Source organism: Ursus arctos, unplaced genomic scaffold (genome assembly GCF_023065955.2).
Source record: "Ursus arctos isolate Adak ecotype North America unplaced genomic scaffold, UrsArc2.0 scaffold_11, whole genome shotgun sequence".
Classification (NCBI taxonomy): Eukaryota; Metazoa; Chordata; class Mammalia; order Carnivora; family Ursidae; genus Ursus; species Ursus arctos.
Window position 1 is genome coordinate 12,322,861 of NW_026622775.1, and position 72,089 is coordinate 12,394,949.

General features: G+C 34.5%; 1 long non-coding RNA gene across 1 annotated transcript; it reads right to left on the reverse strand.

Annotated features, from left to right (window-relative positions):
* Positions 1-4,814: 4,814 nt before the first annotated feature.
* Positions 4,815-58,223, reverse strand: LOC125281015 (uncharacterized). Its single transcript, XR_007187989.2, has 3 exons — positions 58,106-58,223; positions 30,433-30,499; positions 4,815-5,182 (listed from the first exon to the last, which is right to left on the reverse strand). It is a non-coding gene; the product is annotated as an uncharacterized LOC125281015 (long non-coding RNA).
* Positions 58,224-72,089: the final 13,866 nt, after the last annotated feature.

The window sequence follows — 72,089 nt, forward strand, 5'->3', positions numbered from 1 at the left end:
ACGCTTTAACGACTGCACTACCCAGGTGCCCTTGATGTATGTATTGTTACTCTGACTCTCTTTTTGACATCCATTTGTGCAATAAATGTTTCTCCACCTGCTTGCTTTCAATCTGCAGGTATATTTAGGTCTAAAATGAGTCTCTGGTAGGCAGCAGATAGATGGGTCTTAGTTTTTTGTCCATTCTGATACCCTATGTCATTGAATGGAAACTTTAGTCCATTTACATTCAAAGTTATTATTGATAGACATGTATTTATTGCCATTTTATTACTTTTTTGTCATTTCTGGTGAGCTTCTCTGATACTTCCATTGTCACTTTTGGTCTCTCCTTAGTACTCAAAGAGTACACTTTAATATTTCTTGAGTTTTTGTTTGTCTGGGAAATTCTTTACCTCTCCTTCTATTCTGAATGACAGCCTTGATGGACAGAATATTCTTGGTTGCAGATTTTTCCCATTCAGCACTTTGAATATACCATGCCACTCTCTTTCGGCTTGCCAAGTTTCTATTGAGAAATCTCTAGCTAGCCTTCTGGTTTTTCCCTTGTAAGTTAATGACTTCTTTTGTCTTCCTGTTTTTGAGATTTTTTTCTTTATCAGAATATTTTGCAAATTTAATTATGTCTTAGTGTCAGCCTGCTTTTGTTAATTTTGATGGGAGTTCTCTGTGCTCCTGGATCTGGATGTCTGTTTCCTTCCCCAGATTAGGGTAGATTTCAGATATTATTTCTTGAAATAAATTTTCTGCCCCCTTATCTCTCTCTTCTTTTTCTGGGACTCCTATAATGTGAATGTTATTATGTTTGATGGAGTCACTGAGTTCCCTATGTCTATTCTCAGGTTGCATAATTCTTTCTCTCTTTTGTTCAGCTTATTTTCCATTATTTTGTCTTCTAGTCACTAATTCATTCCTCTGCTTTTTCCAGCCTGCTATTCACTGCATCAAGCCTGTTTCTAATCTATTTATTCCATTCCTCATCTCTGATTCTTTTTAAACTCTCTTATCTCTATTGTAAGGGTATCACTGATGTCTTCTATTCTTTTCTGAAGCCCAGAGAGTATCCTTATAATTGTTGCATTAAGTTCCCCATGCTACATATATTTGTTTCAGTTAGATCTCTTGCCATGCCCTTGTTTTGTTTTTTCATTTGGGATAAATTCCTCCATCTTGGCATTTTGTCTAAGTCTCTGCTTTCTTCTCTGTGTTAGAAAAGCCAGTTATTTCTCCTGCTCCTGAAAGTAATGGCCTTGTGAAGAAGAGGTCATGGAGTGCCCAGGGACTGCCACTTCAGGGAGTGTCTCCAGTGTGTGCTGCGTGTGCTCTGCCATTGTGTTCTGGCTGCTCTTTCCTTCAGGCCAGTCATCTGCAGAGGCTCTCCTTGCCTGCTGGGGGTGGCATTTGGTCCCTGGTCTGAATGTGGTGAGTTTTAATTAGGTGTGCTCTGATCTGCTTATGAAATGAGACCTGACACCAGTCTTCTTAAATTTGTAATATTTGTTATGTCTCTTTTTATGTGATTTAACTAGGGGATTCCGCCGTGTGTACTTGAAGAAAAAGTGTATTCTATTTTTCTTAAATGGAATGAGATATATATATATATATAGTATCATATATATATTATATATATGTTATATATATGTTATCTATATCATATATATTAGAACAATGTCTTCTGAAGTATGCTTCAGGTAAAAAATGTTCTTGTTGAAAAAAACCTTAACTGAGGGTACTCATTTAAAATAAAGCATATCAGAGGAGAGAGGGATGGGGGATGGGTAAAATAGGTGAAGGGAATTAAGAGTACACTTATCATGATGAACACTGAGTAATGATGCATAGAATTATTGAACCACTATATTGTACATGTGAAATATAACACTGTATGTTAACTACACTGTAATTGAAATAAAAAGCATAATTTAAAAAATGATAAACATGTTGGTAAATATAAAACAAATTTTTTCTTGTTTTAATCTTTTTAAAGAGAACTATCAAATCATTTTAGTAGTTGGCAGGAGGCTTCAGTACCTTGCCACATGGATTGCTCTGTGAGATTGCTTGAGTGTCCTCACAACATGGCAGCTGGTTTCACTCAGAGCGAGTGAGCCAGGAGAGAGTGAGACGAGGGAGCTGTAATGCCCATTATGACTTCCTCCAAAAGTCATGTATACCTTCACTTTTAGAACATTCTAGATATTGGATGTGAGTCACAAAGTCCACACAGCAGGTGAAGAGAATCTTTTGAAGGAGTAGTATCAAAGAATTTATGGACAAGTTTAAAAACCACAGGTATGTGGGTGTTAAGCAGCTGAAAGTAATGAATATTATTTTTGTCACACAGAATTCAAGGTATTCTTTTGTGTCCAAAAAAATCCAAACAAACAAATCTATTTTGCTTTTACAAAATTATCCTTTACTCATCAGCTAGGAATGGTGGGAGTATCAGCCTAACAGCAAGCCCTCCATTTCTTCCCCAACCCAAAGTATAAGTATGTGACCCAGAGGCCACTGGACAGTACCATCACAACACCTCTCGTTTTTGTATTTCCAGTATCTGTCTTTCCAGGTGAATTATTGTTTCATCTCAAGACGCACAAAGATCAGTTCAAGAGTAGGGACATAAATAATGCTGAGTAATTACAGACTTCTGTTTATCTATTTAGACACAGCACTAATAGAGTGGAGTAGAGTGAATGGAGTGGTAAAGAGCATTGATTCTAATGTGATACTCCTTTGGGTTGGGACCCTGGATCTGTCACTATGGAGTTGTGTGATCTTATGAAAGTTATTTAAACTTTTCTGTATTACCATTTCCTCGTATCTAAAATTGAGATAAAAAAAATAGTATCTACCTCAAAGGGTTATTATGAATATCAAATGAATTAAGATATATCATAAGTTATGTTATGCATTTACATTTATATTTATATGTATGATCATATTTATTTATATATAGCCACTGGGAGGATCTGAATCTGTGGCTGCAGGCATCCATTTTCCTAGCCATGTAAAAGGAGACTTCCTGTAGAATGAAACCAAAACAAAGATAGAATAAAAATTAAAACATGGTACCAATATCATTTTTGAGCTCCTGAATCCAGCTGTGCCTGAATCCATACATGGACCCTGCTGCTTAGAAGTCCAATAACTTCCCTTCATTTTTACCTAAAATATATTTGCATTTGAAAGAGTCTTGAGAAATCAAGTATGTAAAGCTACTGCTCTGTGCTTAGCACAGTAAGTTGCCAGGAATGTTGACTTACACTGTCCCCAGGTATTGTAGTATATGTAATTTCAGTGGGGGAAAACTGAATCTGGTGATAAGCTTTGAATGATGAGTAAGTGGTCATCTTAATGTCCAGGTAGGTTAACTAAAAGGGAGTGAACTGATATTAAATTCTCGTTTATTGGATCATTGTCTGATAAGATTGTATCCCTGCCCTGAAACAGGAAGGGTAGTTCCAAATGAAGTAAGGCCGGGGCCAATGGCTCAGAAAAAAGAAATTAGCAAAGGAAAATAATAACTTTTAAAACATACACCAAGAGGGATAGGGACAGCAGTAAGTGGATGTTAATATAGGAAAATTACAAAAATTGTTACCTTCATTAAAATTTTTCCTAGAAGTAATATGGAGCTGTTGTCTCACCATTTCAAACTCTCTAATAAATTAGATTGAATCAAGTCCCTATCTACCAACTCCCTATAAATCATATCTTAGCTTTATACCAAAATATTCCTAAAGTTATTTTGCTGCACAAAAGAAATTTAATTGCATATTGAATAGCTTAAATTTACTTTTATTATTTGATTATATAAATTATAACTTTCTATAAAATATATATTTTTCCTTTGAAATTGTGTGTGAATATGCATATTGTATATGAGAGTGTAATAAGATAACACACTCACAAAGGTATTCTCTAAACAAATAATTTTCTGTCATATATTTCTTGCTAAGCATGTTTCAAAAGTGATATGACAGTCAGCCTTTTTATAACTCATTTTAAGAAGAAAAGGCTAGGAATGTAATTTAATAATTACCTTCAATTGAAAACAATAAAAGTATTATTCACTTTCTGGTGCTCAATGGGAAATACAAAGTTTCTTTTTAATTCAAATAATGGGCATTTTTAACAAAAAGAAGGGTAATATGTATGCTATATTTTCCAGAATTAGAACAGTCCAAATATCACTTGTCACAATATTAGTATCAAAATATTCTTAATTTTCTAACCAGGAACTGAGAAGTAGTCACAAACACTAATAATGAGGGACATAAAATTTAATTAGACTGGCTTTGCAGTGACAGTAAGAAATGCCTATGAAGCCATTCATCTTAGTCAATTAAGTCATATGCAAAATATGACCAAAATTAACCATAAATGTTGAAATATCAAGTGTTCAACATATCTAAAAAGTAAGGGATGTTTCAAAATATTGATGTGGCAAAAACACCTTGAAATTTGGCAAATAATTTATTCAGTTTTTTATTATTCACTCAAATGTGTAAGCCACACATTAGCAAGGCTCATGCCACAATTTCATCCACATTACTTGTCAAAAGCACACACTCATATAATACATTGATAGTGGATGATTGTGAAATGTAAAGTTAGAATTTGTAGTGATAGCCTGGTGCTGAGTGTCATATTCCTCAGAACTTCATGCCAACTTGGAAATAAATATTTTAATTTAAAATTTTTGTGAATTGGAGTTACTTCCCAATTTTCACCACATATGCACATTATTCTTTAAATATTCATGCTATGGGACATGTTCTAGAATTCTAAGCTGCATAAGTTAAGCAGGTTTACCTTGGCCATAATTGTAAATTTGGAATTTGGAAAATAGAATGAGGAATGGGGATTTAAAGGAGAGAAAAAGAAAATGACCCCTTTTCTTCGGAGCTCGAAGAAGGCATATCATGCAGAAGAGAACCGGATGCAACCACAGTGAGAATTGACTTATATTCATACCACATGCTAATATTTTCGATTTCACTGCTGTTTTTTCTCAGTGCAAATAGTTCACACTCTTGGCCTCATGTTGAGCAACACACCTGGTAGCAGGAAGAAGACCTTGAAGCAGATGATCTGCTACACTGCTCATAGCACTTGCCCTGTGGGGAAGCTGTGCTCATTTTGAACTCTGCTGTGGATGAGAAGACAAACCAATAACCTGTGGTAAGTTGAAACACACACAAAATTAACCTTGATAGGCCAATAATGGAGAAACCAATCAAAAGACAACATATTAGCCAGTACACTAACTCTGATTGATTCACCATGCTTTTCTCTAACAAGGCATTTACGGTTCTTGTTAAAGTAACTGGCTTGCTTGCTTTCCTCTAAATTCACATGCTTATAAAGCTAGTTCTTTTTTAAAAAAATATTTTATAATTTCTTTTCCAAATGTCACTTTGATAGTCTTCTATGAGCTTTTATAAAATTCTTAGTTTGTTCCTAGTTCTTCATAATTATTTAACCTTTAGAATACTATTGTAATCATTAATCATCATATTAATGGGTAATAGATAATAATCATCATCACATTAATTGTGGCAATGCCTCTGATATTACTGTTGCTTTTGTTATTAATATTATTATTATTTTCTCAATAAATGGTCTGCATCAAAGAACCATCCCAACACATTCCAGAATAACTATCCTATCCTTTAATAGGCTAACAAATGGGGAATCAGGATATGAATAGTTTTTAATAAGATAATAAAGGAATGGCAGGGATGGTATTTTTCTGTTTTGAATGATACATTAACTGAATTTTAAATGACTATTATACTGTATATTAAGGCTAAAATTTACCTAACAAACACATACATTGCAATTATCATGTACAGGCATAATTATAAATGCTTTAAAATATTAACTCATTTAGTCCCATAACAATCCTTTAAGATACATCGTGTTATTATCACAATTTTAGAGTTCAGGAGACAGTGTGCCAAGGTAACACTGATTGTAGTGGTAGAGTTGGGATTTGAACCCATGCAGTCTGGCTGCAGAATCTCTTAAACACTGTGCTGTGTTGTCAAAAGAAAAAGGAAAAAAAAAAAAAAGGAAGGCAGGGGAAGGAATGGGACAGGGAGATTATAAGAGGATGGCTATGGTAATATAATTTTTGATTCTCATAAACATGGAGCAACTAGACAATAAGACATACAAAACAGCTGAAGAGTGTTATCCATAACTCATAAACAATATTTATAGCAAAGCAAGGTGGTAAGGTATCCCTATAAACTTCAAAATACAGTTGGTTGAGGACCAACCTCCAATGATCAGAAGACCCATATTTTATCAGCTTCTGTGCATGAGGAAGCAGAGGAAAGCAGCACGGTGTCTGACAGAAGAAAAGGAGAACCTCAGAATATGTACCACACCCAGACAATGGTAGTGCCAAGTGACAACAGCAGCTGAAACTGATCGTGTTTTTGCCAAAACCAATATGAGATGAGTTGAGGGATCCACAGGAAAAATAATCTAAAAAGACCAGTGCATTTTGGTCCCTGGGAAATCTCAAAGTGACCAGTTAGATCTCCTAAGCTAAGGAGAAACTACCTGGAGCGAAATAAAAATTGAGGAAGATAATTACAATAGAGATGAAAGAAAGAAATTTTTCAGAGAAAAGTGAAGAGGGAAACAAAACTAGGAAATCTTAGAAAACAAGCTTCTATACTTTCAGTGTCAGATGAAAATAAGAGAAGAATTGAGAGGTTTAGGAACTCTTCCAAATCGCCTGCTTAAAGTTCAGAAAAAAATAATTTCACATCAAATTAGGAAATAAAAAGTATTGAGGTAAAATTCCATACAAAGTTTTTAAATGAAAGCATGCCAAAAAATATATACATATGTAGTTTAAATGAACTATTACATGCTAGTTCAAGATGAGCTAAAGTACATTAAAAATTACTAAAACATGAAAAACACATTAAAAATAACATGAAAGAAAAACTCAAGCATATTGATAGAACTCAAGAAAAAAATAAAAATAAAAGAAACCATCTTTTTAGAAATACAGAATGAATTAGAGAAACACAAACAAAAATGAACACAACAGTTTACACCTAAGGAGACATAGAAGGTAAAGAAGTGAAAATTTTAAAAATCCAGATGTAAATGAAAGAGATTAAGAGAGAGAGAGAAAGTGACAAATATTAAAGATAAGCAACGAGTGTCCAAGAAGGAAGGTCCAACAAACATTAATAGCAGACAAAGAATAGAGGAAGTGTTAGGGGGGAAAAACACTAAAAATTACAATTCAGGAAAACTTCCTTATATAAAGCATTAAAATTACATACTGAAACATTACCACATACATGAGAGTATAGTCCCAAAATAAACAATGCCAAGAAGTACTTGGCTTCAAAGAAAAAAACACTTTTTGACATTAGGCACAGAAAGAAATTGAATTATAAGTCAACATAAGGGGAAAAAATTATCTCATCATCAGTCTTTCTGACAGTAAGAGAATTTTAACCCTGAGGAAAATAGAGGAACATATTTAAGATATGCAAGGGGAAAAATGAGGGTTTAAAATCAGCAAAACTGATTTCAACTATAAAAGTCCAAACTATTATCACACGTAAGAACTCAGGAAATATTGTTCCTATAAGCCCTTCCTGAGGAATTTACTAGAGAATGGACTTCAGACTACTGAAATGACTATATAAGATTACTATAAGAATTGTGGCCAGCAGTAAGCCTATGGATATTTGCAGATCTGGGTTAAGACTAAAGGAAGGTTAAAATGGAGGGAGCGGTCGCCTGGGTGGCTGAGTCAGTTAAGCTTTCCACTCTTGATTTTGGTTCAGGTCATGATCTTCAGGTAATGATCTCTTGGGCTCTGGGTTGGGCTCTGTGCTCAGCAGGGAGTCTGCTGGAGATTCTCTCTCTTCCTCTCCCTCTGCCTAGCCCCCCAAATATATAACTAAATCTTTAAAAAAAAATTTCTAAAGTGGAGGAAGTATTGTTTGAACAGCTGTATATTCAGATTTTTTAAATCATGAAATAAATGAGAATGGTTTTTATGAAAAAAACATGTTTATTCTCATTAATTATATTAGAGGCGGTAGCATTAATATTGTTATTCAGAGATTATTGGATATCTAGTGTTGTATAAAGCAAATAAGTAATTATGAGTTATTCAAACTATCATCATTTGTAATACTGAATGAGTATTTTTTGTTTGGAAGAAAGGAGATACAGATGTAATATATAAGAGTTAATTTTAAAAAGTCCTGTAGAACTACATTTGAATTAGAAATATACATATGAACTCATGCTATTGTGGTATTCATTTCTACTGTGTTTTGCTGACTGCATAGTTATGGAATGCAATCCAGTTACAATGAGCATTCTCAGTTCCCAGATTGTAGCCTTTAATTTCCATTTAGCACTGAAAGAAATTGGGGTTTCATGGAGAAATGGCTGATTCCAGTCCTAGAGCAGGAAATGAACAGAATCAGAGTAAAATATTTCCAAATCAGACAGTGAGAAAGCCTTCAAAGACTATTACAGTCATGTCAAAATGGTTCAAGAGCCAATTTGAAGAGGTGCTCATTGGCAATGATAGCGCACCTTTATTCATAATATATTTAAAAAGTAATTTGTTCTGGGCTGAAGCCTTAATTTGTTGGTGCAAGACTCTAGTGCTTTTCCTGCCTCAGTTGTGGAAACCCATACAGAAAAAGGGACCGGAAACTCAAAGCTGTTTGAAATGCTGAGCCCCCTACATGGTGAGCAGCTGTTCTGGAGAGTCCCAGAGTCCTGTGATGGGACTTTATGGGAATTAAAAATCAACTTGTGTTCAACTACTGAAAAAAAAAAGTAATTGGTTAATGTTGAAGTTATAGGGAACCAAGTGTCATGCAAATAAAAGGATACACTCAAGCATTTATCATGGCTTTCCAATTTGAGTATTCCAAGGGTAACCAAACAGTGTCTCTCTCTAAAAGTACTTAATTAATAAATAGAAGTGATAGACTGAGAATATGATTTTGTTTTGCAGCTTCCAATGAATTAATGGACCTGTGCCTTAAGGATAACTGCAGATAACATCACAAAAAAGACATATGCAGACACTCGTATACTAACTCTGAAATCTAAATCATCACATCCTCTACAGGTCAAATACCGAGCATTCTTCAACAGACTATGGACGACTTAAAAGAGAGCAAAATTACTAAATTATGTTAGCTAGGATTTCTCACATGGATGTAACATTATAAAGGAGCACAAGAAGTGGTAACCGGGATAATGATCACTTTTTTTTTTTAAGATTTTATTTATTTATTTGACAGAGAGAGACAGCCAGTGAGAGAGTGAACACAAGCAGGGGGAGTGGGAGAGGAAGAAGCAGGCTCCCAATGAAGCAGGGAGCCCAATGCGGGGCTCGATCCCGGGACTCGATCCCAGGACTCTGGGATCACTCCCTGAGCTGAAGGCAGACGCTTAATGACTGAGCCACCCAGGCGCCCCAGGATAATGATCACTTTTGGAAGGCGGGAGGGGATTAGAACTGGTAAAGGCATCATGGAGAGGTCTCTGAGTTCTATTTATTGACTTGAGTGGTAGTTACAAGGGTGTTCACCTTAAAATACCTCATTGAGCCATACATTTGTTTTGTGTTTTTCTGTATCTGCGTTTTATTTTCTAGTACAAGAGATAAAAGTGATAACAACTGATGCATCTTTTATGAAACATTTACTTACACATTAGCATATATCATATCATCCAAGTATATACTCTTAAGTCAAAACATCTACTTCTTAAGTCTCTGTTTGAGACACAAGAATTCATTGATTTTCCAAGCCAAATATCAGAAAGTCATTGCAAATGTCATGTTTCTCTCCTGTTAAATCCAGTTTGGGTATTGTGCTTTAACTTTCCCACATAACCCTTTCCTGGGGTGCCTGGCTGGCTTGGTAGAGCACACAAATCTTGATTTCAGGGTCAGGAATTCAAGCCCCATGTTAGATATAGAGTCTACTTAAAAAAAAAAAAGGCAGCATAACTTTCTCATATATCCCTATCTCATCAATCCCATCATCAAAGCCTTCTTTCAGTTTAAATACTTCTTTTGTATAGCAGAAATTACCCGCTATATGACCTTCTATTTCATCCTCCATAATACCACCAAAGTGAGATTTGAAAAATTAGTATTTAAGCTATGACAATTCATAACTAGGATGTCTAATATAATTTAAGAAAATTGGGTGCAAGTAGTTTCTGCTTTTTTACAGTAGAACTTAAATTCAATAATATACTTTTGTAAATTTTCAATTAGTATTATTTTATTTTTTTAATAATAACTTTTTATGTTACGTTAGTCACTATACAGTATATCCTTAGTTTTTGATGTAATGTTCCATGATTCATTATTTGCATATATCAATTAGTATTATTTTAAAGCAAGTTTGAGTCAATCATTGGATGAAGTAATAGAACTAAACTAGATTAATAAAACAATTAAAGTTCTGATGTTTCAAGGAAAACTGAATGATATTTTTCAAATCACAGATGCTTGCTACCATTGAAGTTTATCATGGAATTTGTCATCTTAGAAGCTGAGCATCTAAGTTGTTGGAGGGAAGGAGGGTGGGAAAATGGGCAGAATGGATATGGAGGAGGGGAAGATAGAGGCTTCCAGTTATGGAATGGGTAGGTCTCAAGAGTGGGGGGGGGCCTAGCATGGGGAATATAGTTAATAATACTCTAATGGTGTTATGGCGACAGATGGTAGGTATACTTATGGTGAGCATAGCATAGTGGATGGGTATATTGAATTGCTATCTTGTACGCTTGAAACTAATGTGTGTTAGCTATATTCAAAAATAGGGAGGGAGGGAGGGAAGGAGGAAGGAAGCTGACCACCTAATTAGGCTAAGGGTACTATAATCGTTGGGATAATCCAAAAGGTTAATCTTTAGGTCTAACCAGTCAGAGTAACACCATAGCAGCTTGCAGAGACTTATTTTTCAAGACGGCTAGGAGAGTTACAGATGAGACTTTTACAGAGTCATAGACATTGCATTTTCAATCTGGAAAATGCCATAGGAGCCTAACACTCCTGTTTCATTAAAAAAAAACATTTACGCAGAGATCAGGAGGTATACCCAAAGTCCTAGCAATAGAGGTGACAGATAAAAGAAGGAACCAGGTTGCTCAATTTCCAAACCACTGCTCTTTCCTCTTAGGTAGCAATAAAATAGAAGAGCTCAGAGACATGCTAGAACAAACCAGTGTTTTCAAGAGCAAAAGAAAACTTATCTTTGCCCACAGAAGCCTTCCCAAGCACATAATACATGGAATGTATGAGGAAAGAGCAGAGGGGATTCCCTGCTCAGTTCAATCCCAGCCCAGTTTTGCTGCACTTTAGGGTAGTAAGAGGTTTCTATTGGGCACTGAACTTTTCAATAAGTAAATATACTATTAACTCAAACAGTTTATCAACACTTATTTTATTAGATTACAATGACTGTTACATATTTTTCTTTTTTTTTTAAGATTTTATTTATGCATTTGAGATAGAAAGAGAGTAGAGAGACCGTGAGTAGGGGGAGCAGAGGGAAAGAGAGAAACAGGTTCCCTGATGAGCTAGGAGCCCAACATGAGGCTCGATCCCAGGACCCCGGGATCATGACCTGAGCTGAAGCCAGACGTTCAACTGACTGAGCCACCCAGGCACCCTGGGTTACATATTTTCTATAGAAAAAGTTCAAGACATAGTTCCCATAAAAATGTATATTTAAAAAATCAGGCCTGGAGCGCTTGGGTGGCTCAGCCAGTTGAGTCTGACTCTTAATCTTGGCTCAGGTCATGATCTCTGAGTTGTGAGGTCAAGCCCAGTGTGGGGCTCCATGCTCAGCATAGAGCCTGCTTAAGATTCTCTCTCTCTCCTTCTCCCTCTGCCCCTCCCCCCAGCTCACACAGGCTCTTAAAAAACAAAAACAAAAAAAACTGCCCTACGAAAGCAAAGCAAGTTTGTTTTTGTTTTTTTTTAATAATATTTTTTATTATATTATGTTAGTCACCATACACTACATCCCTAGTTTTTGATGTAAAGCAACTTTGAAATGTATAATACAGAATAACTTCTGACTAATCAAAGCAAAGAGTATGAATAAAAATTATGACTATCAACATAGATATTAAGAAAAGGATATCTAAATCAGTCCCCTTTCTATAACATGGAGAAATGAAATAAAGGAAATGTTGCACCCAATTTTTTATCTTTAATGTGAAGATTATATAGAGAAAAAATTTATATTTAAGGTCTTTTTTAAGATTTATTTATTTGAGAGGTGGGGAGGGGCACAGAGAGAGAATCTTCAGGCAGAATCCCCGCTGAGTGCAGAGCTGACTTGGGGCTTGATCTCAGGACCCATGAGATCATGACCTGAGTTGAAACCAAGAGAGGGACACTCAACTGACTGAGTCACCCAGGTGCCCCTATTTAACCAATAACAACAACAACAAAAAACACTAAAAGTTGCAGCAAAACTTAGGTTTTCAATGTGATATTAACTAGTTTACACTTTTATTCCATAAAAGCAGCATTTCCTTCATATTTTTTTCTCTGAAAATTAGATTTTTCTACTTAAAGTAAAATATCTATGTTCCAAATTTGGAAATCATCTGTCAGGACAAATGGAGTCCAGAATTTGGTCATAAGCAATTACATTTTAAGGATTAGGTATACGTACCAAATCAAGATGTAGAAACAAAGGGCATAACTTCAAATGGGAACTCTGAATTTCTACCAGAAAGATGAGACAAGAGTACCTTTGCCTTAGTTTCTTCACCAGAAAGTGTTTTTCTTAAACTATGTGGCTAACATATCCTAAAGGCTTACATTAAAAAAAAAAAAATGTGTATCAAACATGAAAGACTGACAGATGTATTCAAATAAAAAGAATAATTTGTAATTTCATACTATTTTTTCATTTCCTTTTTAATATTTGAAATAAAAGTGAAAAGAATGAAAAGAGGGAAGATTTTATAAAACAACTATTCTTTTGTTCAGTATCTTTCTTAGCATATATTAATTATTCTTTTCACAAAATCTTACTTATGTTCTGATTAAAATTTCATCATTGCCATGTATGTCAGAATGGGCCATAACGATAAACCTCATTCTTTCCTAGTGTATTCATATTAAATTAGCTAACCAGATTTAAGTATGCTTTTTATCAAATAAATAAGGAATTTTGAAATTGAGGGGGAAGCCCTCTAAACAACTGAGATGTTCCCCTTACTTTAAGTTTATAAGTACTAAAGGTCTGTTTTCTCTTCCATTACCTGGTATGTCTCAAAAAATTCATTCTTTATTTTGAGTAATCACACCAAAATGGCAATTCAATGATATTCCATTCAGAAAGTTTTAAGGGACATTGTTTTAAAAAATGTTCACTGTCTTTGTTACTAATGTCACTGTGTCTGGATTGCCAAAAGAGTTTTTTAAAAAGCTGACAATCTAACAATGTAATTATTTTCATTGTCATTTCAATAAAGAATTCATCTAGTCATCTGACTTTGAGCAATTCATGTGGCTTTAGCTGTAAGATAGAGAAATTTTTCTTTAAAGAAATAAATTGAGGGGCTCATCCATCAACTCTCTAATCACTTCTTTTCTTTTAGAGCACTTTAAACACTATATGGGCAGTGATGCTGGGAAGCTAGAAGCCATGGATCTCTTTTTATTTCATTATTTCCGGTGGGTTCTTAGAAAATCAATAGTATTTATTTTAAGATAACACTTTGGTTTTTGTTACCTTGGCTCTGCATTACTTTAAAATCAGCTATTTGATTAATATACAGGATGTAATATAATTGGCATATTCATGCCACAAAAGAAAATGTGTTCTGTTCCTAAGGTAAATGATTCCGATAAACTTATAAAAGAATATTAATTTTCATTGTGAGAAATTTGTTATTTTTATTTGCTATGATTTTTATCTGAATAGATAAGGTAACACTAGGCCCTTGGGTTGCGCATTTAAATAAGTACGATTTTCTTTTTAAACATCTTGGCAAGACATCAGAGCTACAACAGAGACCTTGACAGTTACAACTGCCAGTGACTTTCCCCTGACATTGAACAAGGATAAAACAGATGCTTCAATGTACCAAGTAGCACTGTTCAGCTTCTTTAAAATTACAGTCTAATAGCTATCTAATTAGTTGCTCATTTTTCTGTTTACAAAATAATCCCAATATTTCTTTCCTCCTATATACTAAGCATTTTTAATATAGAAAGAAGACAACATTAAAACAGATAATAAATGTATTTTATGTATTTCTCCTAATATAAGCAATTGATTTACAATAGAAATGTTACGGCAGGCTGAAATTATATTTCAACATAAATATTAACCAGTAATCCTTTGTTAAAATGTATTTTAGGAACTGGGAAATAAAATGTATGGGAAATGGCAAAGGAACTGAGTTTAATCAACCTGAAAATTAGACATTTCAAATATATAATAATTTTCAAATATACAAAATGTCTAAACACAGGAATATTCAACAACTATACCCATCTTTACCTAAGGACAAGACTAAATGAAGTGCGCTCAAAATGTAGCATGAGCAATTTAAGTTAGAAATGCAACTATTGAGGGGTTTGGGCTGGGGAGAGGTACGAAGCTCTCTTCACAGGCCTTAGCAGAGGGTTTCTCTTTACGAGTTATGACTGGATCCCTCATCTCAATTATTCCTTTCTTTTGACAGTGATTTGTAGACAATATTGAGAAGCTCTTCATCAAGACATAACATTTACTATGCGGTCATATGTGGAAATAGTCACTTAAGGACCTGTTTCTTTTTATTGGCAACTTATCTTTACTACCTATGATAGACTATCCCACACAGTAATGCACAATTACTAATGGCTCATGAATAAATCGATTGAAGAAAGGAATCCAAATAGGGTGTTCTATAAAACATCAGGCCGAGGGAGGGCAAAGTATCCCAGTGGTTAACAACATGGTATTTGGAGCTGCAGTTAGGATTAAAATCCTGGCTCTTCCATTTACCAGCTGTATGACCCCTGGCAAGTAATTTTATCCCACTATACCTCAATTTCCTCATCTCTAAAATGGGATATCAATAATTAGGTAAAAATTAAATATTTAGGTCAGGATACTGAAAGGAAGCAGTAAAGAAACAAATAGAAATGAGTCACGGTGAAGTGAGGCCTGTATATTAAGATAATAACATTAAAATATATGGCACAGTGGCATAAGATTCTAGCCAGTTTCAACATAATTATTTCACTTATCACCAATTTCCTATTCAATCCACTGTTTATCATTTGACGCTTTATAGCCTTAATTTTCTTTATATGTGGGAATCTACTAATAGCTAACACTTTAAAGCTAGCACTTACATAGTCTCTTATGTACCAATCATTGAAGCACGTTTTCACATATTTTTCAGGTTTTTAAGAAAATTTTGCAACATTTAAACACAGTATGAGGTGGAAAAGCAACACTTGGCAACAAGCTATCCACAAGAACCAAATCCTCACAGACTGGTCTGATGTCAGGAGAGTGATTTTTCTTCAGTGACAACAAAACCACAGGCTAAGTCACTGCATGTCTCTGGAAGGCAGTGTCTGGCAGGAATCTGACTGAGGGTCTGTCCTGAAGAGCAGATGGGCAGGAGAATGCTTCCCAAGGAGGACTCCTCTGTGCTTTGCACACGTACCCACACAGCACATCCTCATGACTACCACCAGACTGACACGGCGGCAGCAGCACAGTCACACCTGAAGTGTGGCTTCAGTTCAAAGAACAGCTGCAGTAGTCAAATTATTACAAAGACCCATAAAATGTCTCTAACTCTCAGACACATCGAAAATACAGTTATTGCTCTTTCTTTCTTTTCCTCAAAAAAAAAAAAAAAAAAAAAAAAAAAGGTGAACCATGGGACATGGCTATGAAAATTCCAAAACAATAACTTCAAAGATATAGGACACTTCAAATAATTCATCTACATATTTTGAAACATTCTCCTTTATCCAAAACATCGCAATGTGCACAGAGACACAGCAGGAAGCTGATCATTACTAACAATATCAACAGCGTTTTACAATTATGAACCTTAAGAATGTTTATATGATTTTCATAGCAGTTAATAAAGATCAAAGCAAGATATAAACTAACCTACTGACTTGTCCTTGGTAACAATTTGTGACTTAAGTGACTGTTACTAAATCTAAATTACGTAAAATTTTTCATGAATATCTTAGGATGGCAGATATATACCAAGGTCAACTTACTCGCTTTGCCTCCAGGTAAACTCAAATATCACTTTTTATTGACTTTTCATCGTGATGACTTTCTACTAACTTATTTTTTATTCATTATTTAAATTGAAAAATAGAATGAAATGAAAATCTCATAATAAAAATTACTTCCCATTTAGAGATTTATGTTTCAGACAACAAAATCTCTGATTTCCATCAAGAAAATATTAGTTGAGTATAATTTTAGAAACTTATGGGCACTATCTTCCTATCTTTTCCTTTTTAAAAATAAACCCCAACATAATCTGAGTAAAAATCTGTATTAGTTTATTGCTTCAGAACTTATGCTGTTTCTACTATCAAGATCAGCTAGACTGACTTTGGGCGATTCAGTTCAACATTCTCTGCTGAGCATAATTCAACTATGGATAAGGAGAATTCAACTATGGTCTTTAAAAAAATGCCAAGAAAAGGCTTTTGATTTCTTATGATAAAAATATGCTTTTAAAAAAGTGGTTTTTTAGTCTTCTTCCTTTATAGTTAACTCAGGCTCTGCTTAAATCTGTTATAGTCTTCTGCCCAATCATTATAATTTTTTCCCTTCAAATATTTCCTGCAGGGTTATTTCTCAATCCATTGCAACCACAGAGAAGAAATCACACTAAAGTTGCTGCTGAGTAAAAGAAAGGGAAAAGTAAGCATAGAATGACCACTTACTGAGCTTTCAATATGGGCCAGGCATTCAGCTGGGTGTTTCTTTCTAAACCATATAAATAACTCAATCCGTTTTAGAAAACATGGAGGTAAATTGCATGAAATTGGGAGGCTGAGATTAGGCAAGAGACAAAATAATGGGAAATGATCAATTACTCTTTAAGTAAACAACGACAAAGTCATCAAGGTCATCCCTTTATTTAAGGTTACATTTTATCTATTATTGCCATTTATTGGCCCTCTCTTGATTACAAATTGGTTTTTGCTTTCAGAGAAGCACAATCATTGGAGAAGGTGTTTGTGTTTGAGAAAACAAAAAAGCAAAAAAAAAACAAAAAGATGGTAACACTGAAAATTGTCCTTAGGGAAACCATTAGACCTCAGAAGAAGGGACTGATCAAATTGCCCTGTCAGCTGTGGTCTCTGTCCGTGTATATGCTGCTGCCCATCTTCCTAAGGGGGAAATATTTGTTAAATGTTACATTGGAACCAAGCAGGAAATCATTTTCAAATTCTGAAAAAAATAAGTTAGTGTATTTGCATATATCGTTTGCCTATTTTTAATGAATGCATGTATTTCAGCACAATTATGCATCCTGATTTGCTGCCATTTGGTGTCTTTGGCACACTTTGGAGATACCATCATCACAGGTTTGGCAGGTGTTCTACAAATTTCAAAATAAATGTTTCAAATAATTTTTGAAGGGCAACCTTCAGCAATATACACTGAGCACCCACAAGTAGCCACACACCTTCAGAACATTTGATAAATGACTCTTGTTCTCGTATATAAAAATTTATTTTTAGTATCTCCTAACATTTTGGGTCAACACAAAAATGTATTTGGTTCAACTTAAATTTCATTTGAAGAAATTACTTTAACTGAGTATCTTTAAAAACTAGATGAGGAATTTGAAAGAGGGAGCATACAGCAGGGGAAAAAAAAGAAAAAAAAAACAGAGATTCTCACTGCACACATAAGTACGGAAAGGTTCTCTACAAATATACACAGATTTCAATTTCCCTAGAAATTATGACCCTTGAAAGTTTTCATGTTCTTTTTTGCCAACAATTTAAAAAGTGGAGAATATTTAAAGAATATACAGATTAATAACTTTAGATTTTAATTAGGTAGAATCAACAAAAACAGGGTAGAAACTTTTATACCAAAGAAATTAATTCATTACAAATGTTCTGGCTCCATACAGTCAAGGCACTAAGACCGATGCTGGTTTTAGGTGGTGATAGCAATAACAAGGGAGTTGTGAACAAGAACTACAAGGAACACATTTGTAGGGGGACAAAGAATTACATAAAAGTCACTTCTTTAATATTTACCAATTTTCGAATGTGGTAAGAATAATGAATGATATGAACATGAAAACCGTATCAGGAGATACCTACTTAAGATAGTCCTATATGCTCACAATTAGACATGCCTTCTCTAAAAACTTACCATTGAGAGTAAATTTTAAAAAACAAAACAAAACACAGCTTCTTAAAAATAAGATAAACAGCTCCTTGAGGAAGAAACAAGACAGAAATCTAAGCAATGACCCGACTGAAGACAAAGGCCTACTGAAGGAGGGAGCTTAGAGCAGACGGCAGGGCTCTACAATTTTGGCGGTCTGCATTCAAACTGGGAAGTAAATCTTGGTGCTCTACTTAGAGCCACTGGTTTCCCTGGGTTTCCTCTGCTTGTTGAAGGAGGACAGGGAAGAAAAACTACTTGTTGCTAACCCAGCCTGTGCTGTGGTTTTGAGCAGTAAGAAGGTAGGAAAATGCAGACGTTGCCTCCTGACTGAAAACTGAAACAAGTTGCACGCAGCTGCTTTCTGTGGTACATCCATGTCACCATGAGGTATGGGTCCCATACTGCCAGATCCTAGAGGATGACCATGGACTGCTATAAACCCATGGTAGGTGGCCCCAGCTGCAGTACTAGGCCGGATGAGTTCTCTTTTCTAGAGAAGAAAACAGTGTTTCAGGTACTTGATTTGTGGCCACTGATCTGGAGAACGGATTCTTTTGCTTCCCCACAGAAGAGAGAATCAGAAACAGTTGCAACTCACTTAAGACAGACAAGAGATCGAGGCCCTGTTGGGCTCCCTGCTCAGCGGGGAGTCTGCTTCTCCCTCTGTTTCTGCCCATCCCTCTGCTCATGCTCTCCCTCTCTCCATCTCAAGTGAATAATAATAATAAAAAAAAGACAGACAAGAGAATATTTTGATAGTTTTTCCCAAGATAATGTTAATTCTTCCACCTTCTGCCATAATACTGCCCAAGGGGAACTGGGACAGTCAAATATGCTAATAAAATATCACAATGACCCACGATACTAATAAAATCCTGTTAACTGAACCAGTTAAGCAAGAAGCAAGTATTGGAAGCTTTGGTAAAACATGCAACCCAAAGAATGAAAGATAAACCCTATGAAGATTCTGGTTGCTGCTGCTTTAGTAAAACTTTTAGGATTCTAGTGGTCAGAGACATGCCACATCCCCACTATGAAATAAAAGACAAATTGTTGCACCCAAAAGGAGAATCCAAAAAAGGATGCCCAATAGCTGATCAGCTTCTCTGGAATCTGAAGTTAGTGTATTCTACATTTTGGAATAATGCTTTGGCCCTTATGCAAAATCTCATGGAATGAATGAAACACACTGCTTTTAGTGTGTCCAGAGTAGGAGGGGACATGCAGCTCACTGAGGCTAGAAAACTAGTAGAACTGTCACTTGACTCATTGTCCTGGGACCCTACAGTGTTGGAGGTATCAGTGGTGAAAAAAGATAGAGTGTAGAGTATATGGGAGGCTCTTGGTTTCTGGAGCAAAACTATATCTTCTGCAAGAGACAGTTATGTGCCTTCTAAAAAACAGCTCCTGATATGCTACTGGAACCTGACAGAACACTTAAACATGGGTTCCACGTAATGCTGCATATGAAGTGTCCAATACAGGCTGGAATCTGACAGATTCACAAACTCAGAAATTTGGGCATGTCCAGGAGTAACCCATTATAAATTGGAAACGGTATGTCTATCACTGAGCCCAAGACAACAGAGGGAGTAAAATATATTATTTCATGGTCCATTTATTCTATCAAGTTGTACCAACCTGGCTCTGTCAGATTACACTTATGGCCTCATGAGTTGAGGCCCTTTATGACTAGCTGATGAAGGCAGAAAAATCTGAGTTTGCTTCATGAATAAGTCAACTTGGGTTGTGTGCACCTACTGAAAATGGGCTGCAGCTACACTTCAGCCCCCCTACTCATGTCCTGAAAAATATTAAGAGAAATCTTCTCAATGTGCACTCATCTACTTTGTGTGGAAAGGGGAGAATCCCAACAATATAAAAAGGCATATGAGTAATAGCAAATGGTCTGGCTGGTTGGACAAAGACCTAGAATATTTGGGTTTGAGGCTAAGAAAGTCTGGGTAAGAGGCATATGGGTGGATTTATGGGAGTGGACACCAATAAGGAAAATCTCTGAATTCCATGTTAACATCCTCCAGGAAAGTTTGAACAGAGAAAAGTCCCGATTCAACAGTCAAGTAGAGAATAATTTGCTAGTTGACTTTCATCAGCCACTATCATCAGTCACTAGAGTACTGGCAAATGGATACATCAACTGAGTAGGCATGGGTCTGTCAGTATGGTCTCTCATTTATCAGCTACTGATGATACCAAATGCCCAATGTGCCAGCAGGAAAGATCAAGGCTGAGCCTCCAGTATGACACAGCAAACCCTGCAAATTTCCTAAGCTCTGTGGAAAACTAACTACATTAGACCTCTTCAACCTTGAAAGGGGTAGCAATTAATATTCACTGGAATTGGCATATATTTTTGCCTTTCACATTCATAGGATCTCATCCAGCACAGTTCATGTTTGACCCAACATTATGTCATTAATTGGTATAATGCAAATGTCTGGGATCCAAGAGGAGGTAGCAAGAGTGGTCTCATTTAACATCACTCTAAATTACCCATTTTGGTGAATTCATACTTCCTCTTGCTGTGACTCTTGGTTCTGTAGGTTTAGAAGTCTTAATTCTCAGAAAAAGGAGAATACTTCTACCAGATGACATGCAAATATATTATTATATTTTAAACTAGAGCTGCCTCCCAGTTACCATCTTGAAAGGGGTAATTGATCCTTCATTCAAATCTTTTTCTCAGAGTTTGCTTTTTAGGGAAACTGACCTGCTACCATTTCCTTCTCAGTGAGGCATTCCTGACTACTATATTTAAAATTACACCTCCAACACTTCCCACTCCTCTTCCCTGCTTGGTTTTTCTCTTTGATGCCATCTAACCAAGCTATTTATTATACATAGGTATATTGTTTATTAAAACATGCAGGAGTGGAGAGTGCTACCCATTTTTTCTTTCCTGTACCCCAAGGTCTCTGTTTCAGCTAACAGTTGCCACAATAGTGCTGCTTAACAAACAAACCCAAAACTCAATGATTTTAAATAACAACTTGATCCACTCACAGTTATGCAGTTCAGTGAGATGAAATCTATTGTTTTTCCATTCTACACGTCCGCATCCTCTGGGGCAGTTACTAGATACATCATCATTTAGAGTCTTTTGATTTGCTACTGTCTAGTAACATTCTTTGTTTATGTTATCTCATCTGTAATTTTTTTAATCTCTTCTTTAATATATATTTCATAGAAATCATACTTCTATAAATTCACCAAATTGATGCCTCTATTTTAAGCCTTTAACTAAAAAAAAAGTGTTACCTTTGATCATACCTAAAATATAGAATATGCAATATCATTTTCCAGAAGTTCTTCTTTATCTACTAGGCATGAAATATACTTTGGGATTTTGAAAGAAGATCACAAGACTTCATTGTCAACTATTTTATACCCATAGTCCCTATATTGTGATTTCAGGAAACTACTTCTGAAAGAAACTTTAAAGAATGCTTTTTCACTTTATCTCAATGCACAAAGATTTTATTTATGAACATTTTTATATATTTTTATGCAAATAGTGTTTCTTTGATGTTTCATTTTTGAAGGCAAAGAAGACATATTTTGCCTCAGGCATTTCATTGCCATTATGAGCTTTATGGCAACAGACAATATATTGTAGGACTTTTAAAGAATTCTTGTAAAGAACTACATGGTAAGCCCATTTCTGTTTATGGAATTCTGATGTAGAAAAGCACTTCCAAAAAAATACATTATTAGAAAATTAACATGAAAGATTTGTGAACCAACAGATTTATTTTAATGAGATATGTTAAAGATTGAGATATACTGATTATTAAACAAAAGATATGGTATGAAATATTTATAAAAGTAGTCCACTAAAAAAAGCTGATTTGATTCTTTTATGAAAGAAATAGAATTTAAGCCAATTAAAACATTTATATCCACACACATATGCCATACATATTAGATATTCACCTGCATACATCAGTACACATATATGTACATACTCTATATGGGATACATTTTGCAAATGAAGAAAAAATGTCTTGCTTTTCAAAGCTAATTATTATCATCATGAAATTGATATTCATTATCCACGAGTTGTATATAATTATGAGGTGTCATTTTTGATTAAAAATAAACATTACCTTCTCCCTCTCACTCACCCTCTGTTCTCTCTCTCTCAAATAAATAAATAAAAATAAAATCTTTAAAAGGGGGGGGCACCTAGGTGGCTCAGTGGGTTAAGCATCTGCCTTCAGCTCAGGTTATAATCCCAGGGTCCTGGGATCAAGCCCCACGTTGGGCTCTCTGCTTAGTGGGGAGTCTGTTTCTCCCTCTCACTCTCCCTCTGTGCTCTCTCTCTCTCTCTCAAATAAACAAATAATAATCTTTAAAAAAATAAATATTACTTACATCTTAAAGATAACATAACTTCCATACTTTGTTTCTTTTTTTAAATAATTTTTATTATAATATGTTAGTCACCATACAGTACATCCTTAGTTTTTGATGTAGTGTTCCATGATTCATTGTTTGCGTATAACACCCAGTGCTCCATGCAATATGTGCCCTCCTTACTACCCATCACCGGCCTATCCCAATCCCCCTCCTCTCTGAAGCCTTGTTTGTTTCCCAGAGTCACAGTCTCTCGTGGTTCATTCCCCTTCTGTTTACCCCCCCTTCATTCTTCCCTTCCTTCTCCTACCGATCTCCCTGCTATTTCTTATGTTCCATAAGTGAGTGAAACCCTAGGATAATTGTCTTTCTCTGCTTGACTTATTTCACTTAGCATAATCTCCTCCTGTCTCTACTTCCATACCTTGTTCCTTATTAAAATTTGTGACTTTTTTTACTTTAATTGGAATTTATATTAATATTAAGCTTAATATTATAAAAATATAAATATAGAAAAAACATAATGTCTTTAAAAAGTTATAACACATTAAGAAAAAAAAACACCAAAGGGGTGCCTCGGTGGCTCAGCCAGTTAAGTGGCTGACTTTGGCTCAGGTCATGATCCTGGGATCCCAGGGTCCTGGGATAGAGGCAGAGGGGGCTCCATGGCTCAGTGGGGGTTCTGCTTCTCCCTCTCCTTCTGCCCCTCCTCCTGTTCATGTTCTATCAAATAAAATCTTTTAAAAAAAGAGAGACCCACCAAAATAGCAACAAACAATGGAAATTAAAACAATAGAAGCAGTAATGGAATTGAAAGGAAAAAAATCTGTGGGATCAGGATATAACCCATCATGTGCACACAAGAAGGGTTTGATCCTATGGTATCGAAAATATTTATTCAAGTACCAATAAAGAAAACATATTTAAGAAGAATGAGAAAAAGAAAGGAAGGCAGTGAGGAAAACTATCCTGTAAAATGACAACTCTTTTTATTTTCATAAAGCATTTTGTATATACACTGAAACTGAGAAACAAATATCCTAAAGACATATACATGATATGAGAGAGAGGGAAAGAGAAAGAGGGAAATGCCCTCTAATTTCAGAAATTACTCTTGGCCTCACCAACGAATGACATGTGCTCATCTCCACAGATATGCTAGTAAAAGTGCACACCATTTAATTTTCTAGTGTATAAAAGCAACTCATTGCCTAAAAAATCTTCAATATGGCAGAGTAACATTAGAAATATTGTGTTAAAAAAGAGCGATTCTCCCCCAAATTCAAGACCTTAATAGTCCTAAGTCAATATAACTTCTCAATAAAATGTATTATCTATGCATTTTGTATAAAAAATATACTTCATATATACATACAAACCAAAACCACAAATATGCACTCACCACAATATACATTTTTCATAGGTGCATAGAGAAAATTCAAATTCTCTGGTTAATGGCTTACATTTGTTTCAAATAAAAATATTAAACTCTAGCATTCTAACCTAGTTAGTTAAAATTTATTATGGTATCACAATTTTTCTATTTTGTAAATATCTACTTATTTGATTGCCTTAGGTCAGGTTTTAAAAACTACATGCATATTCATAGCTATAATTTTTTGTCATAATACTAAAAATGATATTATGAAATTGATTTTAAGTTTGCAAAGACAATCATGAGAAATGAATGTAACTCAGGCAAGTGTCTTGTTATTTAGATATAATTTTCCTGATTTCTTGACATCACATAAATACAAATACCAATATTTACACATACTATATGTACATAATATGTTTTATACATCATGTAAAACATCACTAAAATAACGGATTTTGGGGGCACCTGGGTGGCTCAGTTGGTTAGGCAGCTGCCTTTAGCACAGGATCCTGGGATTGAGCCGCACAGCTGGCTCCCCGTTCGGCAAGGGTCTGCTTCTCCCTCTGCCCCTCCCCTCACTCATGCTCACTCTCTCTCTCTCAAATAAAAAATAAAATATTTAAAATAAAATAACAGATTTTTAAAAGCATACTAAATAATGCGACACAAAATGAGAATAAAATTTCATTGTGTATGTCTTTAAAATTCCAAAGTATTTGAAAAGGAATATCATATTTTTAGCTAGTGATAGAAAAATTTCCAGATGGTAAAAATGTGAATGATAAAAATAGACAAATTGAAATTAGAAGTGTGATGGATTCATTTCCTTTTGGTGTCCTTATGTTGTTTATATTCATGCCAGGTACGTGAGCCAAGAGTCTTGAACGACACCCTCCGTAAAGAAAAGGGAAGGAAGATTTCTAAAGTAGTTTTCAATAACGTTTGCAATTTGAAAATCAAAATAACTGTCCATACACACTCAAAATCTTGGTTCCCTTGCCATGTTTGGTTTTCAAAATATGTGCCTTAAATTTTAAAAGCCCTTCCTTCCACACACTTTGGGATGTAAATGTATATTAGGTGAGTAATAGAAATAATGTGGTTAAACGTGGGTCTTTAGCTTGTCTGTGAAAACAAAATTTTCCTCAATTGTCAAAACAGGCAATGAAAACATTCCCAATTGTAACAGGCTCACTAATTTTCTGTGAAAAGTAAAAATGAATTTATCAAACACTCATGAAACAAAGTAGGCATAAAAGCATAATTTGGCTGAAGTGAAGGTAAATTTTCCAATTGACTCTTCTTTATATCTAAAATTATTTTTTATCAATGAATGATAAGATTCCACAATAGCCCAAGAAAGGTACTAGCAATGTTCAGTAGCAATGTTTTGGGGTTTGAAAAAGCAACAGTGAAAGCTGATTTTTAATCCTCCAAACTCCTACAAGGAATGTCCTTTTGGCAGTTACTTAGCTAAAGACCACCTGTGGAAAAGTCTTGGCATGTGCTGGATTCTTTTTTTTCCTAGAGGAAAATAGCATGAAATATCACACGGTGATGCATGCAGTAAAACATAGATTAATGGAAATGCTCTGATATTTGGAAGTCTTAACAACTAGCTGCAGAAAATCTTTTCCTTGTGTTCAATATTTGTTATCGATAACTATTTTATTCTAATATTTACCAAACATGTCTCAAAATGCCCACATATATCCCAAGACTAAGGGTTCTGTGATTAAATACCTGTGACAAATGCTGGAATGAACACACTAAACCCCTGTCTTTGGCATGGGGATCCTCAGACATAGTAGTATGCTAATGAGAAACATGGGTCTCCAGGAGGGCATTCCTGACTGCGGTTGTTCCAATACATAAGCTTAACTCATACATCTGCTAGAGTCCTCTTGCCCTTCCGTTCCTAGGGGATTGCCCCAAAATTTGAACTCTCATTCTTAGGATTTTGAAAGTCTTTGGCCTACTACCGATTTTTTGCAAACTCCCTGAAGGATCTGAGATGGCCTGAAGAAAAGAAAAGTTTTAGAGTCCTGAAGCTTATTTAATTTTGTAAGCAGCTTCTAAGAAAAAGTAACGCAACGGTACAAATACACAATAAGGCATAAAAATTAATATTAATATTCACCTGAGAGGAAAGAAGCAATCACAACCAACAGTGCATACTTTTAAAGCTGATAAGTTCCATAAACATCACAATATCCAGAAAAAATATTTTTATTAATTGTCTGAAAGTTTTATTATACTTTTATTATAATTTTTAGTTATACATTTTTCAATACTTTCTTTATAACAATTTTGTAATAACTTTTCTGTAGAGAAAATAAATCCCTCTCCTAGCATAGGTGATTAAAATTCGGTTTTTATTTTTGAAAATTTAGAAAAGTTACTTTCAATTTAACAGACTGTTCTTAATGATGTCATATAAGTATTTAGGACAGTTGTCAAATTTGGGGAATTTTTCTACCAAATTTCTTTTATATATGGACTGTGATATTTTAGTGTGTATTCAATTTTTCTTGTATATTAACCAATATTAACTATTCTTTGAATTGATGATGCTCATTCACCACTTTCTCTCCACTGTCTGTTGAAGTGACATGTTAGTTATGTGTGTTATCATTAGTGATATCAGTATTTTGTGTTACTCTAACAGTTTAATGTGTATATTATAATCTATGTGATCTATCTCTATTTACCCTGCATGTTGGTATTTAGTTTTCTTTAGGCTCTCTATTTTGTCATCCAGTATTTAACAAATGGATTGTGTTGTTTGTGAATTTATGAATGCCAAGTACTCTTTACTAGCAACTCTTAGAAAAAGTTCAGAGAATTCAGAAGGGAGAAAATGCTTTCTTCAACAGCAAGAAGAGATGCCAATTCCACCTGGGATTATAAATTGAGGCCAGAGAACCTACACTGATGAGATACCAAATTAAGAATAGTGACAAGGGTATCAATGTATTACTTTGTGGTCCCGGACACAGAATCAAATAAACATGTAAACTTTAACCATCCTTGTCTATTTTCTATAATCATAACAAATGTAATTGCAATTTACTTGCAAAATAAATAAATTTTCTCAAGACCCTGCCACGTAATGTTGATTGTTAGAACTTGTAGAACTAATAATCTTTAGTATAAAATGGCCTTGCTTGTCAATTGGTTATCTTGTGTAATAATGTACAAACTGGAATCTCTGATTGATGAAGACATGACTATTGAGTCCTTTTTTTTTCTTTTCATAGTAAGTGAATCTTAAGAATTTTATTTGTCTGGCTTCCTTTTGTGTGTAAAGGGGAATAAGTGATGGCTCTGCTGGATTCTTCATATGAATTAAATCTATAAAGAGTATTTCCCATCCACAGTCATAGATCTTAATTTGTTAAATGTGATCCTTTTTAGTTGATATTTAGAATGTTTTCATTGATATTTACTCATGACACAAATGAGACTGGCCTGTATTTTTCTTTTTGATGTTTTCATTGTCAGGTTTGGTATCAGTGTAAAAGATTTCCCCTAAAAGTAAGTTGAAATTTTTATTTTTGAGACATGATGAAAAGCTTAAATAGTATTGGAATTATCTAGACATTACGGCATAAATAGAACCTTGGGCCTTTTTCTTGGTTTGGTTTTGTTGGGGAGAGGAGGTGACGTTAAATCTTTAATGAGTCTGATTCTTCTAGGTTGCTATATTGAGTTCATCTCTCTTGAAGTTAATTTGATTCAGTTATATTTTCTTTGAAAACTATTTCTTCCATCCAAGTTTCAATAGAGAGGAGCAAATTATTCATGGTAATCCCCGGTCAAGAAAACAGAAGCCACTCTGGGTATTCAAATAGAGGACATTTAATGCAGGGAATTGGTTATTCAAGTGATGGGAAAGCTGACTGGCTGCCCAGAAAACAGTAAGGAATCCCAAAGGAAGCAATACCAAGATGTTGCTACCCTAGATGGATAGAGGAAGCAGGGAGTGTAACCAGAGCCCAGAAATCAGGGCTGTCAGATGACAAGAACCCAGCAGGAGAGGCCTCAGGCAAGCTGGGACCATGAAAGGGAGGGACTGTCTAGTGAGAGCTAGAATCACAGACAAGATGTAGATGGCATTATCTAAATGTGGGAGTCAGAAAATATCCTGAATTTTCCTTGGTGCTTTTCCTAGCCTATTCTCAGAAGACAGACAGCTGGGGAGCTGGGGAAATACAGTTCTCACTGATACAGAGCGGAACAAGGAAATCCAGGGAATGGATCTGGGACCAATCAGGACATGAATTTTTAATTTTCTTTGATATTGCCCCACTATCTTTTAATTTACATATAAATTTGTATAGATTATACTTCATATCATGTTTAGGATAGGCTGAGGATCTGTTTCACTCCTTTTTTCAAAGCTGCAGACACTGCCCATTTCTAGTAATATGGTGTACTAGATGCTGGAAAAGCTACTGCTTCAGAAATTTTGGATTCAATACGTGATTACATTATGTACAGAGCTGCCAAGCACAGCCTCAGCCAGCACCACTCTCCAAATGTGTACAGTATTTGATTCGTAGACAGAGAATTCTCCATAATATTACATGGGAACAAGGCACTCACTTCAGAGCAAAGGAGTTGTGACTGTGGGCACATTCCCATTGGATTCACTGCCCTTATCACAGACCACACCACTCAGAAGCTGCCAGCCTGAAAGAGCAGTCAAAAGGCCAGTTTGGAATGGATACCCCGAGAGCTTGGGCCCATCCTCCAGCACCATTATATCACCCTATATCAACACACATTGTATTTTGCTGTGTTCCCAGCAGGTAGAGTGCACGAAACTGGGAAACACAGAATAGATAGACATTCCACTTTTATTATAAACTCACATTGTCTTCTTGGGGAAATTTGTTCTTCTTATCCCCTCAACTTTAGTCTCTATACATGGGATGTGCTATATAAGTGCTCACTATTATTTTTGTTTTATGTTAATGGTAAATTATTATTCGATATTGCAAGAAGACAAATGCAGATGAGTTGTTTTTCATCATAGGCAAGAAAGTGCTCTTAAATAAAAAGTCTGTATCAAAAGCCCATAATAAAATGCACCTACATAAAATGTATATAATAACATGTAATGATCCAAAACATAATAATATATGAATATATGTCTTTCAGAGTTACCAAGAGGTCATAATTGCCCATTTTTTACCCTCTGCATTGTCTTGACCAAATTTTTGTATGTGTCTCTCTAAATAAGAATTTCTATCCCTAATCTCTTAAAAATCACCTAAAATTTTCAAGACTTTAACTATCTTGATTTTTCTTACAATTCCAGTTGACAGATCAATACTCTTACCATCTAAAACACGTTTTGTTTGTGAATTATAACTTATTATGGAACTAGTAATGATCATTTGGCAAGCAACTGTGGTAGTGAAGATATAAGTACTCTTAAGAGCCATGCCAGTATCATCAGGAGTTAAAGACAATAGGTATATTGGAATAGAGTGCATAGTTCAAATAACATTGTTGTCTGCCTCAACTGGAAAATAGGAGAAGCTCTAAATATATAACTTGAATAAGAACACACATTTTCAAGAACATGACATGCTAAAAAATAGAATCTCAAAAACCCACCCAGAGTGGAAGTGAACAAATAAATTGCCATAAGAATTATCTTTATCAATGCTGATTATTGCAGTGAAGACTTTGTTCAAAAATAGAAAATATGTGGGAGGTTATAAAGGAAAATGTCTCACTAAATCTTAAGGCCCTGTGGAGTTTATAAAAATTGCAGCTATAAGAAGAAGGAGAAGGTGAGGAAGAGGAAGAAGAAGCAGAGAAGAAACCGAAGAAGAGCAGCAGCAGAAGAGCAGAAACTTTTTCTTTCAAAGGACCGCTGGTAAGTATCAATGCCAATTTAAAAACATGACCCATTGCTTATCCCTTGACACAAGCAAAATTTCAGGCATCAAACAGATCCATATTTTAAATAAAAATATAATCCCAATTCTGGTATGCTACTGATTGACACGAAAAGGGCCACAGACTCTTGAGAAATGAGAATTTTTAAAAATATAATTGGTCTTCTAGTAAGCTTACAATTATACTAGGACTTCTATTAAATAACTTCTTTAATATGTTCTGCATTAAATATTTTGCCTCCCAGAAATCCATAACCCCAGATTAACCACGAGAAAGTATCAAACACAAATTCTCAAAAAATACCTGACTTGGCACTCTTCAAAGCTGTCAAGGTCATGAGAAACAAAGAAGGCTGGAAAACCATCATAGACTGGAGGAGGCAAGGAAGAGACATTATGATTAAATGCAATGTAATATCCTGAATTAGATCTTGGAACAGAAAAAGATCATAACTGGAAAAATCCAAATAAAGCCTATATTTCAGCTAACACCATTGCAGCAATGTTAATTTCTTGGTTCTGACAAATGATTATGTAAAATACTATCATTTGGAAAAGCTAGGTGAAGGGTGTACAGGAACACTCCATACTACCCTTGCAACTTCCTATAGATCTGAAATTATTCTAAAATAAAAATTTGTTAAATATATATATATATATATATATATATATACACATAAAACAATGACACATTAAGTGGCTTTCTTTGTGACATATTTTTGAAGGTGCAACTGCAGCACCAGTTTGGAAAGGATACCCTGAGAGGTTGGGCCCCATCCTCCACGATCCCTGTATCACCCTATATCAACACACATTGTATGTTGCTTTGTCCCCAGCAGGTAGAATGCATGAAACTGGGAACCACAGAATAGATACAGACATTCCACTCTTATTATAAACTCACATTGTCTTCTTGGGGATATTTCTTTTAGGACTAGATAATACTGTATTGCTTTAATGATTAGGAAATTCTCTTCACTGTTTTCACTATTAACACTACTGGGAGGGTTACAAAGATGTAACAAATAAACACACATATCACATCTACTGGATATTAAAGATAAATAATATTTGTGTGCAGGAATAGTAGGTTTGATTCTCTCAAGCCCATCTTAAATTTAACTGAAACTGGTATGCTCCTGTTAATAATAATATCAAGATAAATATTCTTCAAGGTTATAAGACTTTTAAATTTTATAGTAATAATTAACCAATAATACTGCATATCTGGCATTATGCTATGCACTTCGTTCACTGATTTATTTAACAAATATTTGATAAAATGCATAAAATGTGCCTAACACTGTTCTAGAAACTCGAGATACACCAATAAGCAAAAAAGATACCATCTGCTACAGAACTTACACCCTAATATGGGAGAGAGGCAGGAAATAAATTATGCAACAAATTTATAATATCAGGAAATGGTAAATACAATCAGGAAAAGTAAATTGGGGGAGGGGAGAATAGCTATTTTAGACACACAGCTGTTCAATGGAGATGACATTTGAAGAGATCTGAGTGAAGTAAATATAGGATGCTATGAGAAAGATATTCCAAGCAGAGAAATGAACAAGTTAAAACAACAATAATAAGCAAGAGCATGCTGGAAAAATCATAAAACAACATATAAACAAATATAATCATATAAACAACAAATCATAAAAAACAATAGCTGTCATTATCTATAGTTGATAAACAAATCACTAATTAAACATAATACTTAGAGATAGAAAGGTTAGTACTAAATTAATTATAGAAAATGCTTGCAGATATCTCCAGGGAGTCATGCTATTACTAAGGAAGGGAGGGAAGAGAGGTTTCCTGTTTCACAATAAGCCTTCCTGAAATATCTGATGCTTTACCATGTGCGTATACCTTATTACTTTGCTCAAGGTTAAAATACTATATCTAACTCTAAGACTTCAGTCAGTACTCCCATACTTCTGCATTATAATTATGCATTACAATTATCAGATGTATACCCAGTAGGAGGACTATGCTTGTATAAATATGCTTATAAATATTCAATTTTAAAATAGGAATTGAAAATCCCTGCTATTAACTTTGCAAAGTTGGATCTATATGTTTTCTGTTCTCCCTTCTCTGAATGTGTTCAGCCCCTACATCCACTTTCTGTTCTTCAAACTCACTAAGCCTCACCCCCTTCTAAAATCTGAAATAATTTGTAAATTGTTGACTAAAATTCTCAATCCTCATCAGAACTAACAATCACTTCAGGTAACTTCAATCCTCAAGCATATTGCCCGGTTAAAAGTTTAAGACAAGTTTCTGTGTTCAGAAACATTGTGAACATGACAAAATACATATTTTCTTTCCTCCATGTCAGCACTTTATAGAAGTCTCTTAAAGAGTTCTGGGGGAGATCAGTTTATAATCACACGTGGAAAATAAGAACAGGAAATACAAATACAGCATGGTAACACTTTGATGAGTTGCACATGTTATTACTTCCTGTGCAAATTCTTTGGGAAGAGCACTTTGGAGACATTTGTCATAAGTACTGAAAATAATGGGTCAGGTTGATATAAATATTAAAATCTATAGAGCCTGTGTTTATTGTTTTGGTTGTCAGTCAAAGGCATCATCAAACTGTAGCATAATGCTTAAATATTACCTAATAAGTGGGAACACGTCTTCCTCAGATACTCTCTATTGATAGTAATGTACTTAAATATTTGATTCTTTTCAGTAAGATGTGTGAATAAGTTGAACTATTTGAGAACAAGAGTAAATTAAAAAAGCATTACATCAAGGATCAAAGAGTTGAAAAGAGCGCCTATTTTTCTAAATATTCTTTTACCCTTTAAAATACGTTTTTCGTAGTCACTCCCATTTTTTCTCTTTCCTGAAGCACATAACATTGTATATTAAACTTCCAGATGTTCACGATCAAACTAAGTGTCTTCACTTTAGTTAAATCCACATTAGCTTTTCCTAATTGTTAAAGTAAAATAATCAAATAGCTGAAGAAGAAATTGATAATAACTGGTGAGCTATCTCAGCAAATCTAGTGTCTTCAGTCATATCAAAAAGAAAACTTCATTCGTAGACACCTGGTGCATCATAAGGACTGCATTTTGTTTTCTTTTAACATTGGTATTTGTAAAAGTATGTCCAACCTGGCTAAAAATTACTGGAGATTAGTATTTATGCTACATATTATTCTTTAATAATGTGAAATTTAAATATAAATGGATATAGCACATAATGGGTGATGAAGCACTGTCACTTCCAGGAAATTCACACCCAAAGTAATGTGAAATTCTTAAAGAATGCCTAAAATATGCAAATGTTATTTAATGAAGATATTCATCAAGTATATATCACGTAGGTCAACTATGTGCCAAGCACTATGTGATGCCCTGGTGATGCAAAGTAAATGGAGAAAGCCCAGAGCTCACAGTCTATAGCTGGACATAATAAGCATGCCTTCTCGGGGGAGGGGGATCTGAAATGAGTTTATGAGAAGTGAGGAGGAAACAGCTTCCAGGCAAAGGAAGCACCGAAACATGACTCATGAGGTAACATCACACAGCTGTTTCAGAGATGGTGTGAAGGATGACTTGGGTGAGCTTTAGAAGACAATGCTGGAAAACATGGATGGAAGAGTGATCAAGAAAAGCTTTACATGCTTTGCTAAGTTGTTTGAACATTATTGTATATACAGAAACTGGAATTGCTTTGAATGTTTTTGGCAAGAATTTAATATTCTAGAGCTTTCTAGGATTGAGAAAATGCTTATCTATGTAGATCAATAAGCTATCAATTTAAGATATTTCTTTTTATAAGCAAGTCAATTATTCCTCTTTAAAAAGGAACTCAGTTAATTCTACTCTTCCTGTATTTCTCAATTATTACTTCTGCAACATAAACTGACACGTAAATGTAGCTGTCTTTAAAATTACAATAGTTAGCACTCCGAAGGTCATTTCCACTTCAACTGTCCCTTCGTAACCATTATCAGAAATCTAAATGGTATCAAAGGAAGATACAGAATTTTGTTAATTTTCTCGCCATCTTCCTTTTCACTGTAAAGATCTGGAAACTAAGACTGAAAAGAGAAGACCATTTCCCCAAGTCTTAGAGCTCTGCCCTGGAATGCAAGCCTTCCTAAAAAGGCAGGATTTTACCATAAGTTATTCCTCAATAAACTCTCCTTCCAAGAAAATGAGCACTGTTATGGGCATACACACATTGGGGGAAAATATTACAGAAAAAATTATGCACAGAAATGATGAGGAGACTAAGTACTTTAATTTGTGTAACACTAGGACGTTATCATTTTGTTATCTTTTTTTTTTTTACATGTGTCATTCTCATAAAAACCCATGCAAGTAGGAAGAGAATATTATCTCATATTTACATGTAAGGATAACTGAAACTCTGAAGAATTACAACTCTTGCCTTACGTAACACAGCCAGGAGCAGCAGAAAATGATCTAAACCCTGGGCTTTTAAATCTAGGTCAAACATTTTCAAACACGGCTTCTGTCCTCTACCCTACTCCCCACCCTGCCCATAGAAACTGGCAAAATACAGTAAAAAGTTCCATTTCTAAAAACTGATAAACCACACAAACTCAATGAAATAGACTAGATACATCCTACATATCCTCTACTTTTTTTTTTTTTAATTTATAAAAATGAGGATAGCAGTATTTCCCTCAGGAGGATTCACAGGATGAAGGATTATGAGAGTATGTCCATGCTAATCCCAGACAGTGACTGTCACACAGTACACACTCAATAGACATTAGCTCCATTCTGCCCTTGTTATATCTTGGTATTAGTCTACGCCCATACTTCTCAAATTGGGCTATCCCTGTGAGTAGGACGGTGGCATACTAGATGATATACAGCTGAAAATGATCCTCTGGGTGCTTCAATTTTATTCACATTTTGGATGGATATTAAATAATTTAAGCAATCAGTAATTGTACCTTTGTTAAAATAAACTCAGACAAGTGAGAAAATAAAAAATAAAGCTGATGTATATTTTTGGGATTTTAAAGAAATTATATTCTTATAGATTACTTTGGACAATGCCTGTATTTGTTCTATGCTGTGATTGGCATTTTACTGGAAAGGTGTGAGAAGCAAGCAAGAGAAAATTTTAAGATAAACTATATATAACCACTTTCAAAATCTTCAGCAGGATCTTCTAAATCTGAGCATATGCCTATCCTAAATCCAGCTATTCCATTCCTGGGTATATGCCTAGCAGAAATGTATACATATGTGCACCAAAAACCATGCAATCAAATGTTTATAGCAATACTCTGCTATATCTCCAAACTTGAAACTACTCAAAATGCCTGCAGGAGTAGAACTGATAAATTATGGTTGTTCACAAGGAATGCACAGACATGCTAATCAATGATCTAAAATCATATGCAGCACAGGATGAATTTCAAGACATAACATTAAATGACAATGACTAGAAACAAGAGTATACACAGTATAACTCAACTTATATAAAGACCAGAAACAAGCAAAACTAATCTACACCAACAGATTTCAGGATAACAGTTACTGTTGGGGAGAGGAAGTAATCAAAAAAGGGCACAAGGGGCTACTGTTACTCTGCTGCTGGTGACACAGGTTATTCAGTTTGGGGAAATTCCTTGAACAGCATCCACTCAAAATAAGTGTTATTTTCAAATGCATATTATAGTTTAGTAAGGTTTTTTTTTTAATTAAAGAGATAGAAAAAGGATCTATCAGAATTTCACAGATTATTGTTCCATTATATTTAGAGGCTATGACTGAAGATAGTCCTAGTTTTCATGGAGATGGATATTGTACTGGGAATTTCTAATACTAAAACATGGATTTTTATTCCATATTGGATTCTAAAGTTTTACTCTAAAAATGTAAATGTACTTGAAATGATTTTGAAATATCTATAGAAAAAAACTTTTTATGGTAATATTTTGATCTGTATGCTTTAAAAAAAGAACTATATTATATGCTTACTTCAGTGAATTTGATTTTACAAAAAAGATATATTTAATAATTTACAAAGCTATATTTCAAGAACTCTGCTTTCTGTCCATTTGTATAAACACACTAGAAAGTACTTAAAGGCAAGAGCTTTGTCTCATTTATTTTGCCATTTCCACCACCTCGCATAGATTGTGGTAGGTGCTTGATGCGTGTTTCTAAATCCAAGAATAACAGGTGATAGATGAGTTAAGATGCAGGGAAGATAAGTATTGTCTACTTTTTGTTTTCCTTTTTTTAATCACACCCTGGTCCATCTTCCCTAGGTAACATGCCATGAGGATATTCCAGCAGCCCTCTAGAGAAGGCCTCATGGCAAAGAACCTGAGGCCTTTTGCCAGCAGCCAATACCCGCTCAACAGCTATGTGAGAAAGCTACAATGGAGGCATGCCCACATCCCCAGTTAATATTTCAAGTGACTACATGCTGACCAATATCTTAGCTGAAACCACATGAGCGATCCCAAACTAGAATGACTTGGGTAAGTCATTCCTGAATTCCCGACCAACAATAAAGTGAGATGGTAAACATTTTTGTTGTAAATCAATTTTTAAGGTAATTGGTTACACATCAACAGATAATCAATACACCACATTTTGTTGATTATGAACAAAGCTGCTGTAAAACTTAGTCTTTGTGTGGACATATCATTCATTTCTCTCTTGGAGTGAGTTCTCTGGATTGTATGGTTTATATATATGGCTGCACAATGTTGCCTTTCTACAGGCAACACGAAAGATCCAATGGTCCTGCAACTTTTCAGCTCTTGGTGTTCTCAGCTGCTGTTTGAATTTTCTGCTGTTGCTTACTTATTTGTTTTAGCTATCGAATGGGTAGGTAGGGGTATCTCATTGGAGTTTAATGTGCACTTCGTTAAGGAGCATCTTTTCATGGGCTTACTTGCCCGTCATTTTTCTTCTTCAGTTCGATGTCTATACAATCCTTTGGCATTTTGTAAGAATTGTTTTCTAATTTTTGAGTTTGGGGAGTTCTTGTTATACACCACATATAAGTCCTTATCAGAAATAGGTTTACAAATATTTTCTCCCAGCCTCTAGGTAGTCTTTTCATTTTGTTAAATATATTTTGAAGAGAGGATTTTAATTCTGATGCAGCAAAATTTATCAATTTATGATTCATTCTTTTAGTGTCCTAAGAAAACTGTCTAAGCCAAAGAATTCTTTCTGTTTTCTTCTGGAAATTTAGAGTTCTAGGCTTTAGTTTTAGGCTTATTATCATTTCCACAGCCACTGCCCAGAGATTGTCTTTTGCTGAAGTTGAAGAACATCGCTGACACCTCACACTGGAAGTGCTGCTCAGAAAGCCGGATGACAGATGATAGAAAAATTGCTTGAAAGCATCCTGGATTCTCTCAATGGCCTTCCCTTTCCTAATGAAGTGTTATTTAAATGATCCTTTGCGGGCTGAGAATTTGGTGGAATGAAATGAGGCAGGTGAATGGGGGGGGGGGAATAAAATAAATAAATAAATAAATAAAATCAGATTATCAATTCCAACAAAAAGTCTGCTGGAGTTTTGATATGGGTTGCTGTAACTCTACAGATAAATTTGCAAACAAAAAAAAAGTTAATAATATGTTTTCTTCTAGTCCATAAATATGGTATATCTCTTTCTTTATTTAGTTCTTAAGTTTATCTTAGCAACATTTTACAGTTTTAGATATATAAGGCTGGCATATCTGTTGTTAAAGTATTTCACACTTTTGATGCTACTGTAAGTTTTTTTCTGTCAATTTCCACTTATTTTAGAATTTAGAAATAGATTATTTTATATACTGATGCTAGCACTGAGATGTGCTAAACAACCTTATCATTTCAATTAATTTTTTTTTTTTGCCTTGTTACAATGCCTTGACACACTAGTGCAATTGAAATTGGGAGGGTAGTTATTGATTAGTTACCAAAGTTAGGAAACTACTTAATATAATGTTCCCTGGTTTTCAAAAATCATTGAAGAAATTCTACCTACACATATAAATTTGACGACTTAAATGTATTGAAGAAAGTCCTTGAAAATCATTATCTGCCAAATCTCACCAAGATGAAATACATAACCTGAACAGCCAAAACTATTAAGAATAATTTTAAACTTCTCCCTAGAAAAGAAATTTCCAGGCTAAGACACTTCCAATGGAGAATTTCACTAAACATTAAAGAGGAACTATGACCAACCCTAAACCATCTCACCCTAAAAATAAAAGAAAAAGGAACACTTTCCAATTATTTTATGAGATGAGTCTTTCCCTGGTACCAAAACAAACAAAAGATAGTACATAAAGAAGAAAAGAGAAAAGCAAAAGAAAACTACAGAACAATATCCCTCATGAACATAGATACTAAACTGCTCAAAAATATAAAATCAAGTAAAATCTACCAATAAAGTGGGTTTTCTTCTGCGAATGAGAGTCTGGTTATATATTAAGAAAACCAATTCATATAGTCTACTATATTAACAGAAAGCAGATCAACCCCATAATTGTATCAAATGATGAAAAAAAACATTTTATAAAATTCTACTCATTCATGATAACTCTCAGCAAACTAAAAATAAAAGGAAATTTCTCAGTCTGGTAAAAGGCATCTGCAAACCCTATATGTCACATTTGCTTAAAAAATGGATTCATAACTTATATTATGACCAAAATAAGTTCCAAATGAATCAGAGATTAAATGAAAAGGAAATACCTACACAAATATTACAGGTAACTAATTTGTGATGCCAAATCCAGAAGCAATAAGAGACAAGATGAATGTGATGACATTTTTAAAAGTTATTGCAAGAAACATCAAAAGTCAAAATACAAATGACAAACTAGGAGACAATATTTGCAAAATACATCTAAGAAAAATATTCTTAAAATTCAGGGAAAAAATAGCAAAACAAACATGAGTAGCCATTCTTCAGGAAAAGATGTAAACAATCCTTAAACACATGAAATATGCAATGCGTCACTCATAACAAGAGAAATGTGAATGAAAATGGCATTGCAGTGTCATTGCTTGCCTATCAGAGTGGCAACTCATTATGTTGGCAGGGCAAACAGCCTTCTGAAACACTCCAGGGGAATTTGGCCATACTCAATAAATGACATTTGTGTTTGAAGCAGCAATCCAACTTCTAGGATCCTTTTAGGAATCTTTCTACAAATTCACCTAGAATATATATATGCCTCCTAAAATACAATACTTCAAGTGTATAAATTTAATTATTGGTAGTAAAATATTATAAACAACAAATTGCCCAACCATAGAAGATGAATACATTACATATATCTATATGAAAGAGTTCTCTATAGCCAGAAAAAGGATGAAAAACATTTCTATAAACTGATAAGTAGTTGTTACCTAGATAAAATGAACAAAAGCAATGACCTTTAAAATATCTTACCAATAAAATAAGCAAATGATAACAACTGGATAAAGCAAGAGTGGCAAAATCTGAATTATTTCAATACTCTATTTCCATACCATTCTTGTTTCATCAAATATTGTCGACATTATTCACGCTGAAAAATTTAAAACTAAGGAAGCTAAAATATCATATACAACAGTTTCGTTCACTCTGGAATTTTCCTTATATTTACATAAGATTAGATCTACAGTTTCAAGCAAAGGAATGATAACTGGTTACCCACTTTTCCTTCCTTCGGTTTCAAATGGAAAAGAAACAATCGGAAGCTGCATACTTTGATACTCAGAGTTCAACTGTCTTCAATGTAGGGTGGCAGAGAATCACTCAATTGGAAAAGCGGGTTTTACCCTTTTCTCACCAGGTATTACTCCATCAAGAGTGTGGGACTGAGCATATCCACCCTCAGGAATGACAGCATTTGCTGGCCCTGATAATGTGCTTTCTATCGGCATGCTGTTGCCCAAGCATTAAAAAGCATTCTGCTCTGCAGTTCTCTCTTTAAAAAATTCAGTAACTTCACTTCTTTGTAAAAGGCATCTGATTTTAAAAGCACAGATAGATGTACTGAATTTTATTCTATTGATGGAAAAGAAAACGTACTCAACACCAAACATTAGGCAGTCATCTGTCAAGAAAATAAACAATAGACCTCCACCCCCAAATTAAGCACAACCTAGGACTTCGGTTTAATTTTGTAAACATAGAGTGTACTACTTAGAACTTAAACATTGAGAAAAATGCAAAAATACCTTGAAACTTGTTGCCTGAAAGGGAAAATCCTCTGAAATTTTCAAAATGGGAGGTTATTTTTCTTTTAGTTCCATGCCCCAAGAAGGGGATGTTCAAATGCTTCGCTTGCACTGAAATCACGCCATATGGCTGCCCTCCGCCAGCTGCTGCTGATATCCTCAATCCTTAAATATGCCCTTTAATTTTTAAGCTTTCACTTATCTTGCTTCATCTGCCAAACACTGTGATTCTACTGGATTGAAGAGACTAGGAGGGAAGTTTTACCACAACTCTGTAGTTTACACCACTGTATGCTTCATGAATTTGCTTGCATTGCTGAAGTGGAAAGTGTCACTAACTTAAGTCCTTCTAACATAAGTCTATCCTCCCCATCTTGTTTCCATCATGGCCTCACTGTGTGATTCCATCACACCCTGGCCTTCTTTCAGTTGGTTGTCTACAGTGTTAGATTGTGAATCACTTGAAGACAAGTACTCTCTTATTTTTTCATTATCTACAGTATCCACAAGGTCCTTGATAAATATTTTAAATACATACGTAAATGAATGGCTGACAGAAACATCTACAGGGCTTGGTGTTTCCTCCTGCCCGCAGATAGCTGCAGAGCACACCATGGCTGGGACCCATCCTTGACCCCTGCTCTGCTCTTTTGCCATTTAGCGCAGGCCTGTGTGAGCAGGGTTCGGGTAAAAAGGTGGAAACAGAAATGTGTGTGTCTGGGGTTGGGGAGGGAACAGCACACAATTTGTTCCTGAAATCTCCCCTTTCCCCTGCCCTGCGTGCAGCTGGTCTTCTGTTATTGTCAGTTTCCTTCCATTACATTCCTAATCGCCTATTCTTTTCCACCTACCTTAAAAAGGAAAGTTGTTTACTTTGAAATGAAGTTGAATATTACCGCCTATCGATAAAACTGTTTGTGAAGCAAACAGAACTTGAGGCAGCATTCAAAAGGTAATAAACCTCCTGAAGAGCTATAAACTCCACAAGAGAGCAATCTGAGAGCTCACCATAATAGTAATAATTAACATTTATTGAGCACTTAATATGTGCCAGATATTTTGCTAGGCAGTTTACACTTAACCCTCTAGCAATTTTTTGAGATGGGCATTATTACCTTTTACAGATGAGGGAGCAGTCACATAGCATTCAAAATAGTTTTATCTGACATCAAAATACATTCACTTAAACATGCAGCTGGAGGCATAAAAAGTAATCATGGAAAAGAGACACTGCTTTGCCCAAATCCGGTAGAACTATGGCATCCTTTTGATCCTAAGACATTCACAGGATGGACTGATGGAAGAACATATTAAATATTTCTATACCACTGGAGTTGTTCTAAAGTGGGGGGGGGGAGGGGCGGGGAGCTATAAGCCTTGGAACCCAGCACAGTGACTATGTCCCTTAAAAAAACAACCTATGCAAGCAACCAAAAGAAGTCCAATGCTGTTCTCTACAATATGCAGTTACTTCCCAGATTTATTACCAATAAGACCAGCCATTTCCTTGTATAGAATAATACCGTTTGCATTATCACAGTCATAATTACTTTACTGATCATTAAGATTAGTACTAAATTCAAAAATCCTTTTTCTTTAATTTTACACACTTGAACAACTAAGATACTTAACCAGAAATATTCCAGTATCTTCTAGTAGTTTATTAGTCCCAGTGCCATACTATTATAATCTTAACATGTAATAGTCTATTCTTTAAAGCAAGTCTTAAATCCTTAAAAGAGAAACAAAACAAAAACTAAAAGAACTACACCACCTGTCTTTTTATATTTTTAACTGATTTAGATTAATATAAATATCAGGCTTATTGAGGTCTATAATGCTTTTCTCCTATGATTCTCTAAAATGTTCTGAATCAATTTTAAAAACACTAAGCCTCTCATCCTTCATAAGCTCTTCATTACTTTTCAAGTCAATATCTTCTCTTTAAATTCCCCCTGCCTCTCCTCTCTTTTGGCATCTTTCCTGACCATTCTTTAAATCTTTTTAAAGCCTCCTTTATATCCGCACAGAAAGTCACATTTCCCCTCCTGCATCTTCCACTATGTTGTCTTAGTGTGATAGAAGAATGAAAAACAAACTGTTTCTTTACACTGTAATGATTTACATTTCTTAATTAAGTGATACATCCCAGTGGCAGTGAGAACAGGGTATTTGGGGAGGGCAGGGAGAAACATTTTGATCTGAAAGTACCAAGCAGAAATAAACATAACGATGGCAGTTAAAGCACAGTGCTGACTTGGGAGGGATTACAAGAGCCAAAGTGTTCACAGAATAGTCTGGCACATAGTGCCATTAACAAATATTTCAGACTCATCATACACATAGCAATGACAAAGCTTTCAGTGGAGTTATTATAAATATTCAACAAGAGATATTTTTCCTCATTCCTGGCTAATAATTATCAAAATATTTTCTTATGGGCCCAAACTGATCCAATAGAAACACAAATATGTATTCATTTATTTTGCAATTGAATAAGAGACTTAAAGGACATTTCTTTTAGCAATAACCCTTTATTGACCTTCTAGGAATTTTTATCACTGCATTTTGACCTATCGTATTAATAATGTCTTGATGTATGTTGTGGTTTAACTAGGTATTTTTAAAGGTGACCTTTTGATTTGATTGTTTAGCTGACTTTGGTGCTAATAAGATAAAGAATGAGGTGTCTAATGAACCTTGTGTATGGAAATAATGATAGATGGCTTATTTGGAATTCTACAGACGTGGCACTGCCAAGCCTGCTGAGGAGTCTTTGGAACCTAACTAATTTTAGAGAGAGGTTTTATTGATTACACAGAGACGGGGCACATTTTAATCATTTTTATGGCACTGTATAGCCTGAGGTACCAAAATCCATTAAACAAGGATTATAAACTTTGTTTTAAACTGGATCCTAAATTGTTTCTTGATGTATAGTCAACAACAGCTCTGTAAGATCAATCACAGTTACTAAGGCATATTAAAATCAACTTGTTTAATTTTAATTGCTCATATGCCTGACCCTCTGTGGTGCAGCTGTTCATGAAGCTAAATTACTTTTTTCCCAGAGAGGAGTTTCATTTGAGTTTACATTGCAATCATTTCTTTCCTAAGGCCACCAACATACTCTACTTTTTACATGTCTACTTTTAATTTACTCTGACTATCCATAAAAAATGTACTGGAAATGATGCCTAGATATGATATTTTGGGTTATTCTGTACATCTTTTCATCTTTTTAGGGAATAAGATGATTCAATAAAATTGAGTTGAGTGTGAAAACATATTGTGCAACTGTATACAGACATTTGCAAAAGTTTCAAGTGGACGTATTCTTACAGAATCCTAATATGGTTTAACTAAACTAGCTTATATCTGGGAGTAAAAATGTTTATTTAATGGCATGTAAATTGCCTTGTTTTAAGTGGGTATTTTATGTGTTTGATGTATTGCATAGATACTAGTATAAATACATGTACATCTTAAGCATTTATCAAAATGTAAAAGATTATAAATCAATACCTTTATTCTATAGCATATGAGAAAAAAGGAAAAGAAAATAAACATATGAGCATAATTTACCTGGGAATAAACTGACTTTAACAATCAGGAAACCTGACTTCAAGATCTAGCGTTCCATTAAATAATTATGTAACCAACAAGTTAGTTAATTTCTTTAGGCCCCCATTTCTACATCTGTAAAATAAAAATAAAATAAAATAAAGATATGAAAATCTGAATCTCACTAGGCAATACATCTGACAATGTTTCAGAAATTTAAATGTCCATTATTATTGTACATATGTACACATATCCATATGCTCATATATATGATCATGTGATTATATGATATATATGATTACTCGGTTTGCCAAAGTATGAAGAAATATACAAATAACTGTAATCAGGAAAGAGGTGACAGAAAAGAGTACAGTGCAGGGGGGCAATTAATCTAATTTTAAATTACACATACTAGGTTAAATGAGCTTCGTGCATTTTTAAAGCTATGGGTTCAAAATAACTAGACCAACACTTAAAATTCCAGGCTTGCTAGGTTAATAGTGAGCTAAGCACCAAGACTGCATTAGTACAAAATGTATCCATTGCATGTATATATAGTCAAACTTTAATTAACTTAATTGTTCTTTAACTCTCCAGCTTCAACTCAATAAAAATGTTTAAAAAATTAACTTCAATGTTTTGAATTTCAAATGAAGTTGAATACCACTATTGGTGCCATATCCTTAAGCACAAATTGAGTGAGAAAATTACTAGCATTATCATATTCAGTAATATGTATATTACTTCATTTCTTAAATATCAAAATGTGCTCACTTATGCATCGATTATGAGTAACTGATTATTCTGATCAAACTATTTAAGCTACAGGAATGAAACGTCAATGTTAGATTCAAGTTTTCCCTTTTCTCAGTCTTCAGATGCATCCTAAATTAACATCACTAAAACACTTTGTCAATTTCCTAAGGGAAAGAAATAGATAGAGCAGGATATAGTGTATCAGTTTATGTTTGCTAACTGATAACTCTCCACCCCAGGACGTGTCATGTAAATTATATTGTGCTACTTGTGGTTGGTGAAGGCAAAATCCATCTGACAACTGAGAAGCATTCTCTCCATTGACTATTCTGTTCTCTTTAACTTCCTTGATACTTTCTCCTCCATCCCCCGCTCTCTCTCTTAAATACATTTTCCTTAAAGATTTTGGCCTTCCTCCAGGTTTCTTTTTTTTTTTTTTCATCTCTATCTCCCAAGCAATCATTTACAACTATCACCAATTTGAAGACGATCCTTAAATTTTTATTGGTAACCAGACTTCCTATCTTAGCTTTAAAATTAAATATCAGATGATTTCCTCAGTGTTTACTAAGACATCCAAAAAGGCGGAGACTACATTTTGACTTTATTAAGTGTTACCTCCAACATGTAGCATAGTACCTGGCACATGGTAGGTAGGCATTCAATTAATGGATAATGAAGGAATGAATGAATGCACATTTTATTTTTTTAAATATTTTTTATTATGTTATGTTAGTCACCATACAGTACTTCATTAGTTTTTGATGTAGTGTTCTATGATTCATTGTTTGCATATAACACCCAAGTTGAATGCACATTTTATAAAAATTAATCTGATGTCAACATTAGATGAAGAAGACACTATTGGAGATTCTGATTTAGCTTGAAGCCTCTGGCAATCATTTAAAATGAAATGATGAGGCTCTACAATAGAGGACTGAGTGTAGGACTAGAACAAAAATTATTTAAAGACATTGGGGAGGATATGTGTTATAGTGAGTGCTGTGTATTGTGTAAGACGAATGAATCACAGACCTGTATACCTGAAACAAATAATACATTATATGTTAATTTAAAAAAAGTTACCTAAAGAGCCATTATTTAGAAGAAAGGCCTTACATGCCTATCTTGCAGTTATGCCATTACCTCAATCTGGAAAGCCCTTCCCCTATCGAAATTATTCCAGTTCAAGAAAGAGGCTTAAGGCTTATTTATTCCATTAAATTTAAGCTGCTTACCAGATCCCACATTATTTTCTGCTCTCAACTCTTACTAATAAATGAGTAATCACACACACACACAGTGGAAACAGCATTAGCTTTAGAGAACAGCAGGCACATTAAGATATATCCCTGTCGATCATTACTTCTGTGGCTATAGGCAATCTTTTTAATGTTTCTGAGGCTCCCTATCTTCATATCCTACAAGATTACTGTCAGGATTAAAATTAATAAAATAGTACATAAAATTCATTTTGTATAAAAGACACAGAACTTTCATTTCTATTATATTTGAAATGATGTTCATACACTCGGCACTTATTTTTTTTCTCTGAATACTTCAGGTTTGTCATTTAACTAGAAAGAGATATTTAATGAAGGTTATATAGGTCTTTGTTGCCTCCATGGCACACACTTTATACTTGATATATTCATGATCATTATTTGAAATTTTTGCAACTAGCTCCATATTTATAAATATTTTATTCTATAGTATTTGATTTGAAAATGTTCAAAGTTATGCCCCCCAGGCATGTAGGTGTTTAAAGCTTTAGAGTGATAGAAATAAGAATGCATTAATCTGGGTCTACTAAAATCTTGCTTTTTCTGGGTGTATTTATTATGCTAGAAAAAAATTATGCTAAGTTAAATAAGTCACGCAGAGAAAGGCAATTATCATATGATCTCACTCATATGTGGAACATAGGGAAGCATGGAGGACATTAGGAGCAGGAAGGGAAAACTGAAGCGGGGGAGATCAGAGGGGGAGGTGAACCATGAGAGACTATGGACTTCAGGAAACAAACTGAGGATTTCAGAGGTGAGGGCTGTGGGGGGATGGGCTAGCCCGGTGATGGGTATTAAGGAGGGCATTATCTCAATGAGCACTGGGTGTTATATGCAAATAATGGATCATGGAACACTACATCAAATTACATACATACATACATACATACTTTATGTAAAAGTCTTAGTTCTTAATTTCATAAAAAGTATCCAAATTCCACACCACAATTTTTGAGGTTCTAAAAAATGTATTAGTTTTTAAACTTGAAAGTGGTTTTTTTCAGCAAAAGGTAAATAAAATGTTGACAATATCAAATATCAGTATACTTTGGTTCCTGCATATACTTCTATAAATATTATTCTCTACCTGCATAATTTAACCCAAAACTTTCAAACATCAAGTCAGATGCTTAAGTTGATAAGAGTGATTGAATTTTGCTAAAAGTCAGAGATAGTAAAATAATCTAAATATATATTTTTTCAAAGTTCCTATGATTTAGTATTTCAATAAAATATTCACATATAATTCCAAGAATTTTAGTATTTCAGATAACACCTTCAAGGACAGAAGCCATTATAAAGCATATTTGTATTTTGCTATAAACTACAAATGGTCTTGAGAAACCTGAAAGTTTCTGCATTTTCCTAGTGGCTTGATGCTAATATCCATCCCATTATCCTATAACTCACTCAGGCATTTAGGATTAGACTTGTAGTGAGTTGGAACCACATGTTTCACTGCATTTTGTCAGATTACTCTTTGCCAACATCAACAAGGAAACTTACGCAGTCTCAATAAATTCAACAAGTTAATAAACAGATGAGTAAGGTTAAAAATTGATAAATTACAGTCACCTTTTCTTACAAATACCAGACTTTACTATGTTATGCTCTGTGCTATTTAGATATTTTGAAGTTAAAAAATTTAAAAATACATTGTGTGCTGCAAACATTCTGTGGAGTTTGCTATTTAGACTTTTGCAGAGAAATCATCCAAGTGAAAAATTGGACCGTCTTGTTACTGTCACATGATTTCCTATTAGCTACTAACCTGTATTGCCTTAAATTGAACATGTGGCACTGTGGTACATTTCATGTCACATTTCTCCCAGAAGTTCAGCATTTTCTGAACATTAAATGGTATTTGTTGAAAGTCAGGTCCTAAGAGAACCATGAGTCTGAGAACTTTGGCCAACATGAAAAATATGGCAGAAGGACATTTGTTCCTTGATGACCTGGTTCCAGGCGCTTGTACTACACTTCCAGAATCCAAAGCTCAGTCATTACTTAGCAGCCAATGACAAAGCCCAAACTCAAAATACTAACAGAATATACAGAGAAGATATCACATGATTCTATATGGAATTAACAATATTTTTTTTAAAGATTTTATTTATTTGAGAGAGAGATAGAACAAGTGTGCACGAGCAGGGGGAGGGGCAAAGGGAAAAGCAGACTCCCTGCTGAACAGGGAGCCCATCATGGGGCTGGATATCAGGACCCTGAGATCATAACCTGAGCTGAAGGCAAATGCTTAACCGACTGAGCCACCCAGGCGTCCTCAACAATATTTTTTAACTGTGCAGCTGTCTTAATAAAAAATAGAAAATTGAAGGTGCGACATAAATATCACTGGTGCATTTAAAAGGAAAAATACTGGAATTATCAACTAGCAAAGAAGACAAAGAGCTTGAGTTTTAGCTATACAGTTTATGTCGCATTTTTAAAACAGGAGCCATTCATGCTGGTACAGGGAGATAAAAATTTTCAAGAAAAAACAAAGACAGTTTCAAGTGTTCAAAACAGCATGTTTAGGGGCGCCTGGGTAGTGCAGTCGTTAAGCGTCTGCCTTCAGCTCAGGGCGTGATTCCGGCGTACCGGGATCGAGTTCTGCATCGGGCTCCTCGGCTGGGAGCCTGCTTCTTCCTCTCCCACTCCCCTGCTGTGTTCCCTCTCTCGCTGGCTGTCTCTCTGTCACATAAATAAAATAAAATCTTAAAAAAAAAAAAAACAGCATGTTTAGATTATTTTATGAATTGCCATGCATTTATTAAACACCTGTGACTTGTAAGATGCTGTGTTCTGTCCCCCGTAGGAAGTCACATAGACACTGACCTGGAACCATGGACACTAAGTTTACCATGTAAAATTTTAGTGATATTACAAAAGAAAAAACAGTGTTTTAGAAGGAAATAACAGGGAAGCATAATAAACCTGTTATCCTTTGCTAATTAAATCAGCTATAATACATTTCATTCTTATATATGTTTTTGCACATAACCTTGAAAAGAATACATATGCATCGGTCGGAAGAATGGCACACTGGGTTGGCAGGCAAAACATCCACTTCAAACCTGATAATTAATATGCTGGAAGTTGTTGCAGGCAGTAAGATTTAGGGTAGTCAGAAGGCAAATCAATGAGGAGAAGAAAGACCACACACTGAGTTTCTAAGTGTCAATTATGAAGTATGAGCACATATTAAGTGAAAAGATGTCCATAGGAAATTAGAGAGGGAGTGGTACATTATAAGGCACAAAGGAGAGGTTGAAAATAGGGATGTATATTCAAAAATCATCCATGATAAGTAAATGGTAGAGCCACTGGTGATTTACAAGGGAAGAATAGAAGGAAAAGGGAAAGCTGAGGATAATTCTTATATAAATACTAAAAAAGGAAAAGGAGCTGTCCTTCAACATAAGATTTTCAGATAAGAGTCCCTTACACCTAATGTGCTTCTACTAAATATATCGTAATTTTGAGATATTACTACCCTATTCAGTGAATCATCAAAGTTGAAAAGTGGTTAAATGCCAGTTTAACAAAATATTCTTATTTCATAATAATGCTATTTCAAGTGCTAAAAACAAATTCTAACATATCACTGCTTAGTAAATATCTCTGAACCAAATTTACAGCAAAAATATGCACACCAACATATACTATGTCTTTAGAGAAATAACATGATAACATTGGAAAATTTTCAAGACTGAGTCCATCTGGCTCTACAGCCTATTACCTTTTCTGTATCTCACTACCAATGGAGAAGTTATTTTGAGAAAATGAATATCAAAAGTGAAAGGTAAGCAGTATAAAAAGAAGAAAAAGAAGATAACTGCATTGATGATTGCTTATGTTCTATTAATAAACTTAATCAAGATTTGCAAAAAATTATATGAACGGGCTTTATTTTTATAAAGATTAATCTGATATCTACATTAGCTGATGAAGATGCTACTGAAGAGTCTTGTTTTGTGGCAGAGTCATAACTGAATCATTTCCATTTGCTCAGTCCAGATCTATCTAACAATCATACAAAGGGCTTGCCCAAACTGGCAGAAGCAAGTTAACTATTACTCCATAAGAAAATAACTTTTTAATATTTCTCCTCTTGATTATTATTATAACCTTAAATATTATTATGGGATAATGATATTAGTATTTAAGGTACTTTTTTCCCCCCTTCTTTTGGTTTTCAAGTTTTCTAAAGCCATTATATTTTAATAAACCATTGGTTTTATATTATTTTTCTAGTCATAAGTTTACTAAGAGCTCCTCACCCATAGACTTTTTTTTTAAATCATGCCTTGCACTGATAAAACCTAAAAGTGGCCAGGCACATTGAATTTTTCTACTCAATTCAGAACCTGATTTCATTACTTCAAATCAAGATCTAGCCCAAAGCACATTTTCAATGAATGCAAGCAAAGTCATGGAGGGGATTAGAGGTGGGGAGTTATCCTGATTCTCAGTGGTTCACTATGATAACTTTAAATGAAGTGGCAAATATATTGCTTTAGTAAGCTTTGGTGAAAAGTTTTAAATACTATTATTTTGATCACACGGAGGAATAAGGTTTCAAATAATATTATTATTACTAATATTCAAAAATAATAATTCTCAGAATATAGTTTTAACAAATTAGAATACAAAAAGACAAAGAAATATATTTAATAATTATCACTGAAGAAAAATAACTTTTCAAAGAGCTCATTTTAATTACCATTCAGGTTTTCTTGACAGCCCTTTGAAAAAATATAAGTGGTACTTATTTGTGGAAGAATTTCTGAATTTCTAAGCTCACATCATAGCTTGTGGGCTTTATATAGTAAGAGTCACTTCGGTTACTCTCATTATATCTTCTTAAGCTTTGATTTTGCCAGCAAATATTTCTCTGCAAATGGGCTGGCCCAAAACAATGGCACCATTAATTGCTAAGTGAGCTGAAAAACAATGAGACCTCCAGGCTCTCGTACAAATTGGACAGTCAGAGCTGTCGGCCTAATCAGATACGGTTGTGCTCGCCTGTGGATCAGTTGGACTCCTTAGAAATGTTCTCCACATCTGTCACTTTCCCACTTCTCACAATAAGCACATGTCAAGCTTTATAGTTCTACAGTCTTGTTTTCTAAGAAATCTGTGCATATATGTAGGCAAGAATCGTATTGGTTTGACATAGTCCTCCAGAGGGAGCTCAATTAGAAGCCAGGCTCAGAGAAAAACATAAAAAATACATGAGTATAAGAAAGGTTCACTATTTGTGTGAGTTAAAGTGAATAATACAGTAGTAAAACCTAAAAATCTTTCAAAAGCCATGCATGGATCTTATTAACAACTGTTAATTTCTTATCTAAGTCAATACACCACCATTTCAGAACCCTATGCACCCATTATTCCCCATCTTATGCAAAAACACACTAATGACATTTAATTTTAACTCAAAATTAAAAATTATTTGTGTAAGGATTTCAATAATTATGAAGAATTGACACCCCACCTTTGGAATTAACATAACCAAAAATCATTGCATTGAATTCTTAAGTAGCAACTATTATAATTATTTCCCTCATTCTGACAGCAATGAAAATATTTGATAACAAAAGCAGGAAAATAGTCTCATATAAGTACATGACTTAAAACATGTATAATTTTTGTTTTTAAACAAGGTGCTTTTGGAATCCTCTACTTGCACTTGACTAGCTCACTTTTTTCAAAAAAATATTAGAAACTTATTAGTTATTGGGGTGCCTGGCTGGCTCAGTTGGTAGAGCATGCAACTCTTGATCTCAGGATTCCAAGTTCAAGCCCCACATCGGGTGTAGAGCTTACTTTAAAAAAAAGAAAAAGAAAAAGATACTTATCAGTGACTACTCTTCTTTAATCATCTTCTATTATTACTTCCTTTTCAGGGCTTATTATGTTTATCTTGCAAATTAAGCTATAAAAGCACAGAGGAATTATTTTATGAATAATATATCATCCACATAAAGGGTGATCAAATACAAATGTGTGTTTCTTTATTTAACAAATATTTGTTGCACACCTAGCTAAAGTCAAGTGCTGGGCTAGCCTGGAGACCCAAAAGTAAATGAGAAAATACAACTACAGCCACAGACCTGAGTCAACTTGATAAATATACGTAAGTTCTTCAAGTAGTTAGCTTACATTTTGTTTGTCTATTCCAACCTGTTCTTTTGAAACAAAGATGTAATCTATGAAAAGGGCATAGGCCTGCAATCTGGACTCTTCATCCCTGACACTATTAAGCAATTATAATTTAGGAGAGTCACTAACTTTGTGTCTTTGTTTCCTTTTTTGCTTGTCATGTGTTTTTCTTCATAGCTCTGCCTTTGTACAAGTTCATAGATATAGAGACACTGATACTGTCTTATATTTCTTAATTTTCCCTGTGGCTTAGTTCAATTCAAATTCTTCAACCTAACTAAACTTATAGGTAAAATAAGAATTTGTACCAAACTACCAAGTAATATACATATAATAATATATAGTCACAGGCAGCATTGATTTTAGTCCAAACTTTATGGAAATAAAATGAATAGCTCTTAAGTCTGGAATTTGTTTTATAGGCAGGCATTGTTCTATGTGATTCAATGAAAGTATCTCATTTAATACTTTCAACTGTATTAGTACCAGGGAGTAGTTACTTAGCAGTAAAAATTCACCCAAACAATCCAGGACCCACCTTCAGTATATCTATATTCTTACCATTAATGTAAAGTCCTCGCCATTACACAAGTTCACTGCCAGTTAAGTCACTATCTTTGTCTTTGTTCTTTTTTTTCTTAACTTTTTAATTAGAATTATTAAACAGAACACATAAGAACATAGGTATGTATATGCACCCATCACCAACCTCTTTCCCTCTCTCCACTGAATTAAAGTAAATCCCAGACACCATAGCATTCCACTTTAAGTACCCTCAAAATATTATCACACATAAAGAAAACAAAAATCATCTCTTAATATCATATACTACACATCTAACAAGTTTCAAATGTTCCCAAATGTCTCATGATTGATTTTAATAATTGGCTTGTTCAAATCAGGATTCAAACAAGACATACATTTTTTTTCTTTCAATATCCTTCTTGTTATATCTAACATATCTGCTGGGTCTTCAAACTTTTGACTCTACCATTTGTTTTGTTAATAACTCATTATTTTCCCATTTTCGCATTTCACACTTCCAAAAGCCCATTTATCCTAACACAAGAATGGCCAATTCGACCCTGATAATTCTACTATATTGCTACGCAGCTGGGATCAAATATATTTAGTCTGGAACTATGTCCTGTCACTATTAGAACAACGTGCTATTTGATGAACATTTTTAATTATTACTAAAAAATTATAGATATTTTATGCACAGTGGTCAGTAATTTATTTTCCTAGATCAATCCCAACAATCTGTCAATGTAGGACTATTCATGAAGAGTCAGAATTTTTGTTTCAATAAAAATACTTATAACAAATGTTTTAAATGCTTAAGGAGAAAATACAGATTCTTTTAATTGATCCAGCCAGCTCAGAGATAACTACAATTGTTATTTTGCTATCCTCTATTTTCTTAAGTAAGATTTAGAGAGAGACAGAGGGATTGAAGATACTGAAAGACTGATAGGAGTAATGGGGGCAAACTCTAGATTCAGATAGAACTAATTCAAACCCCATTTCTGATAATTATTAGCTTTTTGATCTACACATCTCAATCTTTCTGAGCATCTTTCCTCACTGCAAAAAAACAGAATAACGTTTATATTGTTGAGCAGCTTAAATGTTGTGTGGCAATTAAGAATGCAAGCTCATTCATTACACTGCACAGATTATGCACTAACTTATTAATGCTTTCAGAGTGTGAACTGTGAAATGGAATTAATAAGATATAAATGTGTATATTGAGAATTTGCGAGAGTCTGTACCATTTTAAAAATGTATTTAAAAACAACAAAAAAACCCACAATCTTTCACTAAAGGTATTTCTTGTTTGAAATCTCTGATCATACTCCCGTCATCAAATTTTAAATATTTTTTTAAAGAATTTATTTATTTTTATTTGAGAGAAAGCAGAGTAAGAGAGGGAGAGAGAGCACAAGCCAGGGGAAGGGGCAGAGAGAGAGGGAGAAGCGGATTCCCACTGAGCAGGGAGCCCGATGTGGGGCTCCATCCCAGGACCCTGAGATGATGACCTGAGCCGAAGGCAGATGCTTAACCGACTGAGCCACCCAGGCACCCCTAAATTTTAAATATTTTAATAGCCATGGCTTCAATTATATTATAGGCTCAACAAATAGAAAAATAGTCAATATATATGTACGTAACTTAACAATACAAAGAGCTCCGCTTGCTGACTCTGTTGACTTCATTTATACTCAATTATTTTTAGCCAAACTAGTGACCCATTTGAATTGCATAAATATAAGTTAATGATAATTATCTATGATTTAAGGACACCTCTGACACCATGTGAAATGAATATATGTTACTGCAATCTTAGCTAGTGAATATAAAAATAATTCTCTTCAGCCTTGCAGCTGTCTAGATGCAAATAAAACATTTGAGATTTTGCACAACCTATACTCATTTTCAGACTTGAATGTGTCATTTCTCGTCCCCCCAGAAAGAGATAACCAAAAGCCTACCAAAAAATGCTGTCTCTGATTTTTATTAAAATGTAAGCAGAGTCAAAAGGCTCTCTTTGGGCCAGAAATAATTCTTTCCATAATCCAAAAGAATAGTCTCTCTGCCTGATGTAAATGCCTTGATTATTAGAAAAATAATGTATCAGAAATTTGACACAAAAATGGACATTTATTTTTTAGAATTTTATTCACCTGCTTCTGTATTAAATTGCTTTTGTGTAATATCCAAGTAGAGCAATAGAAAATATTACTATAAATAACTGATTTAAATTAAAATAAATTTAAATGTGGCCCAGAAGAACAAAAATGTTGATTTTTAAAAAGAGAACCTTACAAGGAAACACTTTCAATACATTCAATTTTTTTAATGCAACTTCAGAAAGCAATTCAGAATCCCAGGAAAGAGAATTTATGGAACGGAACCCTAGGGAGGAGACCCAGATATGACACCTCTGATTTCCACCTGGACAGTTCCATTAACACATTTGAAACACAAGAGCCTCCCGAGACAGTGCGGCGTTTTGTCTCACTGACTTTATCCTATCCATCTGACAGTCCCCCTTTGAGATCCAGGCCTGGAATGTGTCCCAGCTACAACACGATGTTAGTTATGTTAACTGTGATAGAATGAAGAATGTGCTTTAAATAAACTAAAATGTGTAATATAATTAAACAAGTATAAGAAATCCAAAAGACTCAGAAAAAGGAATTAAAATTATTAGGCCTAATGGCTCGAAATTAAAGCAAGCAGTGTCTCAGGCAAGCATGTAGGTATGTGTGACTGAGCTGGGTAAATGGCTTATCCAGAAGGGACACAATGTCAGGAGTGGTTGAGGAAGTGAAGAGAAAAGGCTGCATCATGGAATTAGCCAGATCAGTGAAAAGCCTGCAGAGTTAGAAGGGAAAGCAGATGGTACACACTGGTTACATTTACAATAGCAATACCAATTCTAAAAGCCCTGTTTTTTCTTTTGTGATTCAGTCTAAACTATCCAGACATTTTTTGCTATTACTGAGACAAACACACACAAGGTCTTTGCAAAAGTTTACAATACTTTTCTTCCCATTCACAATTTAAAAAAAAAAAAAAACAACTAGGAATGTTCATTATAAAATAAATATTCTTACAATTAGAAACCTAATGCTTATTTTCAAATGTATTCATCACTTTTAGTGAATAATGGTATGTGAAATTTAAGGTTCCTTAAAGCTCACTTAATATAAATTGTTATGTGTTCTCAAAACTCTCATTCTGGGACTAACTTAATATAAAAATTGTTATGCGTTCTCAAAACTTTCATTCTGGGACTAACTACTACAGTGGCTTGTTTTAAACTTTTTCCTTATGTGAATGAAAAATCAAAACTTTTTAAACCTTCTCTAAAAGTAATATGGTCATTCTCTCTTTGGCCCAAGTATTGCAAAATAATGGTCTACTTTTTGAATTTTCCCATTGTGTTTTTCACAGAGACTCAACTTTTTCTTGAACATCTCTCATACTCAAATCTCACTGAAATATACAAAAATACAGTTAAATATGTGCAACATTAATGTGTGATTAAAGAGTTTACACTTGCATATAATATGAATTTCTACTTGTCTTTACGCTTCCTTCATCTAATCCACATATGACTCAAATTACAGATCTTTTTAAAAAGATTTATTTATTTACTTATTTGAAAGACAAAGCGCATGCATGCAGGTAGGAGGCACGGGGTGGGTGGGGGTGGAGAGTCTTAAGCAGACTCCATGTTGAGTGCGGAACCTGACACAGGGCTCAGTCTCATGACCCTGAGATCAGGACCTGAACCACAACCAAGAGTTGGTCACTTAACTGACTGTGCCACCCGGCGCCCCTCAAGTTACAGATCTACTCTGAAGAACAGGTGGAAAATCAGTAAGAAAGTAGGCAATTCTGTACTGTTATTGCATTGGTAAAACAGTAAGTGAAATTAGAGTGTTTTACCATCCTAGTAATATCAGGAAAGAGATAATAATAATTTATAGTAGACAGTATTAAGTCAAGAATGCTTATTGTATATTATAATATAGAATATTCTATAATATAGAATAGTAAGAAATGTATGACTAACAAGCTATTTTGAGTGGGGAGGGAAGACGGGGAGGAAGACTAAATAATAAAATACTTGCATTTGGTTAATTTAAAGAAAACAAGAAAGGACGGAAGAAGAATAGATAACATATGGGACAGGTAGGAAAACAGTTACTGAGAACTTTAAATAGAAATATTTCACAGTTCTATTAATAAAAAATGGACTAAATACTCCAAAACAATGAACATGAGACATTATTAAAGAAAAATAAACTACTTATAAAAGGCATATCTTAAATGTAAAGCTACATAAAGTTTAAAAGTAAAAGTAAAAATTGAAACAAAAAAATTATAGTTATATTAATAGACATTAAGGCAATATGTATTATTAGAGAATAAATGGCACTTTAAAATATTTATAAGCTGGTGAGTCCACTTGAAAGATATAAAAATTCAAAATCTTTATTGATCTAATGGTTTAGCTTCAAAGTATATTCAGCAAAGATTAACAGAACTAAAAGGAAAAATTGATTAACCCTCAATTATAGTTAGAACTAACATTTTTCTCACTAACAGATCAAATAAGCTGATAAAAAATCGGTAGACACATAAAAGAATGACAATGAGCAAATCTGACCCAACTGATTGATATCGAATAGCATATACCACAGTAAGAGAATACATCTTTTCACATAAACATTTATCGAAATGAACCATACGTTGAGTTATAAAGGAAGGCTAAACAAAGATTGAAATTATTACAGAACACCAAATTCTGTCAAAGCAAAGCAGAGATGCTGTGCATCTCTGACCACAGCAGAAATGCAATATAAGAAAATCCCCAACTTCTAAAAAAAACAAAGAAGAAATCAGAATGAAAAGTACAAAATATTTTTTAACTAATTGACAATGAAAAAACCATATGTCAAAGCTAAACCTGTACTTAGAGAAAAATTCATAATCTTGAACATTTATATTTCGTGAACAAAATGAAAATGAGTGATCTATGTATCTAGCTCCAGAATCAGAAAATAAATAGCAAATAAAGAAAAAAGGAAATAATACAGTAAAAGCAGAAAAAAATAAAAGGTAAATTTACACCAGACAGAAGTCAATAAAGCTACAAATTTATTCTTTAAAACAAAAAATGTTGACAAACATATGGCAAAACCGAGCAAGAAAAGAAAAGGGGGAGAGAAAGCAGAACTTAACCAACATGGGGAATGAAAAAGAGGACCTAATTACAGTCTTAAAAAATAAGAAGAAAATATATATATACAACTATATACCAGTAAACCTTAAAATTTACATGATCTGGAAAATTTTCTAGAAAAACAATTTATCAAAACTTTACCAAAGAAGAAATTTAAAAATTTAAGTATTTCTATAAATGTTATATCTTTCTTTGTCCTCTTTTTATAAGGAAATCTCCAACTTCAAATTAACTTACCAGGAAATTTTTCCAAATACTCAAGCAAAATCCTATGCAGTCTTCCAGAAAATAGAAAATGGAGTCATTCCCATATCATTTTATGGAGTCAGAATAACCTTGATACAAAAACCTGAAAAGGATATTGTAAGAAATGTAATATACACACCCATTTCTTCATGAAAAAGGATAAGAAAAAAATCCCGAACAAAACATGAGCAAATCAAAGCCAGCCACATAAAATGAATTAAAATTTTATACTTAATATTGAGGGTTTTCTGTGCCTGAGAAATTGATGGCCACTAAAGAAATACGAATAATATTTTTTAAAATTATGGTTGATCCTAATCCAAAATATATTTCAAGTATAATATGATGATTTACATTTATAAACTTAGTAAGAGCCTCTCAAAACAAAATTTGAGCAAAAATGGTTAGTATTCTGGTCATTTTCCGATGTAGCTTTCCTCACATAAATAAATCTTGTGACCCTAATAAATCAAAGAGAATATATGTAATAAAAGATTTCTCAAATATGTTCTGTACAATTCTGGTACACTTTAAGAGGAAAACACACTAGAGTTTCCCAAATTTGTTTGATCTTGAAACCACCATCTTCCTTTTTCTGGCATGAAGCAGCACTCTTCGAATAATTTTGCTTTAAGTAAACTTTAAATAAATTTGACAATTCAAAGAACTTTTTGAGGTTGGTACGCCATGTATTATACCAATGAGAAAACTAAAGCTCAGAAAAGGAGGACTCGTCTAATGTCACTGGGCAGGCAAGTGGGAGAAAGTCCACATGTCTCACTTTCAATGTCTCATGAAGTCCATATAATAGAAGTCTAAGATGCTATTTTATTCACTTAGACTATGCCAATTTTATCACGTCTTTACAAAAAAAAAATTTAGTCATATGTCAGCAACTTGGTAATTATATTTTAAAAATTCATCCCTCTTATCACAATTCATGCAAAATATGAAAGGTGAGAGATAACTGACAAATTTTTATCCCTATTCTTAGTCCTACTTTCTCTTTTAAAACATCAGATCATTGGCAATGATATTGAATACAGCTAGTTCTCCCATCCCAATTTTCCTTATCTGAATCTTGCTGGATCAATATCCTTTTACTCTTTGACTTTATACATCTGCCTTGCCAGTTATAATCATGGGTCAGCCCATCTGCCCATTTCTTTTGTTCCTTTTCCCAGGCTGCTAAGAATACATTGCAGTGAAATCAATATCGCTATGCAACTATCTCACTATGTTTTTAAAAATACATTTGACACTTATCCACTTATTGTCCCAATTCTTTAATCAACGATTAGTAGAAGATTCAAATCCAAGTTTCTAAGCCCAGCAAATGTCCTTGTTTCATACTATCAGGAAATAGAAACCATCTGGAGCAAGTATTTTCAACCTCCTCCCCACCTCAAAATTTACTTAAAAAAAAAAAATCACTTGTATCAATTCTATTTGCACTTTTCTGAAAGAAAACCATGCTTTCTTACCAGTAATTGATTCTCTATCAATTATCATCTGCCTACTCAACTCTTCTTGGAAGAGTCATCTATATTTGCTGCTTCTTCCATCTCACTTTCATTCTTCCATTCATTATAATCTCTTTCCTCTGATTACTCCATTTAAAAATGTTCTTGGGGGAAAAAATCTCCTATTGTCTCACAGTTGTCAAATCCAATGACTTCTTAGAAGTCCTCATCCTTCTTGACCCCACAGTCCTGATTTTCTAAAACTGACTGCCCTATCTTTAAAATTTCCTGATCTTTGGTCTTCTATTACACCTCTGTTTTCATAGCTTCCCTAAGTTTCTGATTATGCTTCATCTTTAACAGCAAGTTCCCCTTTTTTGCTACTTAAATACTGGTTTTTCCCAAGGTTCTATTGCTATCCATATTCTCTTCCATCTATCTTCATAGGCAGAGTGATCTTATGATTCACATGAATTCAACTATTAATTACATAGTCAGAACTCGAGTCTGTATCTTTAGCCCTGGCCAGTCTTCTGAGTATCAGAGATGTATGTTTCCAAAGACTGCCTTATCAAACTTACCATGTTGTACCTCCAACTTAGCCTGTTCAAAACCAAGTTCCTCATTTTCCCTCTAAAGCCTGCTTTTCCACCTGTCTTCCCATATAATAACAAATCATCTTTTACTCAGTTGTCACAGCCAAAAAACCTACCATTCACAATGGTCTCTAAGCTTCTAATATTAAATAAAGCTTTTGAGTCTTATTTTAATTACTTATCTAAGGATTTCACCCTATTTCCATTATCCTAATGGAAAAGCTCATTATCATGACTAGTTTTAGAATCTTATGATAACCTTTTCCCACTTTCTCTCACAACAAAAATACCCTTTGCCTTGCTACTAGAGTTCTTTCAGGACATATTTTATTATTTTCATCTTCCATTGAAAAAATTCTTACCCATTTCCCCACTATCTACAGTACATAGATGAAAATCTTCACTATAGAATTCAAGACTATTTGTAATGTAGCCCAAACACCTGCCTAGATGTTCTTCCAATTGCTGACTTCATTCATTCTGTCTATACTCTAGTCATACAAAGTAACTCAGTTACTTTAATATATCAGTCATCACCACACCTCCATGATGACGTGCAGGAAACATCTACAATGTGATTTTTTTAAACTATTCTTTGCTTTTAAAATTTTACTTTCTTTTTACCTAGCTTTATACTTAGCTACCTAATGCGCATGCATAGTCAAGACCCAATTAAAATGCACCAAATTCTGTCAAAGCAAAGCCAACTCATCTCTTTCCTCTTTATTCAGCAAAATCACTTTACTTTTCATCTAAAATTACATAGCCTTTAGTGAGACTTTTTATATTATACATAGTTGTGAAGTAGTGAAAATAAAACCATATATCATCTGGGAAGTCAGAGGTATTTTAATTTTCATCCCATATCTTTTTTTTTTTAAACTATGAAACCTTGGAGAGGTCATTTTTTTCCCGTCTAAAACTTAGTTTCATCTTTCAAAGAGGTGTAACAAATATATCACAGGGATGTTGGAAATATTTAAAAAGGCATAGTGCTTAGAACATTATTTAATTTCATTCACTTTAATAAAAACAAAAACAATATAAAAGTAACATTAGGTACATACTAATGTTTTATGCACTTTACATGTATTGATTCATTTAATTCTCACAATACTACTAGACGATTATTAGTATAATTTTCCCATTTTATATATGAGGAATCAAATACTTAAAAATGTTAATTAACCTGACCAATATCACAGGTATAGTAAATAGGAGAGCCAGGATTTCAAAACTAGGTAGACTGGTTCCAGGTCTCCCTCTGGCTAATAAAGGCAAACATCCTTTGATATTTGTGTTGTTTATCTAAACTTTCTCCCTTTCTGCTTTGCTATCAGCTCCACTTCCGGTCCCATCCCTGCCCAGATTCTCCCAGATGGTTCATTCCTGCCTTTGACCTCTGACTTTGTCATTTAGACTGTCACTCTAATATCTGAACATCTGCTTTGCCCAACAGATCCTGTGTTTGTGGATCCTTTTGCATTTCCAGGAAACCCTCAAATATCTCCCCACCACGAATACCACCAGTTCCTCACCAGACCAGCACCCCATATCTCCAACAATTCCAACTGTGGTCACATGTCCAGTATTTCTATAGATCAGTGCTTTTCAAGTGAGAAGGTTTCATGATAGTACTTCATAAAAACAAACCAAATTATTCTCATTTTTCTTAAATAAGGAAAACTAAAACTAAGAGAAATTTAATTTAATTTTGGTCTTCAAATTTCAAGTTAGTGTCTTAAGTGAAAATAATTGGTAGTTTCTATAAGAGAGTTTTATAACTGCTTGCAAACATGATTTTTTTTTGTAAGTCTCACAGAGTCTTATTCATCTTGTGAATATGACCCTCCATTTACCATATCCATTGTCTCTATACTTAGATCTTCATAGCCAGGTCTCTCCCAACTTTTTATATTATCTTCTTCAAAATATTCAAATGATTGAAGCAGACAACCCTAGTACTACATTACTGGCCTTGAAGCATTTTTTCTTTTTCTTTTTCTTTCTTTCTTTCTTTCTTTCTTTCTTTCTTTCTTTCTTTCTTTCTTAATGTACAAGATAAACTGAGAATTTTCTTAATCTCAAGTAATTCTAGTTATAAGAAAGTTTCTCTTGTAAGAAGAGCTATAAATCATTAGAAATACAAATAGGTAAAAATTAAATGGATAGAGGAGACATGCAATATTTCTCTTTTACCTTTATTTGCTACTAATAAGTTTTCAGTAGAAGTCATTAATCCGAGTAATTCAAATGGTAAAACCGAAGGCGTTTTAAGTTAAAATATTTATTAAGCTTTAAAGACAGATAAAAAGCAATTGCTTTTTTGGAGTACATAAAGGAAGAAATATTGGGATCCGCAAAAGGAATCTGAGGGGTAGAAATGCCAACATGCTTAGCAAGCTCTTCCTTTAGTACCTACATCCTAAGCTCAGATGTTCTAAAGATTGCATACCCTATGGCAAATCAAACACAGAAATGTGACTGGTTCATTGTTTATGGGGATATTAGGGATATGTGGATTGCTTAAGATTCTGCTTCAATGTCTAGGAAGAAAATAAAACGTAAGACATTTTGGCTCACTGACCTAAAACTGATTCTAAGAATTGAATGATTGCGAAGACCAAGGATATATCTAGAGGTGTAGAGCACAGCAGACATCAGCAGTTGGCACTTTATGGGTACTGACTGTATGAAGAAGAAAATTACTTATTCTACTTATCCAAGTCATAGGAGAAAATATTTTTGCAGAAAGATGTGGTATTAATTATAGCAAATTTCTACAAAAGAGCTATAGGTTTTAGAGAAGTCAAAAGCATTTCATATGGTCTTCTTTAGCTGCAAATATATAAGGGCCAAACAGCAAAGTCATATCAGAAATCAAGTTTGAAATAAGTGACCATTGGGCCCACAGCAGTAAACTCACGAACCCTATTTTCCACCTGTATTATTAATGCTGTGCAACAGTAAGACTATCAGCCTGTAGGGAAAATTCATAGCTGGATCTATGCTAGGGAAAAGAAAAATGCTTATAACTGGGCCAAAATATTCACATAAACACCTTTATTCCATATTTAATCAGTGTCATTTTCCAGCATAAGAAATCTTCATCTTTATTTACAGCTTCTACCTTGGGGAGCAGAATGTTCATGATCTGTTTCACTTGGAATGCTTTCAAAATGCTGGGGGTTTTCCTTTTCTTTAATGAGTTTTTTTTCAACATATTTCCTATAACAAGAAACGGTCTTCCCTCTGGTAATAAAGCATTTTCTCAGAGGGCCCACTATAGTCTAACATCAAAGTAGACTGTGAGTGGACAATGGAAATAAGGAAACTTATCCCATGCAGAGGGTCTAAAGAAAGTTTTATCTTCTATTCTCAATCCATCAGTGGACCAAGCAGGTTCTTTTATCAAATTATCTAACTGTTGCCTTGGGAAAATGTAATTGGAAACATAGAGTACGATTAAAGGTTGGAAAGTGGGGACCCAGGACAACAGCACAACCTCCAGGTGACTGAGAGTATCACGAGGCAAGACTTAGACAACAGACATCTGGTATAGCTGCTGAATTGAGTCTTTTAAATCCAAGGAGTTTTATTTCATTTCATTTTGTTTTGTTTTGTCTGGTCACAGAGAATTATAATTGAAGTCAGAAAAACATTATTTTCTGTTGGCCTGGAGGAAAGAAAACTTCAGGCAGTCTCTAGGAGGTCTCTAGAGGACCCAGCTGACAGCCAGCAAGAAAAGGGGAACCTCAATTCTACAACCACAAGGAACCAAAGTCTGCCAACAGAAAGAATGAACTTGGAAATGAATTCCTCTTCGGAGCCTAGAGTTAAAAACTTGCGGTGTGAGAACTTGATTTTCGCACTGTGACAACCTAGGCAGATAACCCAGCAACTCCGTGTCCAGACTTTTGACTTACAGAACTGGGAACTAATAAATTAAATGGGTGCTGTTTTAAGCTGCTACATTTGTGATAATTTATTACACTGCAATAGAAATTAATACAGTTGGGAAAGTGGTGGTGATAATATTAAGAAGCCACTTAGAGTTGCTTTCAGTTTGGCTGTATGGGAGATGACGTAAATAAGGCAGAATATAGAAGTAAGACGTAATTGAGTTCTTGAAGTTGACTTTTTCTATGCTGTTACTCGAGACACTAAGAACAAATCTTTTTTTTTAATCACTGGCTTGGTTTTTGTTTCCTGTAACTGAAGAAAGACATTCTATAGACCTGTTTTCACGCTTTGATGCACATTACAATCACCCGGGGAGTTCTGATTACTCACAGTGTTAAGGCCACTCCCCATTCCAGTTAAATCAGAATCCCTGGGAGTGGGATCCAGGCATAAATACACTATTTTCAACCACCCAGGAGTTTCCATCCAATGAGCAACCGAGTTTTTGAGAACCAGTGCTCTAAAGGCCATAATACAAAAAGTAAAGACTTTATACGCAAATCCAATTTGGAGAGAAATTCAACTGAACACTACGGATTTTCATATGGGAAATAATAATAGCTATTATCTGACAAGTACTTACTGTCCACCTGTCTGTTTTAAACATTTTCCAAGTAAAGAAAAGTCCTGTGAGGTAGGTATTGTTAGTTCCATTACCCCCATTTTACATATGCGAAAACTGAGGAATAAATGAATAACTTGCTCACAGTCAGTGAGTTAGTTCACAACCCACTGCCCCTAGAGTTCCTATGCTAAATCTCCTCTCCATTATGCTTATATGTAATAAAAATTATCCAAACTATTATGTCCCCCTTTACCAAATGCATTTTCTGCAATTCTCTTTCCTCTGCCATTTTGTCCTCCTATCTGCAGAACAGAATAATTGTAGCTTTTTCTCAAAAAGATTAAGTGCTAAGTAAACCTCCTTGATTCTTCCATTTTTATTTGATTCAAAGGTGGCTATTAAATGATACAATTCAATTAGGGCCTATAATTAGAGAAGCATCTTTTCTTTCCTAGGATGAGTCAAACGTAATATATTTAATATTGTTTGGATATCTTATATTTCTCAGAAAATGATAAAAGAAATCTGAGGTGATTATATTTGGAGAGATTTCCTTTGAGGAAATCTGTGGTCTAGAGCATCTTCTTCCAGAAGCATTTTTCATTCTGTTACACAATGACTAGATAGAAATGCTTTGAAGAGAAATTCATACCCACAAAATCTCCATGAGAAGTGTGCTAATTTCTGAATTTAATTACTTTGTCCAACAGATATTTATAGGCATCTTCTAGGTACAATGCACAGTGTTAACTGTTGAAGATATTAATAAATTGAAACAGAACATCCCTCAAAGAGATATAACATGTAGAAGAAAATAAAAAGATTGCTTCTGATCAGGCAGGAATAAAGAATAGTCTATGCATATTTTTATTTAAGTCACTTGCACGTATTGGAAAACCATCACTATGCTTGCTCTTGAGTAGAACCCCATGAGAATCTATTCTGATCTTTCATTAGTATTTACTTTTGGTAACTTATAACTTTAAGATTCTTTGTAATACTACAGTTTCATCCATAGAGCATGTGTCATAAATACAGAGCATTACAGTGAGAAGCAGCTATAAAGTTTTTTTCCATATGATTTACATTTTAGGTGTCTGAAATTTTAATCTTTGACCAACCCAATTACAACTGAATTTTATGACATTGTTTGCCTTAAATGTACATGTTATTTCATTGTAGTCCATCTTTCTTTCCAGCTCTCAGGCCTAATGTATCTTAAAGAGAATTTATTATGTCCTCTATTTTCCAAATGAGGAAACATCAGTGAATTTGACTTTCTAAAATAACCCAGTAAATGACTTAACAAGACTAGTGTCAAAGACCCTAACTCCCCTGTATCTGTGCAATATGCAGTCCTACCCCTTCTCTTCTCTGCCCTGAGTGACCATGTAGATTACATTATGGAGGCCCTGAAATTGTTAATAAATCATCCCTGCACTACTAATTTGCATTAAACAAAATGAGTCATGGAGAACAAAATGGAGGATCTTTTTTTAGCATTTATTATACCAAATAAGTGATTTTAACCCCACAAAAGGGGTAAAGCTATATTTGGGCACATGCGCTGGAAGGAAGCAGTATTTTAGTCAGGAGAGAATGCTGCTTGTGGTATGGAGACACAGGCTGCGGTGTAGTTGCTCAAATGAAAGAAAGAATTGGAAGGTCAAGCAAAAACAGTGAAACATTCATAAAGGTGCTACATAAAAAGATTAGACAGCCATTGGTTTGCAGAGCCTAGGAGGGTAAAAGAAAAACTTCCACAGAGAGCAATTGATAAATATTGGGTACTTAAATATTGAACTTGAAAATAAGTGCTTAAGAAAAGACTGAGGATTTTCTGTGATTTTTAATAAGGAATCTGAAGCAACTTAATTCATAAGACATAGATGACAAAAGAGAATCAGAAAAACTTGGATAAATAGATATCATACCAGATTAGAGACTAAACCATTAACCATTCTAATTAAGAGTTAAAACAAGTTCCTTTTTAATGTGAACTGGAAGTTGATATCAGAATACTATTAAATATCCTTTTACTTATTAAATATATTTATACCAAAATTTGCTATAAAATGGATATCTTTAATATCTCAGAGTATGCATTCAATTATTCTCAGCTTGCTCCTTAAAAAAAAAATCCCATCTTCTTAAAGCTCCATACTTTAAAACTTCCACATATTGTTTTATTTGTTGTAAATAAGAATATATTTACATTCATCTCCTGACTTGTTCCCCCCAAAATTAATATTGATTATAGAATTATATATAGACTGAAGGGAGAAAATATATAAAATTATGTTAGATATAGGTAATTACTTCAGTGGAGCTGAATTACCATAGTGGAGCTCAGTGATAAAATGAGTGACCAGCATCCTCAGAGAATATGACCTTACCAGGGCTTAGGTTTCATTGGATATCACTGCATTTTACATTTGAATATCAAAACACTGCAATAACTAGCAGAGAAGTTGTGCTTAACTACTTGAAAATTAGCATTTTACCATAGTCACTTGTTACTAGCAGGGCCTTCTTTTAATACAGGACAAAGACTGGTAGCTAATTTATCATTTTATTTCTCAAGCTCATCATATACTTAGTGAATGAGTAAATGGGCATAATAAAACTCTTCAAGGGAAATGGAGCAATAAATGCTATGAAGACAACAGGCATATGAAATGCACGATGTCACAGGTTTCAAAGTTGATATCTGCCTCTTTCAAATCATATAAGTACTCATTGTTATGAAAGCAGAATTCAGTCTCTGTGAACTTAAAAAAAAAAAAAAAAATCCAGAACTTCGAAAGTTAAAAATTGAGGCAAATTAAATTAAAAATTAACCAACCTTACCAAAAAGTAAATAGACTTTAATTCATAGAGTAATAGATTTTGAGGATGAAGAAATGTATCCTTTAAAATATAGTTTTTAAAGATTTTATTTATTTATTTGAGAGAGAGAAAGAGAGCATGCACAAGTAGGGGGAGGGGCAAAGGGAGAGGGAGAAGCAGACTCCCCGCTGAGCAGGGAGCCCAACACAGGCTCCATCCCAGAACCCTGGAATCATGATCTGAGCCGAAGGCAGATGCTTAACCTACTAAGCCACCCAGGCATCCTTACTTTAAAATATTAACAGAGACTTTTTCTTCTGGTCAGGATAGAACTAGATTTAACCTCCTACTTGAAACAAATTAAGAAAAAAAAAAAAATACAGCAAAGTACACAGAAAAACAACCTTCAAGGAAATGGACATCAGGCAATGAGGACAAAGATCCCTGAGAGAGGGAAACAATAGAATTAAACACTAAGATTGCCTGAATTTACTGCCTTAAGAAAATTTATACCTTCCAGGACAAACAGAAACTAAAAGAATTTGTGATCACCAAACCAGCCCTATAAGAAATATTGAAAGGGGTCCTCTAAGCAAGGAGAGAGCCTAAAAGTAACATAGACCAGAAAGTCACAGAGACAATATACGGTAACAATCACCTTACAGGCAATACAATGGCACTAAATTCATATCTTTCAATAGTTACCCTGAATGTAAATGGGCTAAATTCCCCAATCAAAAGACACAGGGTATCAGAATGGATAAAAAAACAAGAGCCATCATTATGCTGTCTGCAAGAGACTCATTTTAGACCCAAAGACACCTCCAGATTTAGAGTGAGGGGATGTGAAACCATTTACCATGCTAACGGACATCAAAAGAAAGCTGGGGTGGCAATCCTTATAACAGACAAATTAGATTTTAAATCAAAGATTATAATAAGAGATGAGGAGGGACACTGTATCATACTTAAAGGGTCTATCCAACAAGAAGATCTAACAATTGTAAATGTTTATGTCCCTAATATGGGAGCAGTCAATTATATAAGCCAATTAATAACAAAATCAAAGAAACACATCAACAATAATACAATAATAGTAGGAGACTTTAACACCCCCCTCATTGAAATAAACAGATCATCTAAGCAAAAGATCAACAAGGAAATAAGGGCTTTAAATGAGACACTGAACCAGATGGGCTTCATAGATATATTCAAAACATTCCAACCCAAAGCAACAGAATATACACTCTTCCCTAGTGCAAATGAACATTCTCCAGAATAGATCACATCCTGGGTCATAAATCAGATCTCAACTGGTACCAAAAGACTGGGATCATTCCCTGCATATTTTCAGACTGCAATGCTTTGAAACTCAAACTCAATCACAAGAGGAAAGTTAGAAAGAACTCAAATACATGGAGGCTAAGGAACATCCTACTAAAGAATGAATAGGTCAACCAGAAAATTAAAGCATAATTTAAAAAATTCATGGAAACAAATGAAAATGAAAACACAACTGTTCAAAATCTTTGGGATGCAGCAAAGGCAGTCCTAAAAGGAAAGTATACAGTAATACAAGCCTTTCTCAAGAAACAAGAAAGGTCTCAAATACACGACCTAACACTACATCTAAAGGAGCTGGGGAAAGAACAGCAAATAAAGCCTAAAGCCAGCAGAAGAAGAGAAATAATAAAGATTAGAGCAGAAATCAATGAAATAGAAGAGTAGAACAGATCAATGAAACTAGGAGCTGGTTCTTTGAAAGAATTAATAAGATTGATAAACCCCTGGTCAGACTTATGAAAAAGAAGAGAAAGGACCCAAATAAATAAAATCATGAATGAAAGAGGAGAGATCACAACCAAAACCAAGAAACACAAACAATTATAAGAACATATTATGAGAAACTATACACCAACAAATTAGACAATCTGGAAGAAATGGATGCATTCCTAGAGACACATAAACTACAAAAACTGAAACAGAAAGAAATAGAAAACTTGAACAGACCCATAACCAGCAAGGAAATTGAAGCAGTAATCAAAAATCTCCCAACAAACAAGAGCCCAGGGCCAGATGGCTTCCCAGGAGAATTCTACCAACCATTTAAGGAAGAATTAATACCTATTTTTTTCTGAAACTATTCCGAAAAATAGAAATGTAAGGAAAACTTCCAAATTCATTTTATGAGGCCAGCATTACCTTGATCCCAAAACCAGACAAAGACCCCATCAAGAAGGAGAATTACAGACCAATATCCCTGATGAATGTGAATGCAAAAATTCTCACCAAAATACTAGCCAATAGGATCCAACAGTACATTAAAAGGATTATTCACCAAGACCAAGTGGGATTTATTCCTGGGCTACAAGGTTGGTTCAACATCCACAAATCAATCGATGTGATACACTACATTAATAAAAGAAAGGACAAGGACCACATGATACTCTCAGTAGATGCAGAAAAACCATTTGACAAAGTACAGCATCCTTTCTTGATTAAAACTTTTCACAGTGTAGGGATAAAGGGTACATACCTCAATATCATAAAAGCCATCTATGAAAAGCCCACAGCGAATATCATTCTCAATGGTGAAAAACTGAGAGCTTTTCCCCTAAGGTCAGGAACTCGGCAGGGATGTCCACTATCACCACTGCTGTTCAACATAGTACTAGAAGTCCTAGCCTCAGCAGACAACAAAAAGAAATAAAAGGCATCCAGATCAGCAAAGAAGAAGTCAAACTCTCACTGTTTGCAGATGATACAATACTTTATGTGGAAAACCCAAAAGACTCCACCCCAAAACCGCTAGAACTCATTCAGGAAAGTGGCAGGATATAAAATCAATGCACAGAAATCAGTTGCATTTCTATACACCAACAACCAGACAGGAGAAAGAGAAATTAAGGAGTTGATCCCATTTACAATTGCACCCAAAACCCTAAGATACCTAGGAATAAATCTAACCAAAGAGGCAAAGAATCTTTACTCAGAAAACTACAGACTACTCATGAAAGAAACTGAGGAAGACACAAAGACATGGAAAAATATCCCATGCCTCATGGATTGGAAGAACAAATATTGTGCAAATGTCTATGCTACCTAGAACAATCTACACATTTAATGCAATCCCTATCAAAATACCATCAACTTTTTTCACAGAAATGGAATAAATAATCCTAAAATTTGTATGCAACCAGAAAAGACCCTGAGTAGCAAGAATGTTGAAAAAGAAAACCGAAGCAGGGGGCATCACAATTTCAGGCTTCAAGCTCTGTTACAAAGCTGTGATCATAAAGACAGTATGGTACTGGCACAAAAACAGACACATAGATCAATGGAACAGAATAGAGAGCCCAGAAATGGACCCTCAACTCTATGGTCAACTAATCTTCGACAAAGCAGGAAAGAACATCCGATGGAAAAAAAGACAGTTCTTCAATAAATGGTGCTGGAAACCTGCACAGCCACATGCAAAAGAATGAAACTGGACCATTTCCTTACACCACACACAAAAATAGACTCAAAATGGATAAAAGACCTAAATGTGAGACAGAAATCCATCAAAATCCTAGAAGAGAACACAGGCAGCAAACTCTTCGACCTCTGCCACAGCAACTTCTTTCAAGACATGCCTCTAAAGGCAAAGGAAACAAAAGCAAAAATGTACTATTACGACTTCATCAAGATAAAAAGCTTCTGCACAGCAAAGGAAACAGTAAACAAAACCAAGACAACTGACAGAATGGGAGAAGATATTTGAAAGTGACATATCAGATAAAGGGCTAGTATCCAAAATCTATAAAGAACTTATGAAACTCAACACCCAAAGAACAAATAATCCAATCAAGAAATTGGCAGACGTGGGTGGCACAGCGGTTAAGCGTCTGCCTTCGGCTCAGGGCGTGATCCTGGCGTTATGGGATCGAGCCCCACATCAGGCTCCTCTGCTATGAGCCTGCTTCTTCCTCTCCCACTCCCCCTGCTTGTGTTCCCTCTCTCGCTGGCTGTCTCTATCTCTGTCAAATAAATAAATAAAATCTTTAAAAAAAAAAATGGGCAGAGGATATGAACAGACATTTCTGTGAAGAAGACATACAAATGGCCAACAGACACAAGAAAAAGTGCTCAACATCACCAGCCATCAGGAAAATACAAATCAAAACCACAATGAGATATTACTTCATACCAGTCAGAATGGCTAAAATGAACAAGTCAGGAAATGACAGATGTTGGCGAGGATGTGGAAAAAGGGGAACTCTCCTATACTGCTGGTGGGAATGCAAGCTGGTGCAGTCACTCTTGAAAACAGTATGGAGATTCCACAAAAAGTTCAAAATAGAGCTATCCTACAACGCAGCAATTGTACTACTGGGTATTTACCCCAAAGATACAAATGTAGTGATCTGAAGGGGCACATGCACCCCAATGTTTATAGCAGCAATGTCCATAATAGCCAACTTATGGAAAGAGCCTAGATGTCCATCGACAGATGAACGGATAAAGAAGATGTGGTGTGTGTGTGTGTGTATCTATATCTAATATCCATATCTATAGAT